At 44.0% G+C, this 60948-nt stretch overlaps 4 protein-coding genes across 14 annotated transcripts in view; 1 reads left to right on the top strand and 3 right to left on the bottom strand.

Annotated features, from left to right (window-relative positions):
* The first annotated feature begins 1369 nt into the window (after nucleotides 1-1369).
* SQSTM1 (sequestosome 1) lies at nucleotides 1370-5802 on the top strand. 2 transcript variants are annotated; one of them, XM_041397543.1, is made up of 8 exons: nucleotides 1370-1647; nucleotides 1760-1855; nucleotides 2651-2880; nucleotides 2989-3145; nucleotides 3605-3694; nucleotides 4121-4359; nucleotides 4564-4771; nucleotides 5502-5802. In XM_041397543.1, the coding sequence occupies exons 1-8, from the start codon at nucleotides 1470-1472 to the stop codon at nucleotides 5657-5659; spliced, it is 1356 nt and encodes a 451-aa protein (XP_041253477.1). In that variant the 5' UTR covers nucleotides 1370-1469; the 3' UTR covers nucleotides 5660-5802. The 2 variants fall into 2 exon arrangements, with proteins under 2 accessions (XP_041253477.1, XP_041253478.1); XM_041397544.1 differs by lacking the exon at nucleotides 3605-3694 and having other exon boundaries at nucleotides 1374-1647.
* Nucleotides 5803-6027: 225 nt separating this feature from the next.
* Nucleotides 6028-10320, bottom strand: LOC121332262 (MRN complex interacting protein). 2 transcript variants are annotated; one of them, XM_041397546.1, is made up of 7 exons: nucleotides 9504-10320; nucleotides 9373-9432; nucleotides 9153-9250; nucleotides 7899-7968; nucleotides 7467-7600; nucleotides 7121-7223; nucleotides 6028-6897 (listed from the first exon to the last, which is right to left on the bottom strand). In XM_041397546.1, exons 1-7 carry the CDS (start codon nucleotides 9561-9563, stop codon nucleotides 6337-6339), a joined length of 1086 nt encoding a protein of 361 aa, XP_041253480.1. In that variant the 5' UTR covers nucleotides 9564-10320; the 3' UTR covers nucleotides 6028-6336. The 2 variants fall into 2 exon arrangements, with proteins under 2 accessions (XP_041253480.1, XP_041253479.1); XM_041397545.1 differs by having other exon boundaries at nucleotides 9373-10320.
* Nucleotides 10321-11200: 880 nt separating this feature from the next.
* Nucleotides 11201-32246, bottom strand: TBC1D9B (TBC1 domain family member 9B). Of its 4 annotated transcripts, none has more exons than XM_041397547.1 (22): nucleotides 32099-32246; nucleotides 29725-29835; nucleotides 27802-27920; nucleotides 26566-26794; nucleotides 25652-25910; nucleotides 24788-24995; nucleotides 24448-24660; nucleotides 24139-24300; nucleotides 23410-23560; nucleotides 22847-23061; nucleotides 21988-22105; nucleotides 20995-21280; nucleotides 20207-20336; nucleotides 18926-19024; nucleotides 18174-18242; nucleotides 17163-17403; nucleotides 16809-16874; nucleotides 16589-16660; nucleotides 16123-16173; nucleotides 14971-15018; nucleotides 14415-14521; nucleotides 11201-13626 (listed from the first exon to the last, which is right to left on the bottom strand). In XM_041397547.1, exons 1-22 carry the CDS (start codon nucleotides 32214-32216, stop codon nucleotides 12934-12936), a joined length of 3765 nt encoding a protein of 1254 aa, XP_041253481.1. In that variant the 5' UTR covers nucleotides 32217-32246; the 3' UTR covers nucleotides 11201-12933. The 4 variants fall into 4 exon arrangements, with proteins under 4 accessions (XP_041253481.1, XP_041253483.1, XP_041253484.1 ...); XM_041397549.1 differs by having other exon boundaries at nucleotides 16123-16155; XM_041397550.1 differs by lacking the exon at nucleotides 16123-16173.
* Nucleotides 32247-35828: 3582 nt separating this feature from the next.
* The window catches only part of RNF130 (ring finger protein 130), a 54238-nt gene continuing 29118 nt past the window's right edge, over nucleotides 35829-60948 (bottom strand). Inside the window, exons 5-9 of one of the 6 annotated variants that reach the window (XM_041397537.1) lie at nucleotides 59939-60021; nucleotides 53322-53418; nucleotides 52122-52326; nucleotides 49520-49613; nucleotides 35832-40500 (exon numbers count right to left, since the gene is read on the bottom strand). In XM_041397537.1, the coding sequence (XP_041253471.1) occupies nucleotides 40479-40500; nucleotides 49520-49613; nucleotides 52122-52326; nucleotides 53322-53418; nucleotides 59939-60021 (501 nt within the window). In that variant the 3' untranslated portion in view covers nucleotides 35832-40478. Of the gene's footprint in view, nucleotides 40501-46542; nucleotides 46735-49519; nucleotides 49614-49637; nucleotides 49774-52121; nucleotides 52327-53321; nucleotides 53419-59938; nucleotides 60022-60948 lie in introns of those variants that run through there. The other 5 variants (XM_041397538.1, XM_041397540.1, XM_041397541.1 and 2 more) reach the window with 5 other exon arrangements.

Raw genomic sequence — 60948 nt, 5'->3', positions numbered from 1 at the left:
TTTTCTAGAAAGCATTTTAGCTTAAATGGGGCAAACTTTTCCACTGTAAATACTGTTTTCCAGGAAAGGGTTGCAATTTCAACATTGCCACGCATATGCCAAAGATGTGTCTACATGAAAGGCCAAGTATTTTAACATATATACTTTAGGTCAAGAAATAAACTACCTTCCAATGGTGGAAATTAAAATTTATGCTTCTCTTGATTACAGAAGATGATAAATCATGAGTTTCTCCTAAGTTCTTAATATCTTAAACTAAGTAATATAGCACCAAGAGTCAGAGTGGTCAGGCCCTTGGGTGAGAGGAAATTAACACCAACAAGGAACCTAATAATCATTGATCCATCATTATTTAATTATGCTTGGACAGCACAGACGGTGTGTTCTGCCAGCTGAACCCTCCCGTGGCCGGATTAAGATGCCTGTCAACTGTATCTGATCTGCAAAAAAATACTGCTGCCAACCAGCTTGGAAAGGCCACAGCACATCCTCCTTAATGTCAGTTGTGTTTACACCAGTGACCTTATTTTTACTGCCCCCCCTTCTGAAACACGGGGTTATTTATTCCTGTCATGCTTGGCATGCAAACCCCTCTGGTGGGTGCTGCACGAGCGGGGCTGGCGCGTGGCTCCCACCTCTGCTCCCTGGCCAAGGGGAGCCGGCCCTGCTTGCCCCGATGGCAGGGACAGGCAGGACCGGGATGGCCAAGGGGAGCTGGCCCAGCTTGCCCCAGTGGCAGGACAGGCAGGACCAGGATGGATGGCCAAGGGGAGCTGGCCCAGCTTGCCCCGATGGCAGGGACAGGCAGGACAGGGATGGATGGCCAAGGGGAGCTAGCCCTGCTTGCCCCGATGGCAGGGACAGGCAGGACAGGGATGGCCAAGCGGAGCTGGCCCAGCTTGCCCCGAGGGCAGGGACAGGCAGCACCGGGATGGTGGCACATGGCCCGGTGGATCCTGGTGGCTGCTGCCGAGCAGTGACGGGCCCGGTGCGGCCCAGTGCTGCCCCGTGGTGTGGTGTTTCCCCACCGGAAGGTCTCAGAGGCCACCCAGGAGGTCCCTATGTCGCACTCGCTCGCCGCCGCCCAGGCCCCGCTGGTGCTTTGGAGACCACAACAACCCCGCTCCGCCACACGGTCCTGGCACTGCCCCGGGGCGCGAACCGGGGGCCGAGCAGGACAGGGAGCAGACACGGCACTTGCACGTACGCACAGGTTTTCCCGGCGGCAGGAAAACGTGCCTTGAGCGCGTTCCCGTTGGCGCTGGATGGGGACGGAGCGGGACGAGGACCGGGACCGGGACAGGGGGCGGAGCCTGGGCCCGAGCGACGGTGACGTGTCTGTTGGGGGCGTGGCCTGCGCAGCGGCGCTATAAACGCCGGCCGCCGAGCCGCTGTCGCTGCCGTTCTCTCCGCCCCGTGTGTCTGTGTGTGTCCCGGCTCCCGGCCGCAATTCCTGCTGCGCCACAGCCATGGCGGCGCTGACGGTGAAAGCCTACCTGCTGGGCAAGGAGGAGACGGCCCGCGAGATCCGCCGCTTCACCCTGCCGCCGCCCGCCCGCTACCGGGCCATCTACGACCGCGTCGCCGAGCTGTTCCAGGGGCTGCTGCGGGCCGGGCCGCCGCCCGCCTTCCGCATGCACTACAAGGGTGAGCGGGGCTGGGGCCGGGCCCGGGGGTGGCAGATCACGGGGCTCTGGGTACCCCGTTCCCCCCCGTGACACCCGTCCGGGCCCCTCATCCTGCGCTTCGCCCTTTCCAGATGAGGACGGGGACCTGATCGCGTTTTCCACCGACGAGGAGCTGGAGTTGGCGATGCCCTACGTGCGGGATGGCGTATTCCGTGTTTATATCAAAGGTACGGCCGCGCAGCTCCGGAGGGCACGGCGGGTCTCGGCTGAGCGCTTCCTGGCAGCGCTCCCAAAGCGGGAGAAGCCGGCCCTGGCCCTTGCCGTGTCCTCGAGGGCCTGCTGGAAACTGCGGCCTCTGCGGGGGAGGTTAAATAAAGGGCAGTGTAATATGACAGAACATGAATTTGAGGTGGGATAAACAAACCACAGGTTTCCTCCTGGCCCTATCAGCTGGCCCACTTCGAGGCTCTGTTGTCATTCTCGTTCCCTGGATACACTCAGCTAGCACTGGTATCCCAAATATTCACAACGTGTTAGCCTTAATTCCTCATTCCCAGTGGATAGCTGCTCCCTAGTCTGTTGTGTTCAGGTAGAAGCCCTCAAAGCTTTATCTGCAGCCCATCTAATGAGCCACACCTGTTGTCCCCGTTCTCATGTTATGCTTCCTGGCATCTGCATTCCTAACCCTGGAGAAGTCCAGAAACATTTTGTTCTTGCAGTGCTTAGGAAGGTAGGATGAGAAGCCAGATGAGGTGGTGCAGTACTAATCTGAATTAAGCATGCCAAGAGATATTTAGGATAAGGTATGCTTGGTTTCAGTAGAAGGTATCTTTGCAAAACCTCTTTGCACATGGTTTAAGGTCTCTTACATGAGCCCAGCTTAGGTTTGACAGCCAGTATAAAAATAAAGTGACCTAGTAAGTCAACACTGCTCTGATGGGCTGTTTGTGCTTCCTCCTCTGCCTGACTTCCAGGCTGTAAATAGTAACCTGATCTTGATGTGAGTTTCCTTTCCCTAACAGAGAAAAAGGAGTGCAAGCGGGAGCACCGCTCGCAGTGCAGCCAGGAGCCTCCCCGCAACATGGTGCACCCCAACGTCATCTGTGACGGCTGTGAGGGACCTGTGGTGGGCACCAGGTTCAAGTGCAGTGTCTGTCCAGACTATGACCTGTGCAGCACCTGCGAGGGGAAGGGCATCCACAAGGAGCACAACATGGTGATGTTCCAAAGCCCACTGCTTAATCCATTTGAGGTGAGCAAAATCTATGGCAGGGAACTGACGAGTGGGAGAGTCCTCAAACTCAAGTTAGGAGTTTCAGTTGCTCAGAACCCAGTGTCACATGAATGTCACTCTTTACAGTGGCTTCCCCGAGGACGCTGGCTCCGTAAAATGCGCCATGGTGTTCCACCCTTCCCATGGATGCACTGCTGGGGGTATCCTGGGCCTGCAGCTCCCTGCCAGAACTCGGAGCAAGCTGAAGCCACTGCTGCAGCCCCCAGTGCACCTGCTGCAGAAGGTGAGAGGAGACCTGGTAGACAAGGTGGTGGTGGAGCCTCAGACCAGCTGAGGTTCTGCAGCACAGGGTAGAGTCTGGGTGGGAAAACAAACAAAGGAACAAATCTAATTTGCTTGAAATAATTGGCACCTTTCAGCACTAAGTATGATTACTTTAAGGTGTGCTTGGGTCCATGCAGTCAATAGGATAAAGTATCTGGAACCCAACCAAGTTGGGCTGGCAGGTCAAGCATGTCACTATTCTACTCCAGATCTGCCTTTCAGCATGGGTAATGAGCCATAACAATGCTAATGCTGGCTTTCTGTTCCAGAGGTAGCTCAGTTAGTTTCTCTCTGTAGTGCTTTGTTCTGTAATGTATGCGAGTGACAGGAATGAGCGCTAAGCTCCTGTGGGGACACACCCTCTGCAGGTGCCCTTTCCCTCGGAGCTTGTGTGTGCTAACAGAAATTGTTTTTCTAGAAGCTTCTACTAACAGCCAGCCTCAGGACCCCAATGTCACCTTCCTAAAGAATGTTGGGGAGAGTGTTGCAGCTTTTCTGAGTCCCCTGGGTAAGTGACCTACAGTTTGTTACCAGTCCCTGAGACTGGCTTACAGGTCTGTTGAACAGGAGCAGCAGTCAGTTGTTGTGACTGGTCTTGGCACTACTCCTGTATCCTAAGCCTCAAAGGCTTAATTTAGACTTGGATACTAATAATGCTTAGGCTTAGAACAGCCACTCAGTACCTTTTCTGTGGGAGAAAATGAGGAAAGATTTCATTTATGTGTCAGCACTGTAACTTCAATCAGTGGTGACTCTGGATTTCGCCTGGTTTATGTGGACATATTAAAGAAGGCTTTGCATTTTAATTCCTGCATGTTACATGGCAGATTGTAGGATGACAGAAACCTTAAGACTGTAGAGTATGATTGATCCATTTAGGACTGTGCTTTGGAAAACCCTCTTAGGATTTTGTCCATCTCAAATGCTTTTCTAGGTATTGAAGTTGATATCGATGTGGAACACGGAGGACAGAGAAGCAAAGTGACTCCCACTTCTGCCAACCAAGAGAACACCAATGCTGAGGCACCCAGCAGTGCTCCAACCCAGAATGTTCAGACCAAAGCAGACTGGAATAACACAGAGTCTGCTGCACAAGTAAACGTCATTGCAGAACAGATGCAAGACATGGTGGTAGATCCTGCGCCCACACAAATGGAAGATGGCATCTTCCAGGTACAGGAACCATGACAGTAATTGAATGCAATCACTTAGCATGCACTGTGGGAGTGAATATTATGATGAGAGCAGATTAAGAGATTTACAGCAAAGGTGGTGGGACTTCTTGTGGATGTAATTCTTTACATCGAAGGCAAGTAGGAGTGTGCATACTGCCTGGAAAGCACTACAGCACCTGGACCCTTTTTTTTTCCACTTTAGGAACACAGTGAGTCTAGCAGTTCATCGGGGGGTGAAGAGGACTGGACCCACTTATCATCCAAAGAAGTGGATCCTTCCACAGGTGAACTGCAGTCTCTGCAAATGCCAGACACAGATGGTCCCAGCTCCCTGGATGTGCCTCGGGATCCTCCCCAGCCAGGACCTACAGGACTGAGAGAAGCTGCTCTCTACCCACACCTGCCCCCAGGTAGGAGAGTGTTTCAGCAGGTTTCATAGCTAAGAGTAACTCTGGCTTGGGAACTGTCTCAGGATCCTCCCCAACCAGGACCTACAGGACTGAGAGAAGCTGCTCTCTACCCACACCTGCCCCCAGGTAGGAGAGTGTGAGCAGGTTTCATAGCCAAGAGTAACTCTGGCTTGGGAACTGCCAGCTTGGCCTGACACAAGCAGACTTGTTTTAGAGGTGGTAAAAACCAAAGTTGTGTAAGATAGAGCTAAACTGTCCCTGACCTGGCCAGGTTTGGCAGCTCTTGCACCCTGTTAGACATGATCAGGTGGTTCCTCTCTTGAATGTGGGCTGATAAGTCTTAACCATGTGTCTGACCTTGGGCTACTATGCCATTTGAGCAACACAAAATAGGTGCTGTCCTCAATCATGTCCTTGCTGTGTACTGCTCAAGAGAGCCTTTTAATGCAGGATGTGGACCAGTACATCCTGTGGCTTTAGAGCAGCACTTTGCTGCTGGGAGCCAGTAACAGTATCCAAGGCCCCTCAGCTGCCATCAGCAGCAGAGTCCCACAGCAAGGCCAGCTGAGCCTGACTAAGCACTTTCCTTAGCTCTGATTATACATTGTTTATCTCAAACATCTGCACTCCTGGGAGACAAAGAAGAGCATGTCTCCTCTCAAAGAGTGCTATTAAAGCCTTGCCTGGTTTTCCAATTACATGAAATAGCTGAACTCTATTCTTTCCACAGAAGCTGACCCTCGCCTCATCGAGTCTCTGTCCCAGATGCTCTCCATGGGCTTCTCTGATGAGGGTGGATGGCTCACTCGGCTCCTGCAGACCAAGAACTGCGACATTGGGGCAGCACTAGATGCCATCCAGTATTCTAAGCAGCCACCTCACTTGTAGTAGTAACATAAAGCACTTTTCTAGCTGAAAGCAGACAACGCATCATGAGCTGTTGTGGTTCATCGTTCTTCCTACTCTGGGTTTCTGTCTCATGTTCTTAAGTACTTGTAGAATGGAGAAAAAATAAATACTGCTGCATGTCATGTGTCTGTGGAACATTTCAGTATCACAGCTACGTTATTTATGGATGAGGCTGAAAACATGGACTCCCTTCCTGCACATACTTTGGTGTGCACCTGGGGCTACACTTAGGAAGAGGAATACAATGCTTTGCTGGCTCTGGAGCTTGCTTACAGCTCTGGAAGAAAGGGTTGCTATGGGAGATTTCAACAAAGATGTAGTTTGGGGAAAAAGAGCTTTAGTTTTGAAGGAGGAGTCAATCACAGAATTTAATTGTACAGGCCAGGAATCCTTAAAGCCTGGGAGCTTTCCCCAAGCTGACCCAATTCCATTCCTATTTCTAGCTGCTGAGGTTGCTAGACAACCCTGTAACCTGAGAGCAACAGTCTCTTCTCCCTCCTTCCCTTCCCCCCAAACAACCATCAAGCAAGTAAACAACTTTAATAGTGCAGTTCTCTATGGCTTTGAGTGAAATCACCATTAGTTCAAAAGTGTATCAGTAAACATAATCTCAAATGCATTAGAGCCAAGAAAGACATGCCAAAGATGCCTGAACTTCAGAGATCATCATCAAACTCCTCACCTGTGCAGAAGAGTTGCTCATGACAAATGTTGCTCAGCTTTGGTCTAGGGTAAGAGTTAACAAGGGTGTTTGCCCTCCCCGTGGTATCCAGGCAGCACCTTCCTGCTGCAGATCCCACCCTTAGCACCTGCTTGTGAGGTTCTCTGAGCACATCCTCAACTGGGCACCTGCTGCTGGGCAGTGTTGAGGCCAGATCCTCAGTGCTAGCAACACACTTTTTAAATTCAAACCCTGGATCCTGAGGCAGAGTTCTTCCAGCCTGTTCTGAGCACCTCCAGGCCCCACCAGCAGCTGTGCTGTCCAGCCCCACACTCCCACTGCCCTCCTGCAGTGCCATGGTCACTGCAGCAGCATTTTCACTAGAGCTGTCAGGTAATGAGAGAAATTTTCCCCACTTGGATGGTTTGGTACAAGCAGGTGGGGGCTGTGTATTCTCCTCGGGGACTAGAGTCTCACAGACAGCAGGAACCACACTGCCTCCAGAACCAGCATCTCCATCATGTCCATCAGGCACTGCTACAAAGCATTTCTTGAACTGTAAGAAAGGAGAGAACTTGGTTATAAATGCAGCATAAAAGCATTAAAGGTGGCACTGGCTTTGTCTAAATAAAATCTTTCTGAGAGGAAACCCCCACACATTTTTTTTTTCTCCCCAGCCATTCATTGGCTTGCTTGGAGAAGAACAGAGAAAGACTCATAAAAATTCAAAATGATGATGATACAAAAGAGGTCAGGAGCATCTTCTATAAGTAAAATACCTCAGTGGTTTTAACTTTTTTGGCTTGACAGACAAGCTGAGAAGCTCCACTTTCTTCTGCATGCTCTGGAACAGCACTGGAGAGGAAGCGCTTTGGGTGTTTCCTGGCCAAGAAAACCATTCACAAAGGGGACAGATTAGATCCACTGTGATTCTTTTCACAGATCACCAGAGAAGTTCATAAAATGGATGGCTCAATACCCCCAAATACCAAATCCCTGCTCAGCTCAGGTCATACACTGCAACTCGCACCTTTAGCTCAGATCTGAGTTGAGCTCCCTCCCACACCTCCAAATCAAGTGTCACCCCTCGGGGGCAGGAATTGCAAAACCAAGTTCTCTCTCTACCTTTGTTCTCCCACAGTGCTCTTTCTCTGGGAACAGAACTGTTGCCTTTCCAGAGCTGCCTCCTCCTCTTCTTCTTGATCCTCACTCTCCTGCTCCAGATATTTACTCCAGCGACTGCCTTCTGTCCTTCCCTCCTACAACACTGGAGAATTACTAAAACCAGCAAAACATGGAGGTTCTCATTTTTGGTATTGTTACACATGTGCTGAATGCCTCAAATCATGAATGAGTTTAGGACATGCTCCTGTATCACGTTCCCAGGTTCAGTCCCCAGTGGAGCAGGTTCTGTGTACACCTCTGTCTCTGCAGGAGCCTCTCTGACTTCATACATCATTTCAACTGTCTGCACCACATAAAGGGATCACTGGTTTCACCAGGATTCACCCAGGACAGAATGGGTTTGTATTTGCCTCAGCTTTTCAGGGATCTTACCTGCTGGACTGAACTGTCCTCATGCTGTGCTTCTCTATTTTTGCTGTCATTTACAGAGTCTTCTACACACCTAAAATAGAGGTTTAAACTACAATTTCTAGAACACGCTCCTGTCTGTTGATTTATAGGCTTCAAATCACCCAGTCATAGCACAAGGGATTGAACAGAAAGCATGGATAGGAACACTGGATAGAAGACATATCAGAAAAACCAGGACCTATGGAAAAACTTATGCTAAATGATTGCTTTACAAGATACTTTGCACAAATACTTGATTAAATCTAGTTACAGGCTCTAATTAGAGCCCTCCTTGTTGCTATACAAAGTTGCAAGTTTGAGTTAAAGCCACTAATTAAGAAATTATAAATTTAATTGATCACAGCTAGGGATATAACAGTGTTTGTTTGGTACAACAGTTTAAACTCACTCATTTTATCCCATGAAAGCAGGGAAAAGGGAAGTTGTTTCATAATGTTTTGAATTTCACAATTATTTGAGAATAAAAATAGCAACACTTTTTGATAAAGTGAACAATGAGTTTTCTTCCCCAAGCTTAACTGTGAAGCACTGTGTAGTTACAACCAAGTTATATAACCACCCTTGACCGATCTCTGAAAATAACTTTGAGTAAAAAGGAGACTGCACGAGTTCAAGACCACTTCAAGATTACATGAATTATAAACAGATTTAGAAATGAAATAAACAGGAAGGTGCTACTCAGATTTTCCAGCCCAGCAGGAATTACACTGAAGTGTTTACCCTGAACAAGTCTTTTAGAGATTCACAGTGTGAACCCCCTAAATGCCAACAGTCAGGCAGCAACTTCTTCAAATGGATGTTTTTTGAGGATGTAATGTGATGAGGTCTGTAATCTGTAAAAGGGACATCTCCACAGTCAGCTCATCAAACAGTACATAAGAAAGACCAAATAAAAAAAAATAATCAAAACCCAACAAACCCAAACCCTATTGTGCGCATATTAATGAGTAAAGTCCTGACCAACATATGCTATGGATCACCTATAATTATCTGAAAGAAATCCTTATCTAAAGAAACATGCTGGGACATGAAACCCCCAACAAAGAGCCTGTTCCTGTGAGGTGAGGCCAAAACCAGCACGGTCAAGGCTTCCCAGCAGGCCAGAAAGCCTTGCTGCGACATGCTCGGGCTGGCCAGCACGCACCCAGTGTGTGAAGATGCACATCAGCTGCAGCCCGCCAAACGCCGTGAGCAGGTAAAGGTTAAACTCTGTACCGGGATGTCCAACCCAGCGCCTCCTCCGCTTCGCCCTGCAGCAAGTTCAGCTTCTGCACGTGGCGCCTGCACTCCAGCCCCGAGCCCTGCCCATAAACCTGCACAGAACGAACGAGGACAAGGCTGAGGGAGCAGGCAGGGGGCACAGCACGGGGTGAGGGGACAGCCCCGGTGTCACCGAGGGCCGCACACGCGGCTGGGGGGGCAGGCCTGCCCTCACCTTCTGCACGGCCTGCCGCTGGCCGCACACGCTGCAGCTCCACCGCCGGCTGCGCTTGGCCTGGGAGGGCACAGAGGGGTCGGTCAGGGCCCGGAACCCACTGCCCCCGTCCCGTCCCGTCCCGTCCCCACCTGCTGCCCCTGGAAGCGGCGGCAGCAGCAGCACCTCAGAACCCAGAACTGCTGCGCCATTGCGGTCACGTGACCCCCGCGGCGAGCCGCCAGCGCCCCTCGGCGGCGGCACCGGGAACGGCACCGGGAACGGCACCGGCCCCGGGAGGGGCTCTCCCCTCTCACAAACCAAACGCATCAGGTCACCGGCCGAGCGCCCCTCCCGGGGCAGACGCCGCTTTGCCGGGGCCGGCTGGCGGTGCGTGCCCTCCGTGCCTGCAGCCGCAGCCGCAGCGGTCACGTTCGCACCGACCTGCAGGTGTGTCGGTCTGTGTCAAAAATAGGTTAGAAACTGGTGTAAAATAGTTGGTACCTGTTAAGCATTGTCAGTTTGGTTGTTATATTGTAAAAGGGGTTCAAAGGGCAGTTATAAGAAATACTGTACTCAATGTACCGTATTGCACCTAAGTAAAGTGTGCTGCCCCCCAAGCGAAACGAGCCAGCCTGGACAGAGCTGTAATGGCCAATCGAGCGCCTTAAACCTTCACGCAAATGAAGGATCCGAACAGAAACGAAAGGGACAAAAAACAGCCTGGAACATCGCATCTGAGCCAGTGAACCTGTGCCGCTCCTCCTGGAACATCGGGGACGTGGCTGCTCGAGAAAGAAAGAAGACCGCGCTGCAGCATCCTCGAGGGGAACGCTCCTGCTCGGCCCGCGGGTCCCCACGCTTCAGGCCTTGTTACAATAGATGTTGAAATAACTTTTAGTACTGGGAATGTGGTCCCGTTTTTAACAGTCTGTAAAAAATAAATCTACAGAGTAATAAGGAAAAGGGGGGAAAGAGGGGGAAAAATGATGAAAAAAAAAAAAACAAGGGGGAAAAAGAGGGGGAAGAGGGAAAAGAAAGGTGGGAAAAGGGGAAAGAAAAGAAAGGAAAAAATAGGAAAAAAATGAAGGAAAAAAGAAAAGGAGAAAAGAAAAAATATGAAGAAAACTAAAAAAAAAAAAAAAAAGAAAGAAAAATGAAGGAAAGAAAGTCCACTTGTTGGAAAATATACCAAGTTAAAAATTTTTTACATAACTTTAGTTATGTAAAAAGGGTTTCATTCGCCTTTGCCCCGGAGAAAAATTTTCTTTTCAAGAATTGTTTCATCACTCAAGGCATGATGAGCTTAACGTCTCAGCAGACTGGGAGTAGCACAGAAGATACACAAAAGATAACGACCATTAAGGACCATCAGCGACCATCGACTCCAAACAGCACCCCTGGCACGGTCAGGACACCTGGCCCAGCAAAGACCGATAAGAGAACCAAGGAATGATAAGAGAACCAAGGAACGAGGGCCACATTAGCGTCGGAGGTGAAGAACTCTGTTACCAAAAGAAACCAAATACTAAGGACTGTGTACCTTGGGACCAATAAACATTGAACAAATTAATTTCTATGGGTTTTAATTCTATAAGTATCTGAAAAATCTATTTAAGAGCCATGTGTCATGGAACGATTTTTTCTGCACACCTGGGCTAGGTGTGGCTGAAATTATTTCTTTGCACACCCTAGACAGAATAATGCAATGCTTTGATTCTCTAATATTAAAAATGTTGGAGGGTTTCCTTTTCCCCACAGTTTTGGTGACACATTCTTTCTGAAACTGGGTAAAGAACCAGCAATATTCCAGAGCTCAGAGAGAAATAAAAGGTAGCCAAATAGTCAATAGGATTCTGATTCATTTATTGAATACATGACAAGTAAGACAGACAGTGTAAAATCACATGTATTATTCGTACTTTAAAAAATTACAATAAATTACTGAATAATTAGTAAAAGCAGTTTTACTAATGGCTGCTCTCCAGTGATACAGGACAGAGGAGGCAGAAAAATAAGAAGTATGTACCAGCTGTGAATACAGACCAAAAATGTCATGAGGATGAATTAACACTGAGCAGCACACCAAGTAGTGTCAAATGGGAACATCCACATGTGTCCTTCCTACCTTTAGATCCCAAGTGCCAGCCAAAAGCTGGATCACACCTTGCCTTCAGTGCAGGGTCTGCTCTGGCCGAGCAGCAAGGCCCTGCCCCTGCAAGGCCACTGACTCTGTGCTGAGATGAATTTACCTGTAGTAACAGCATTACTTCTCCCTTGGGGAACATACCCTGCTACCAGAAGGGCTACTCGTAGTTTCCTATGGGTTTAATTTCAAAGAGCACTCACTAAGTCTCCCAGTTACTTTGTCTCTAACTGGAATGAGCTCTGCTATTCCCGCAAGGGGCTGATGGCAGAGCCAGGCTGCTCTGTATTCTTCCCCTTTAGGTCAAATGCCCTGGATGTGCAGCTGTTTCTAAGAGCCATTGCTAACCTCTCAAGGAAGGACACTGAGCAGCAGTGGGTGGCACAGGGCTCCTGCACAGCTTCTGCCCCAAGCATTTGTGAGGGCTGACTGATCAGATAATTCTTAGGGGTATTCCTAAAGGGCCCCTAAGGTCCTCCTCCTAGGAGGTCCTCCTTAGGGTACCATCACTAGCTAGGAAAAACGGAATCAGCACTAAATAGTGAATGTATCATCTGGGAAAGTCCAGCAGACCAGTGTGCCACTCCCCTGGAATGCTGAGGCTGATTCACTGACTTCTATTTTAGGAACTTATTCCCTCATTATAACCATCATGAGCTCACTGATTGACTCAGTATCACTTCTGCACTGAAGTCAAGGAGCTTGTGGCTTCCCAGACAAACTAAAAAACACAGCTTTCAAAGAAACAGAAAAGCAAATGCTAGACAACCAGGTTTACCTGAAAATTCCTGAATTCCAAAGGAGAAAGTAACTGATCGTGCACTATGAAAATGCCAAATCACATGTGAAAGAAACCTGCAGGTCTGAGCAAGGTCTGTGTTTAGGTCTTAGGGTGCTGGGAGCAGTGGGGCACATTTGCTTTACAGCTGCTGAGTCACAGAACAGCTTACAAGAACGTACAAGATTATTTATAGGTCAGAGTCCTACAGCACTTGACTACACTGCATTAGCTCTCAGACTGGCAGCCAGAGGTGAGCATGGTTTCAAGCCAGGCTGCATCTGCTGTGCAGTTACCCAGGAACCTACAGCAAACAAGGGCAGGCAAGGAGCAGTTACTGTCTGAAATAAAACTTCATTGAAATAAAAGATAGCAAAAGGCAGACATGCATAATTTATGGTGGTAATTCTACATGTCAGGGGCTATTAGGTTCTAATGGCTCTCAAGAATGTAAATCTAATTCTCTCAGCCAGAGTAGCCAAAGAAACACCTACACAGTCGCTGTCAGGAGCCCCTTATCAATTGGATTCTATTGTAATTGTGTAGTTACTGAATACACAAAAAAAAAAAACCCAAACAGAAAATACCAAATCATCCTGCCATCTGCCACACTATCTTCTTGTTTTATCTCCCAAAGACAACTCCTGAATTCTTGAGCTCACCCTGATGCAGAGGAAAGTTCATAGTCACTGGATGAACTAAACTGCCTCTCTACTTTCTTCTGATCCTTGATCTTTTGAAGAATGTTGACCTTTTTCTCAAAGTAGTTTACAAGGGCTGTTTCTGTCAGCATGGAGGCCAAGATCTGCTCGAAGGAGATGGACCAGTCAGTGTCAATGGTGCTGCCATACCTGGCAGCTGCACTGCTGCCCTCACAGCCCACCAGCACCGTGTCGTCGGCGATGTCTTCGCACTGCAGGGAGCCTGTGCTGACCATGGAGTAGGAAGACATGGACATATCATCTTTGGTTTCATCATCTGATAGCAGCTGTAAAGGAGAGCCTTGTCCTTCCCCTGACCCATCTCCTAGAGTCTGGTTTTCCTGCTGGGTTTTTTCAGGCTGAGCATCAACACTGGCTTTGTCCTCATGGTCAGCTTGGGATTGCTGCTCCACTGCTGAATTCTGACTCTGTTCAGATGTTGGTGACTCCTCTTCACTCACAGGATCTTGGGTACTGTTTGCTTTGCAGTCCTCAGACTTCCTCGTGGGCTTGTTGGAGAATTTTTTTCCAACTTCGCCAATCCTCAGCAGCAGACTGGCCACAGTGGCGATGGCATGGTACAGCTCCTGCTCCACGGGGTCCTCACTGAACATGTTGTAAAGGGTCTTGCATAACTCTATGAACTGTTCCTTTAAAACACAAAGACCAAATAATCATGTATCAGGCTGAAAAAACTTGCTAGTGGTGGATGAAGCAACAGGCACCATCTCAAATGACTCACTGCTTATTTGCCTCCCCACCAAGTGGCAACTTACTGCACTGATTCAGAACAGTCTGACACAGACAAACTCCCCCCTCTGTGTTGTGGCTAAATTGAGACACAGCTAGCAATTTAATAGTGGTGGGTTTTCTGCTGACAGATGAACAGAATAGTCACATATTCACTAATGCTAAGAAAACCTGAAGTTTGACTTCTATTCTGCTACTCTTCTGTGGTCAGCTTCTAAGCATTTCTGAACTGGTTTAAGTAGCACCCATCAAGAAATTAGAGACAGAAAAGATCACGCCAGTCATCTGACTCTCTCTTCTGTAACCACATTCTTCACTCTCCACCAAGCAGCTGTAACTTGAAGCAATGCAAAACCAAAAAAGCTGAAAAAGTTTCTGTGTCTGATGGCATATTTGAAACATCCTGCTCTGGAGGGAAAACAGAGTGCAGTTCTTACAGGAAAACTGGTCTGAAGTGAGGCTGAGTGAATCCATTACATTTGATTGGTTGATACAAAGCAGTTTGTCCATATCCACTGCATAATTCAACAGAAATGTGTGGAATTCGAGGTCCTAAAGCTCACCAGATCAGAACAGCAGGGAAAGCTGTGGGCAAGGACTGAACATAGTGGCACAATGGCTGCACATACTGCAGAATTCCACTAAACTGCCAATGATCCAACTGGAAACCTTCATATTCCTTTCTTACCTGGCTCATTTTGGGGAGATCTTTAATGGTTTCTTTCTTGTTCTCTTTTTCCTTGGCCCACATTCTTAAGTAGTATCTGTAGTCCTGTGGACTGGTACCTTTCTCCTCTACAAGGCAAGAACAAGCCACTAGTCAGGTGGTTTATGGTTTCAGACTTAAAAAGTAAATGCTGAGCCAACAAAAATCAGGCTTAAAGAAGGTGTTATTGACAGCCTAGGAAAGCATCTACCAGGAAGGCTGCATTGTTTTCTGCTGGTTTATCTGATGCAGCTCAATAGAGCAAAAAATTTAACAGTGCTGCATCAGCTTGACTTCTCATAGATGAACTCTGTGAGGTGACAACTTACCCAACATGAATTACAAATGCTGTGATCTTGGTGTGTAAAAGACTAAGAGCAGTAAAGCATAAGGGATGCTTATTTCCCAGCTCACCTCCTGCCTCACCTCTGTCCACAAGGGACACTTTGCACGGTCTCCTTTATCAGCATGAGACAATGAACAGGTCATAATATGAGAGAGATGAGATTAGAATGTGGTCTACTGATGATGAAATTACCTTTTTCTGGGCCATTCTCATTTCTTCTTCCTTTATCTTCTTGGGTTTCTAAAGAATTATGGAATTATAAAATAATTATTAGCCGATTTTCAGTAATACAAAACACAAAGAACTTAATATACAAATTCAAGTTATACAATAGGGGAATACATTTATATATGTACATTTTATATATTATATGTTTAATAGAAGCTAGATCTCACACTCCCATAATCATGGTTAGAGGATTGAACAGAACAGGATGCAAAGCAAAAGGCTGATGGGATGAGCTGGATAAAGAGCCACACAAAAAGTGGGTTGAAGAGCTGAGGTAGAGGGCAGAGGTCTTAAAAGAAAGCCTGAAAACACAGATATGGAAGATAGAAAAGCAGTGTGATGGATTAAAGATAAGGATGTTCAGTTGCCCAAAGCAAGATAATGAATGGAAAACACCCAAACCATTTCTGAGCACATATATGACTAATGTCTGCACTCCTCATTATTCACTGCCTGAACTGACATTTTGGGAGCAATTTGCAGTCTAACTTCATGAACTTCACTTCTGATTCCCTGTATTGTCACTACAGAAAATAGGAAGTCTTGGTTCAACTCAGATTGTTAAATCAGCCACCTAGCACCAAACTGCACAACTACCTCTTGTACTTACTCAGATTTTTTTGGGGCATTGTTGTATTTTGGTAAATGTTTTGCATGACTGACATACTTTGAACTCCTATATCACAATTCCTAATGTTGTATTTTAAGAAATGCAGTAAACTAGTCTACCAACAGTTCAACAATTCAGTGGCATGCATCCTTATTCTTTTAAACTGGAAGACTGTGGAGCAGGCACAGGGATCACCTCCCCAGGCCAGCAAGCCTAGCATCCCCCAACTCTGTTCTGAGCATCTTTTTGACCATCAGTTTCTAGGATGAGATGAATTCCACTGAAAGAAGCCAGACAAAACCTATTTTTACCAACGCTGAAACTCAATAGGCAGAATATACTGAAAGATATTTAATTACTTATAGCACTTTATTAATAGTGAGAGTGTCATGAGTGAGGAGCAGCAGCAGCAATAATTTCAGAGTATATACATCAACACACTGGGCTGGCAGGTGGTATCAGCACCACAGCCATGCTCAATGCATGCACATAATCCATGGACTGACCTTGAGACTCACAGTGCAGGCAGATATCCAGCTCTGAGACAAAAGGAGATACTTGAGCAGCAGAAAAAAGGGTTGAGGGGACAATATCCCAGATAAAACAGAAGAAAAGGTCAGACATAGACAGACACAGAGAAGGAAACAAAAACAAGAAGAGAGACAATGATACCTGCATGAAAAACCTAAATCATGGTGGGAGACAGGGGCTGGTAAAAGCACACTGCTCCTCCTCAGCAGACTGTGCCCATGCTTCAGAGCATGCTGTATCCTGCATGGAATGCACACCAAGGAGTTTTAGCTCCAAACTTCTTCCCCATCATGCAATGAAGACAGTGAACTCAAACACACTGGCAATCCTAACACATGCCAGCACGAGACCATGCCTTGTGCAACACCATTGTTCAGAGCACATGGATCTATGCTGCAATTCCTGCCTAACTGAGAGGTAAAGGCAGAAGTGTTGCATTACCTTCTGTTGTCACATCCTCTGTGAAATAACTTGTGGCCTCCAAAGCAGACTCTGTCTCCTCTGGATTCAGAGCTGTATTCACAGAGAAACAAATGTTAAAATTTCTAACTGAACAGCAGTATGACCCATTTCATTAGCAAAACTCTTGAGGCACCCCACGTCAATTGATGTCAGAGCAGCCCGTGTTCAATAGCAGCAGTACACAGAAGCAGTCACTCACCAGGAGGCAGGTGCAGTTTGTAGAGTACTTTCAGTTTTTCAGTGAGGTCACCATGGTACATCCCACCTGGAAAGAAAAAAAAATAATTTAAAAGGTAGTACTTTAATGATAAATAATCACCCTCTGCTCACAGGTTCAAACCAGAATGAATTCCCATACAATGACTGCTCAAAGTCCTGTGAGGAATCAACAATGAAATCCATACCAAAAGGTGTATTTTGTCCAGCTTGAGGCTTCCTGCTACCCTCTCCCCTCATGACAGTGAACACACCATTATCTCCTTTCAGTTCTCTTCGTGCAAAAAGACAGACACATTTTCTGCAGCATTCAGTTTTCTCCGAAAACAACACTTACTCATTCCTGTCACGAACTCCTTGAAGTTGATGAGAGAATCCCTGTTCTCATCCAGGAGGCGGAAGAGCCGCCCTGCCAGCACAGGGGTGTGTGCCCCACAGGCCCAGGGGGTGAGGCTGATGAACAGCTCCTTGAACTGCTCCACGTCTATGCGATACTGCTCCAGGTAGGGCAGGCTCTGGTCCCGGCGGGCAGCGGCCGCGCGGTTGCTCCCCCAGTAACAGCTCATCAGGTACTTGGCCTTCGGAGGGAAAGGATTAACAGGGCAGATGATGCTGCTCCACAGGAGTGGAGATGCCACAGCTCAACAATAGCATTGAGGAAGCAAACAAGAGACATTTCAGGAAACATTATCTGCCTTGTGATTCCTAGTGTTACTTTACTACAAAATAATATGAAATTAAGGAAGAGACACAGATTTCAGGAAAAACAAGGAATAATTTAAAGTGAAAACTACAATACATGATTTCAGGTTTTAACAACACTCAGGCTTTATTGCAAAGGGATCATGCAGGTTTTAGAACTAAGCCTCTCTTTCTGAGTCTAAAACAGATCACAACCAGCTTTGGTAAATGCAGTTGGGTAATACCATTCTTTTAAAAATATGTATGCTGACAAAGAGAGGCAAAGCCCTTAAGTAATCTTGTCACAATTACAGATGAGGTCAATGGGAAACCTGAGATTAAAAACTGAGGTACAGTAAATCCTAGCTCCCCATTCTCAGGGCTTTGTTACATTCTCTTCCATTGATTACAGTTTCTTTCTGATTATCATTCAAATACTGTTTATGAATGTGGTTTGGCCACCTTTGGGGGAAAAAAGATGAAAAATAATTAATCAGATAGTAACAGGGCCAGTCCTACTGGCACCATGTGTAACAGAATGCCACGTCAGTTTCTGGTACAGCACATTAAGAATTAAAGCAAAGTCACTGCTTCCCTTTCAACTTACTTTGCTATTTGTACTGTGTGTGACAACATTTCTTCCTCACCCTCAAGGAAAGCTTCTTACCTTGAACACTACATACAGCTCTTCTAGTTCTTCCATAGTGAAACCAATGTCACCAGACACAGCTCGGACCTGTAGTCACAGATAAAACACAGTGAACAATTTATTTCAAAAGTAGAAAAATCAAATACAACTCACTGAAAAGTCTGTGTAACACAGAAGAGAACAAGTACAAGGAGATATCACACAGAATGGGATGAAAAACATCACCATTCTAATACCCCTGGAAACCAGTTTGCAGTCAAGCAGAAACTGCTGACATTTTCAGTAGTTTACTGTGCTTATTTCCTGTTTGTGCAGACCTGTCTGAGCAGATTGTGTCACCCCTTCCTCTTGTTTTTATCTTCAGATGTTTGACTTGGATGCATTAAAGAGCAACAGTGAAATAAACACCCTGATGAGATTCTCCACCTAGGACATGGGAGATAATGGCAATAAATATGGACACTCCCCTTTGGCCATGAACCCTTCAGCAAAATTCCCTAATGGACTCTAAATGGCAGTAAAATAATTATCTGCTAGCCAGCTTTTCTCAGATTCCAGAGAAGCAGTAAAAGAGACAGCACTATTCATGGGAACTTATGTCAAAGCCTACAGGTGTTTTTTATCTCCCTCCATGCCAAACATCTCATTCAATCATTCTTTCAGTCACTTAAAACCTGGTCTGCTACAGCACCAAGTTTCTCAATGCTCACAGCAAAACACTTTCCATGAAGGTGCCATTTGGCAGCTCATTCAGGCTCGGAGTCACATACCACACTCTTCTTGGCTGTGTCCTCCAGAGACTGGATCACTTTCAGCCTTTGCTTGAAACGCATTTGTTCAATGTCATCTGCCTTCAGATTGCCAAATTTCTACAAGAAAGGAACAGATCAGGTCAACATCATCTCCTGAAGAGAGAACAACCCACCTGCAATTACACACTCTTTAACAAGTGTACTATCCCCTCAGAGATGACCTAAACCCACTAGAAGCCTTTTATGAGCAGCAAGGTGAGAATAAACTTGAGCTCTATTCTCTTTTCACTCCTGTCCTGGAGGAGGAGTAATTCAGACAGAGTTCATGAGAAATCCAACATCAGAGGTCTCTACAGAAAAGCTGAAAAGGATCTGTCAGGACTGACAGAAATACAGGCCCTGTACTGTGGCAGAGATAAGAGAACAGACAGACTGTCATTCCTTTCAGCCCTGTCATTTTTTTCCTCTAGGACCCCCAGGAGATTCAGCCAGAAACATCACAGTCAAGAAGCTGTCCTATGGACTAGGTCAGACAAGTAATATGAATTCAGTGACACTCTTTTATGAAAAGAAGCCAAGAACAAACAGAGATGGCAGATTTGAAGAACTACACAAAACACCCAGGAAAATGACAGCTGCCTGACTTTAAACAGCCAGAAGGGGATGGGGTGAAAAACAAGATAGAGGGAAAGGATCCCACACTTAGCAGAGAATAGCAGAGAAGAACTGCCAAACATCAGTTCTTTTGCCTGTGTTCTTTCCATCATTCAAAATCAAATTTCTTATGAGTTTGTTCTCAGTATGAATTGTGAGGAACACCTCTATCAGTGCAGAGATATTTTAACAGTATTGGCACCATTCTGGGGTCACCTTCCTATTACTATAATGCAGTTTACAGAACAGGATTCCTATGCATGTGAACTGGGATTCTTCCATGTTTCTGCAGAGTACTTCACAATTTCTACCCTGAATTTCCCTCCTTAACTCCTTAGCATTGAATATCCTCAAAAAGAATTAATAATGGAAACTTTTTTGACAAAGCAGGAAGAAATCTCTAGTCCATCACTTCTTATTTGCACTCTTCATTTTAGTCCCTCTGGTGTTGGGCAGACTCTTTGTAATCTGCAACAGCCAACACTGTCAGGTTCTACTCATACCAAGCAAGTGGAACAATGGCTTTAGCCTGCACTCCCTTAAGCCTCTCCATGAACATTGCTCAGATTTTGGCTGCACAATGTATAAAATGGGATGTTAGTTGAGAAGAAATCTCTTGGGCAAAACACCAAGCCAGAACTTTACCTCATATGAAGTTTTGATGAGTTCAAAGATGTCAATTTCCAGAGGGGGGTCATCTCCACTGGTCAACAGTGCATGCAAGTGGGGAATAGGGGGAGAGACACTCTGTCTGTTAACTACATTGTCCAAATATCTGTGGACAAAAATGAGAACAGATGCAAGATTCCAGGATTAGTGTCCAGAAAAAGAAATAATATCCTATATGCATTACTCCCAACTTCTTTTTATCACTAATCTAAACATGAAGGAGAATTTATTTTTTTCCCATCTAATCTGCAATGCTACCCTCAATGTATACCTGGAGTTAAGTTGATTTTTCACCCTATTTTGGGGGTATTTGCTCTTTTAAAAGTAGGCTTCTAGTAACATGCTGAAAATCTTGCTGCACATAGAAGATATTCTCATTTCAAACAAGAAAATCTTACATTTACTAGACTTGGGAGATATCTGCTTGATAATGTTTTAAGTTTCCAGAAGGTGATTCCTGCCAGAATCTGTTCTAAATAGTAAAGCAGAATTAATATGCAAACTTGAAATAAATAACGTTTAAGAATTCAAATTCAAACTGAGATGCACTAATTCATTATGATGCAAAACAGCTCCAGAAGTATGGATTTCTCCATAACTGAGCCAACAATTAATTTCAGCTCTTGCAGAAAGCAATAGCAAACTTCTCTGGAGCAGAAGTTTTATCCTAGAGTCTTATTTGTGACCTGCTATTAGGTAGAAAGAGATGAGGACTAAATGGCCACTGTTACTACTCTGTTATAAATAAGAACAATGACTGGTACCTGCCCAAAATAGTCATGGCTTCACCTTCATCACAGCACTGTAGTAACTTCTCCATGTTGGCATCAAGTATGGCCAATGACACCTGCAGGATAAACTTGATTCCCTCATAGAAAAAACAGTCAACAATGACCACAGCACTCTCAAAGGGCATCACACTCAGGAATAGAGTGAGAAACCAGGAAAGGGATATGGTGGAGATCACTCCCAGGTCCTGCATCTTTTCTGACAGCTGTGGAAGATACTCTCGTGTAAGTTCTTCAAAGATGCCTTGGTCCACCAGTGCACCTGACACAGACAAACAAAACAATGGCAGAACTCAAAATGGTGGCATCATGTACCAAGCTAAGCAATTATTAAACAAAACAGTATGAGTTCACCAAATTTCATACAAATTTCATATAAATTTCCTCTGAACACCATAATTAAAATTAAGACATTAATTTTTTACCCTGTTCTCAACAAAACCAATGAGACTATTTCTACATTGCAGAGCATGCAGACACAACATCTCAACACAGAACCTTTCATTCATTTGTGCATTTGCCCTGAATGGAGGGGTGGATGATTACTGACAGGATGGTATTTACACCAGACTATAGTCTTTTATACAAACCAACTTTAAAAGCCCATGAAGTGGTGCTTTGACTAACCTTTCCTGAGAGCCTGTTCCACAGATTTAACACATCATTCAGATGGGGAAAAACTAAAACCTAGTAATGTTCTAGATATTCCTCCTTACTGCTAATGATCCCTCCTGATACCAATTTTTGGTGACGTGTTCCTTGTTACTATAAGGTAGAAATACTACCTTGGAGGTCTGTAGTGTCTCTTCCTATGTCTCCATCACACCCCTGCCATTTTAAAAGGAAAAGGGTTGCACTTCATTATCTTTAAAACGCATCATTTAAATAATTCTGAACAACAAAATGTTTCTGGGAGATGCTGGTGCAGCTGAAAATCCACAGTGCAGCAGGAATCTGACAAGGACTCACCCACTACTCTTGTGTTGTAGTAATCTGGCAACATCCGCTCGCACAAAGCCACCAGGAGCCAGAAAGCCTCTTCCTCATTGCAGTACAGCAACAGCACCGAGGTGACAATGTTCATGGCCTAGGAGCCAGCAGGGCAAACACACAGGTACAGGAGAAAAACATGGAGGTCTTCAGCAAAACTCTGCTATTACAGATTAGCTAAACTTAGAAGCATGAATGACCTGTCACTAAGAGTCACATCTATTTCCAGCTTCTACTGGTATCTGAGTCAATAGATGACCTTAAGCCAATTTTTCTTCCTGTTTTCAGTTCCTCTGTTCATGAGGCAGCAAATAATTTGATGATCTTTCATCATGCACTTTCAGTAAACAACATGAACAAGAATAATTGTCAAAGTCTTCATAAGAATATTTTTAAAAATTTGGTCATAACAGAACACTATAATGAGAACCTGTAACATCACAGCAATACATAAAATCAACCTGAATTTCCACCAAGTTCTTTCACAAACCAGCAAATAGCCACATTTTCAACTGACTGTCCATGTGCAACATCACTTATTTGATATAACTGCTCCTTTTAATGAAACCACAAGATGCTTTTGCTGAACTATGGAAAGCTCTAGCAGGAAAACTATTAAAGACTAACATGACACCTAACAGCACTGTGAAAAGTTTATTCAAATACTATGTTCAAAGGATATTTAAGAGATGATACAGCATAACTTCTTTCCTACTTTCTCACCACTACATAGACAAAATAAAGGAAAAGCTTGAAAATGAACAAAAAAACTGCAGAAAAAGTCCAATTCAATTATGGTCATCGTGTAGGACTAACAAGCCTAAGACTTCTTTCCTACCTGACAGTACCCAATTGTTGGATTTCTGAATGCATAAGCTGTTAGGACTCTCCGGAGGGCAGCAATTCCCAATTCATTCTGGAAGGCAGGATGTTCTGGCATAGAGCGGTGCAGATCTCTCTCAATTTCCTCTGTAGCAAGATTGTACCTTCCCATTGACTTTTCCACAAGATCTGCGTAGTAACCAGGGTGAGTCACCATCTCATTCCAAGCCCCTGAAATGACAAACAACCACTGCTTTACCTCTGGTGCTTTGAAACAGATTTTATTCCCAGTTTCAGAAATAAGGGAGCCAAGAAGCACTACATGAACTCATGAACTACAAACAGATGTGAAAATATAGCAGCAAACTCACTGTTAAATCATGTTATAGTTTAGGTCTCAACACTGAAACACAGACAAAAGAGGCCAAACAGCTACTAGGATAATAAAGCAAGCCACCATAAAGTATCATTCAGATGAAAATAACCTGTCACTAATTTCTTCTGAAATGAGCTAAGATTCATACCCTTTCATTTGTGATGTGCAAGAAGTTTATTCCTGCTGTCAGCACAACATCCTACCTGAGAAAAGGAGCCACAGCTCTCCACGGAGATTCTCAGGGATTCCTTTCTGAACAAGCTCCCTTGTCTTGGCAGTGCGGTACATACACATCCCTCGCCCATATTCAAAGAAATGAATATTCCAAGACTCTTCCTTCATCTTCTCCTTTGCCTTCATAGGAACAAATATGGCTATTTTAGGAGATTATTGCATTTCTGTGTTTGTAGGACACGTGATTTCTGGGTATACTCAGGACTGCACTCCACAGGAAAAATACATTGTGACATTTAAGACCTCTCTTCTTTCTGCTGAAGAAAAGAGTGTATATATACACTAATCTATCCTTTTCTGCATCAGTTATGACCTTGCTTAAAGTCAAGTCTTTACAACTATGCAAATCTCCACATAAATGCAAGCAGAACCATGGATCACAATGATTAACCAGCAAGCAGAGACACAAGTTCCCTGCTTTCTTGCTCTGAAGAAAGTTGTTCTTCACAGCCATGAATTCACATCCAGAACACTGGTAACACTCATTTCTCAGCCTCTGGTCAAGTATCTCAGGTATGTCAGTACAAACAGTGTAAGCTGACAGTCAAGTTACCTCTATGCAGCACTACCACTGCGACACACACAGCAGTGATACTGAGCAGGGATAAAATGCATTTCCATTCTAGAGCAGGCTAGAAAATCAGCAATCTACTGCAAACTATTTATACTTTATTGCTTTACATAAAAATATCACTTACCCCTTTGGGTCCAGAGAGCTCCTCAGAATTCCTCCTGAAGAGTTTGAGCAGTCCCTGTGAGGCTGTTGGCACTTGCCCAGCACAGAAGCTGACGGGTCGATGGCTGAGAGCAGACGTGGGGCTGACAGCCAGGGGGCTGCCGGAAGGCAGCTCTGGAACTTCCTGAACAAGAGAACAGAACATGTCTGAGCTCACACTCCCTCCTCTGCTCATGGCCTAACAGAGACAGCACTGGCTGGTGACAAGCACTGCAAACACACTGTAAGGAGCACTGCTCTGAGAAGTTCCTCCCAGCTATTTCCTTAGTACCTCGCTGCTGGGATCAGCCACATTCCACTTCCATTCCCTGTCGATGCCGCAGGGTTTCTTGGATGGTGTTCTCTGCAGGAAGTCAGAGATCCTCTGTACCAAGAAATCCCGGTCTTTCAGATTGGCAAAGAAGAAGGTCATTTTACTTTTAGTGCTGATGGACAGAGGGCTGGGCAACACGCTGGAACTATCTGCTTTCTCAACTATTGTCACCTAGAACACAAAGACAAGGGCCATTTTGATCTGGCATGTTTTCCATCATCCACAAAGCACTGCACAACAGGCAGAAGGACACAGAAGAGAGCCCTGTAGTCTTAACACACAGCTAAGAAATCCCCACCTCCCTGAGAGGAATGATGAGATGACAGGCCTCCTCTGCCCTGCTGGCAAAACAGATGTAATTGTTGGAAACAAACATCTGGCCAGGAATATGCATCTTGTTGAATGGTGTCCACAAGGTACAGTCTGTATGTCCATCCAGGCATTCATCCTTGGGCAACCGGAAAGTGGCACGGTAGCACTCATTTTTGGCTCGAGCATCCAGGTCTCTGGGGAAAAGTAAAAGGTACTATCCTGAAGCTTTTTTATTTACTTGAAAAACCCACTCAAACACTAATGTCAAATGTTCATTCCAATCACAACCTTCAGACTGTGCTGTGTATTCTTAGTATTCCTTTCTCTAACTGAGATGCCACCCCTCCTCTGACTCCTCTTTCAGCCTTCAGACATGCCTCTCTGACAAGGTATGTTCTGCAATACAAAATAAAATATGCAAGTGCATCTGCAAAATTGATATATTATATCAGATCCTGAAATTGCAGAGAATAGTCCCCAGGGGGAGGATTTATTACAATACAAATCTGTTTCTTTTTATAAATCTTTAACTTCAGACAAAGGGGCTGGTGTAATTTTCTTTCTTCACCTTTTTTTTTTTTTACATATGAAGTTCAGCAATTTCTAGTTGAAAATTCCTTCTGACAGTGCCTAGGCATGCATGAGAAAGACATGAGGGTGTGTGTGAATTCAGCTCCAATTTGGGATGAGGAAAAAGAGAGAACAAGCAGAAGGCTAATGACTGAAGCAAGTGATGCAGCCCCTAGAGTAAGAAAACCACAGCAGCACCTGGGAGCTACAAAATAATGCAGATTTATTTTTACAATTCCCTACTACCTGTCTTCTTTTCTCACTGCTGGGAACATAATACCTTTTTAATGCAGAGATGTTCTTAAGAGGCCTCCTGGGCTTTGGGAGAGACTTGTCCTGTAGGAAGCTCTCATTATCCAGTAGCTGCCGCATCGCAATGTTGGCCAACTGCTCCATCAGCTTGAATGTCTCATTGATGTTGAGAAACATGGAAAAATAGAGTTCACTGTCCCTTGTGCTTACTTTAATGCACTCAGGGAACAGCAGTGTAGCATTTTTTTCTAGCTGGGTTACATCCACCCACTGGATCACCAGTGTAACTGAGAAAAAGAATTAAAAAGTACTATTGTCACAATTGAGGCAAAACAACAACCAAACAGAAATGAAGGTCAAGCAGCCTGCAAGCTCTCAGTGGAGCAGCATTTTTCCCCCTCTCTTACACATGGACCGTTCTTTTCTTCACACTTTTACTGGGTTCTCCAAAAATACTTGGAAATAACCTTTGGGATTAACTAGACTAGAAATAATGCAGTTCCAAAAGGACTATCTCCCATCCAATAAATGCTTTCAAGTACAATCACTCAAGTTTTCGTTCTTTCTTTCCAGCAAATTAGATCTGGACTCAGGAGCTGGGGCTTTGCAAAGACTGGGTCCTGGCAGGTGTTCCAGATAAAACCCACCAAGGTAAAAATACTGCTCAATTCTCTACCCAAGTCTAACTTGTAAAACGTTTGAGTAAAACAGATGTACAACTTGGGAAATGTTTTAAAAAATTACTCAGGCATTCAGTCTAAACAGCACTGAAGTGCCTATTAGTACAAGAACTGATTTATGTGCTGAGCCAGACAGAGCTCAAGGATTCCTAAAAGGAAAAAAAAAACCTGTCATCTTAAAAAGGAGTTCACACAGAAGATCAACTGCATTGCAAAGATCAGGAGAAGTGATAGAAACACAACTTGTAGGCTCCTAACTCACCCTCTTTGCCCAGCAGGAAGGAGTAGAAACAGAGGTGGTTGACAGTGAGGTACAGCCAGCCCTGCCTGGGGACACGTCCCTTCCAATAGCTGCAGGAATAGTAATTGACCAACTTCTCCACCTCGGGCATCCCAAACTGCTTCCGCATCTTCAGTTCAGCCTCTTTGAATTTACCTGGATCCTCTTCGCTCTGGGGCTGCTCATTCTTGTTCTCCTCAGCAATAATGCCCTGAAAGGATGTGGGAGGAGAGAGGAGAAACAGAAGTGAAGGTGCCTGCTGACAGAAATAACTTACAAAGCAAAGGGTCACAGCAGCAATCTGGAAGGCACAAAGGAACATGACACAGCCCTTATCCCGTCATGTCAGAAACAGCAAAGACATGCAGAAAGGGCAGTCAGATACTGTGGCTGTCTGGGATCCACTCCTGAACACATGCCACAAGCACTCATGTTTAATGTTTGACTGATCTCCTCATGGCTGGCCTGGGAACACTTGGAACACCCTGCACGAGAACTGAAGTCTCTTTTCACTTGCACACTTGCTTCTTCAACTGGAAGAAGATCATCTGCCAGGAAGTGCAGAACTCTGCAGTGTGTCAGATCTTGACTGGCCAGAAGGGAAAACAAATGACCACAATCTCTCTCATGCACAGACACACATGGAAAATACAAAGAATCTGACAGGAGAGCTGAAAAAGATGCAACTTCCTGCAGCTCAATAAAGAACTATATTTATAAGTTTCTGCTCTGGAAGGTTTGTGGGCTGGGAATCTGAAGTGTGTTAACTGAAAAAACAGCAGACACCTGACTCTAAAGTTAGTGGAAGTTGGGGTGCATTCCTTTACAACCCAGGTACCTTTCAGACCACTGGCAAGGCAAGTACATTGCTTGCAAACTAGAATTCTCTCTCCTCCATTTGTTGCTGTATGAACCCTTTTTAAACCCTTCTCCCTGCATCAAAGGCATAACTGGCAATGATTTTAAAGAGGTACTATATTGGGATTAGTAGGAACATCCTAAGCAGGCTGTTCCTTGACACCTACTGCTCTCAACCCTTCCCCTTCCAATATATTTGTTCAGTATTTGCCCTGACTGTGACCTGATGTTGACAATGCTGGATGCATTCCATGACACTTTCATACGTATGTATGACTGAAAAGGACAAAAAATTCTTACAACCATCTCCCTTGTCCTCTCTCAGAATCTGGAAGTCCTCCAGGGAAACATGTCACTTACATGTATCTTGCCCTTGACAAAGGTGGTGATATCTTCTTCATTGTCAAAGATGGACAGTGTCTGCAATAAGTTATTCTCCAGCCATTCCCAATGCTTTGTGATCTCTTTACGAGATGATCCTAATTGAAGGGGAGAAAGATGATGCCAAGAGCAAAGAAAAAAAATTAGAACAAGGTCTTTTTTCCTCCAAGTTCACAGCAGGAAACTAATAATTACTGAACAGTGACTAGGATAAATTGCACACACCAACTGTGTACATGTCGAGGATATTTTATGTACACCAACATTATGTTTCTAATAAAATGTCTCCATTATAACCAAGGATACTCCAAGGCACAGAATTATCACTTACAGGATGTTTTGACTGTGGAAAAAACCCACAGGTTCAGAAACAACAGCAGTGGAATAAAGTCTGTGTCCTGTTTTGTTTCATGAGCTACATCTCTTACCAGGTGATAGCAGCCAAATTGCTAAAATAAGCCTGGCCTCACTAAGTGACATCTTTGTAAGAAGAATATTAAAATGACATACATGAAGGAGTAAAAGTTTGTGATTCCTACAAGAAGGGCTGTAATAACAAAGTGCTGAAGAGCTGAAGCTGCATGTGTGACCAGATTGCTGCCCACTAGTATTTATACACAGTGAACTGTAAATAAAATATTTGCATTTTTAAACTAGAGAGCAGTATGTATTTTATAATGTTAAAGGAATGCCAGTACTCTTTGACAGCAGAATGAGAACCAGGTATGATTTAAAAAAAAAAACCAACTTTGGATGAAGACAACATATTTACTCCAGGACAATCATTTATCAAACTCCATTTGGGTGTTACCCAGCCCTCCCCCCTTCTACATGCTGCATTGTTTAAAAGTAATTGAGATATAGAGAGTATAAACTAAAATACTCCTGAAATTGAACAAAAATAACTTACTGAATATCAAGATACCATAAAATTACAGATCTGCACTAAATATTCTCCTTTTTTTCTACGCAGTTCCCAACCTGCCATTTTGTTTTCTGTCTTTCTTAATTCTCTGCCTCCACCCTCCTCAAAGGGGAACCTGAGTTTCTGTGAAACTCAGCAACATCTAAACCTCTCCTCTGCAGAACTTAAGTAGCTCTGCAAGGGAGAATGTTGTGTTGGTTGCCTGGGGAGAAGGTGGGAAGCGAAAAAACAAGACATCAGCCTGTGTGGGCCTAGCAAATGATTCCTTCATGATCAGATTTTATGTCTCCACCACAAAGTGAGAAGTGAAGGTTCTTATTATAAACAAAGTTGGTCTAACAAATGTCTGGAGATATTTCCTCTTTAGCAACCATTAGGACCTAAAGCTTTAATCAAAGTTCACCAACAGGCATCAGATGGCTGCGTTATGATATTCTAAAACAGCAGTTATATTTCTCAAGTAAAAGAGGCCAAGGATCCTTGATGTTAAAAAAATACTTCTAGTCCTTTTTACAGATCTATATACACATCTATTCCAGGCCAGAAATAATATAAAAAAACAAGAACTGGACCAAGAGATTGCCCAAAGTACCTCTGGGACCTCCAACAATGTTACATGTTCCCATCTTGTGCCATGCTCCTGGTAAGCAGCAGCACAAAACACAACATCCCACCAACACCAGCAGGTCTTATTCTCTGCACAATCTCACTACAACCTTGCAAACACAAGGTACATCTTGGAAGAAAGAAAATTCCTAACATCTGCAGAAACAGAAGCTTTTGCAGAGCTTCAAGTTCCTTAATTACAGTTTAAACAACACTGAGTTTTGTCATTTTTGGAATCTTCTACTACACCACTGGAAGCTCTTGGAAGTGTCCTGAGCAGTCATAGGATACTCCTATGTGGGACAACTGCTCATCTGAACCAAAAAGACAAGAGAATAACTCAAATGCAGTCCCCAACAAGAGTCACATACCACAGGCCACTGCCCAGTACACTTGAGAGTCCTGAGTCTGGTGCAGAATCCGGTACGGGGCAACTCTAGCACTGGAATCCAAAACCACGTCTAGAGTTCCCACAAGGAGACCTAGGAAACAAAGGGACAGAAATTACAGCAGTGTAACACCAAAACAAAGAACTGGGTTAAGCAAAAACACAGGAAGATCACTGCAGAAAATGCTGATGTTCACAGCCTGTGAACAGTTGTGATGAAGAGCTGTGGCACTTAGTTCAGAAAATTCAGAAATTTACCTCCAGTCACTGGAGGTAAATTCCCTAAAAACCAACTGCAGCCTGTCCCACTGGTAATAGACAAAGTTTAGATGGCAATTAAAATGCCTACTAAGCTTCATTACAGTCCCCCATCTTCATAGAAGAGTTTTCTAATGAAAGTGAAATGTGTTTTCCTCTGTGAGGTTTTTGCTTCTAATAGAGATTTTTAAGCCTACCAAGCTAAAAGACACAAGAGTCTTCAATGCTGTATTTTTCAGAATCACCAATGCCAAAAGTAGGTAACTTGTCCAAATGGAATCAGGTAAATCTAGAAAAACTGGTGCTCACAGGTTTCAAGGATGTTCCCAGAAGTACTCTGATTAAACAAAGATGTCAGCAACTCAAAATTTGGTAATACAGAAGTCAAAATATTTTTACATGATGTTAGATAAGAAACGAGACACTTCCAGAGTAAATGTTGATGAACCAGACTTTGTAAAGCAAATCAATTTACTTCAATGAAATCTTTATTTCAATTAGATAAAACAGATATAGAAGATGATTTGCTTTGTTATTCTAGACAATGCATTATGAGTATCTCCCATGCAAATTAACTTTGCAACACACTCATGATTAAAAGTTTTGTAGCATTAGAACTTGGAGAGGGAGCAGGGATGCTCGTTGGACTCTGACTTTGTGAGGAGTACAGTTTCAATTCCCAGCTCTCATGGTTTGGGTAAGCCTGTGCAAACAGCACTCATCCATATCTCATTCCTTATCAAGAAACATGCCACTTCCTCTCCCTTATCTCTCCTGGCTATCTATGTAGCAATTAACAAATTAAGACTATACCACTGATTGTCCCTGCAGTGAAACATCACCCACAGCAAGCCCATGTGACAAACTTACACATATGAAACCAGCACAGCAGGATCTGTTTGAGCTCTGGGTTTCTTGTGTAGTTTTAGGCAGGATATGGATTAAAAGTCAATCTTGAATCTATCCTATGACAATACTGAATGTGTCAAATATTGACACACAGACCGGTAATGAGATGTCTAATAACTTGAGACTGACAGCAACTCAAAAACCTTTTCCAGCTGAACATCCCACTCTAACATCCCACACACTGTGCAGCTGCACAGCTCCTTAAGGACATGTGGCTTTTGACCTGCAGGAGCTCTGAAGAAGACCCTCACTGAGCCACACTAGCTCAAAAAGTAAACATAGCTCAAAGCTTCCACCCAGCAGGAACACATCAGTTTAACTGTTACCAGAATAGCACCAGGCGTCGTTTCTTTTTCGAAAAAACTAGAAAATTGCAGAATACAAGTACAGGCCTATATGCAAAACTGCACAAATTAGGTGACATCAAACAGAACAGTTCAAAATAATTTTGAACACTGAAAAGATGAAATAGGCTAATGATGTTCATCAGCTGCACCGCTTCTGTAATGAGTTTGTCTGAAAGGGCTAATACACGGCAGTTGCTATGTGCAATTGACAAAAGTAAGATACACATCTTTGCAATTCACATAATTGAAAGCATTCTGCACATAAATGGGGTTTTTAAAAGTGAGGGGATTTGCTGTTAACATTGTGCTGTGGTGACAGTCATGTTATTTTAGCAGTTTATGTCACAAACACGGCTGGCCCCCACACACAGCGGTATTTTCCACTGGGCTGCACCCACACAGCTTCACCCCCGGCCCATGTACAGCACAACTTCCACACTGCTACTAATTATAAACCACGTCTTATTGTCATCCCCTGCATCTTGAAAAGGCACACAGACACACAAAACATGCAAATAAACCACCTTAATAATTCAAAGCTACGCGAGCAGGGCTGAGAAGCCATTTTTGACAAGAGAAGAAGACGGTCCCAGGCATCCCGGCAGCTGTGTGTCCTCCCCGGCAGCAGCTCCCGGGGCCTGAGCGCTGACAGCCCCGGCCGGGGGCGGACACGGGCCCCGGGCGGACACCGCGGCCGAGGGGCTCCGGGGTCGCACACAGCGAGGAGCAGCGAGCAGACGGGCGGACTGAGCCTCTCGCCCCGCCGGGCCCTCCCAGCCCCCGCCCCGCGCTCTCGGACCCCGCGCCGGGCCGGAGCCTCCCCGCGGCCCCGCCGCGCCTCACCCGTGAGGCCGCCCCCTTTGCCGTGTCCCCGCCGGCGCTGGAGCAGGAAGAAGGGGTTGGCGCGCTCGGTGACCCACAGCGCGCCGGCCAGCAGCACCTCCTCGGGGCCCAGCCACATCGCGGCGGGGCTGCGGAGCGGAGCTGCACGCCGCGCCCGCCGCCACCGCGCCCTCTGGCGGCCCGGCCCCCTCACTGCCTCCGCTGCGCCGAGATCGCGGGTTCGAGCCCCGGGTCCGGACGGGTCCGGAGCCGCCTCCGGGCCTGCCCGCGGTGCGCAGTCGGGGGTCACCGCCGCGCTCTGCAAAGCCCCTCTGCCTCCCGCTGGCACACTGTGGCACTGAAAACACCTGAATTGAATGTCTTGAACTCGGGAAGGGGGAGGGGGATTTTAGAATATCCTGGGGGGGATATTAGAAAAATATCCACCCCAGGGGGTGGTCGGGCACTGGAACAGCAGAGACTGTCCAGCGCTCCTGCCCAGTCTGGCCATGCTTCCATCCCATCAGATTAAGATGGGAATTAATTTTCCCTTTTTGCTGTCAAGAACTTGCACTTCCAGCGTCCCAGCCTCGTAAATTCAGTGCGGGGGTCCTGGCATCCCCCTCCTGGCAGCTGGTCCATTTCGGTCCTCGCTTTGCAGCTCTGGAGCTCACTCAAAGCTTGTGGCCCAGCCCAAGGATGATCTCTGCAGCACACAGGACAGGGGGAGACACAGCTCCTTCTCATCCCTTGGCTGTGGAACAGCTTCCCAATAATTTAGTGAACCGCTATTCTTGTTCAATAACCATTAGAGAGCCTCCCGGCAAACCCTGAAAGTGTTACAACAGCAGAGAACACCGACATCTGCCATGCCTGTGCTTATTGCCCAGCTCCCAGGAAGGCAGGAATGCCATGGTTTTTTTAGGCTTTAAATCCTTTAACCCTGGATGATCTGTCTTTGTTAGTGCAGTGCCCTAATCCCAGCTGGAGCCCTTGTACACTACTCTAATATAAATATTTATTAGCTGGCTCAGCCTGCAGGGCTGTGCTTTCGCCTCCATGGCATGGCTGTTTCTGGGGAGCAGCAGAGTGGTTTCTGAAGGCTGGGTGTCCTGTAGGAAGGGCTTGAGCACTGGGAGAAGATGCTGAAGGATCCTTCCCTGTTTAACTATTGCTGTTCTTGCTCACTCTGTGCCATCTTTAAGGTTGCAAAAGCAGTGAGAAGGTGGATTTGTGTTTCCAGTATATTCATAAGCCACTTTGAACCATATGGCCCTTAATGGCCTGGGATTTCTAGACACTAGTACAGCAAAATAAAAAAAAAAAAGTTTACATCAGAGTGGAAAAAATCCTCTCTGCAAATGGTGTTCCACACTACCCTCTAGAACAGATCTATAACAAATGCTGGAGGGACTGGAGTCACCAGGCGATGCTTTCATGCTCCCATATTTTCAGACATCAAACTCACAAACTCCGTGTTTTTAAACTGCTTTTTATTGAAATGTAGTACATTAGCAAACCCTAACTAGTCGGTATACACTATGAACATACTGGCATATACCACGTAACTACAATACAGTGTTATACTTACATCAAAACATGTCAACAAGTTCTGCTGCTGGCAAGCTACACTTCCACAGGGGCTGGAGAGCTCTGGCTGTCGGGAGGGCACTGTGTGTCCCTGTGTCCCCACAGTGTCCCCAGACCCCTGGCAGCTGCTGGCGTGTTCAGGTTACCTGGTCACACCGGTGTGACCCACCTGGCAGCAAGCCAGTTCCAACAGACTCTTCATTTTACACACGCAAATTGGGGGGTTTTGTTGTTGTTTGCTGCAGTCTCCTGTGCCCAAAGGCCGAGGGGTTCCCTCTCTGCTGAGATAAAATGATCCTGTTTTGGTGGAGTCAGTGCATAGTTAGCCATGGCCTCGAGCAGGTGATCCTGGACAGGCATGGTCATCCAGAGAAGCTTTTAGGATTTAACATCTACTTGCAAACTGCAGCAGGGCTGATGGGACAAGACCGATACCGATGCTACCACTCCTTTTGCTCCAAAAGGTTATTCCCCTTGATAGCAGCAGTGTGACAGACCTTACCAGTGCTGGGAGCTAAGCCTAGGCATACAGGGTGGAGAAGTCTGCCTGCTGATGTGGAGGCACAGGGAAAGTCTCTCTTTCATGTAGCACCTTCCAGCACAAGCAGAAAGCAACAGGCTGGGGCGCTGCCTTGCGGGGACCTCATGAACCCGCACCAGGAGCTTTGCTTTGACAGCCCCAAACACTCTATTAAACATTCCTGGCTTAACAGCAGCAAAGAACAAGTTTACTTTCACACCCAGACTTTCCTGTGGTGGAGCATAGGAAGGTTGCTGAGCTGTTTTCTGTATGATCCTCCCTCCCAGTGCAGCCCAGTCTTACTGCCCGAGACAGTGTGAGGGTGTTACAGACACAGGCACGGGGGATCCACAGCAAATCTGACGATCTATGCCTTAACATAGCCCAGCAGAGCTGCTCTGCTGGGAATTAATGGCTCTTGTCCCCCCCGAGGGGTTTGGGCAGCTGAAGATCAAGTCAGAGCCAAGGAAAGGTGAGCCCTGGAGTATGTGAGAAGCAGAAAAAAAAAAAAAAAAAAAAAAAGCCAAATGGCATATAAATGCACACAGCTGAGCTCAGAGAAAAGAAAGAATAAAAGCTCCTGGCTCCTGAGGGGCTTCTAGATACAAGTGGAGAAAGGAACAGCCCAGCAGGAGCGAGGGAGTCTTCACACACATGTCCATCTGATTTCTGGGGAGCAAACACCCAGTCCCAGCTGTATGACACTAGCTAATGTTACACCTCAGTCTTGCATTGAAATCACTCTAAGCAGCTTCAATTTTCAATAAAACACTATGTAGTTCTTTGTAGGAATATTAATACTTAACTATTAACTCCTTAGGAAAGGGACTATTTTTGGGCAACAATTTATGCCACAGGGCCCCCAGGCCCAGAGACCCTGGACATTATTGCAGTAAGAAAGAAAAAATATTCAGATGTTATTGCACAACCTACACATCCATTTCTGTTCATGTGAACATCTCCATGAGGCTGATGGGCAGAAGAGCAAAAGGATGCTCCATGTAGTGATCCAGGGAATGAGCATCCCACAACAACAGCCCAGATCCCACACACCCTGCTTTGGCTGAGCACAGCCCACCAGGAACCTCTGTGCTCCCACAGACTGTGACTGGTCTGGAGTGACGCATCCCCTTGGAGGGGCTGGCTGGCATGGTGATGGCACAGTGAGGTGATGGCACAGTGATGAAGAAGATGCTGGAGAACAGGTGGACAGCAGTGCCTGCACAACAGGGACCTTCACCCAGCTCTCCAGAGGAGGAGGAAGCCAGTAGGAACTGATGGAGTGGAAAGGTAGAGATTAGAATTAAAAGTGTCTGGGAATGTTGCAGGCTTTTAAAAAGACTAGGTTAATGAAAGATAGATAACAAGGTGTCAATTAGTGGTGCTTTGCAAAGGCTCTGCGACCAGATTTAATCCCCCAAAAAAGCACTTTGCAAGCACCAAGTAAACCTGACACGCCCTTGTGAATTTGGGGTTTTTGGTCAACATCTCAGGACATCACTGGCTGGAGGTTACAGAGCATTATGGCTCTGCATCAGGAGCAAAATCCCATCTGGAGTCTTCCTCTTATCACTGCATCCCACAAGCAGGGGCAGGGAGCACAGCTTTTTGAATTTGGGGTTTTTGGTCAACATCTCAGGACATCACTGGCTGGAGGTTACAGAGCATTATGGCTCTGCATCAGGAGCAAAATCCCATCTGGAGTCCTGCTCTTATCACTGCATCCCACAAGGAAGGGGCAGGGAGCACAGCTTTTTCCTCTTAAATATTTCAAAGACAAGGGGAAAAAAGCAGAAATGAGCACCAGCATATTGAAGTGCGGTCTACCTTTCCCCTGATTTCCCCCCAGTCTGTTTAGTTGGAACATCTTTCCCTCTCTCACTCCCTCCCCTGCTCACCAGTTTCCACCAAGTGTGCCAGAGCTGAGGCTGCCCTGCAGTGCAAGTCTAGCAGGGAAAGGAAAAAGTGAAGATATCTTTAAATATAACAACACATATGCAAGCTGTCATGGCACATCACACACTCTTCTGCACCGCTCAGGCTGGAAAATTAGGTCAAGTATGGCTGGGTAACACAGGGTGAAAAATGAGCAAAAGCTTTACTTGGGAATTTGAAGGTGTTTCCTGAGGTCTCTGCCCTGAGCTCTCCTGTCCTTCTCTCCCCACCCTGCAGGGCTGGCAGCAGCCCCGTGGCTCTTGCCTTTGCCCCACTGCGCCTCAGCTTCTGAGCTGCTCTGCTATTTCCTGTGCTGTAAAAAACAAGTTACTATTAGCTAAGCAAAATAACAAATATTTTTAATAATTAAGTCAACTCACTTGCCAGTAATCAGGCTGCAGAGCTGCCTGAACTTCAGCTCAACCCTGGTGCCTTCATCCTTCAGCTCATGAACTGACTGTGGCACTACCTCAAACCTAAATTGGACTGAACAAGTCCTGGAGCCCCAGCGTGACCCATGTGACCCATGTTTCCTGCAGAATTCCCTCTGCTTTCCAGGAGCTGGTAAAAAGTTTGGCTCTCCCAAGCCTTTGCAGTATTTTACATGAATGTGTTTAAAGAAAATAGATGTGTAAAAGTCTCATAACATAGTCCTAGACATGTTTATTGAACTGGTTTTGGTTTTTCTTTGGCTAATGCAGGACACCTGGCTATTCCAACAGCATCCTCAGGTGCCAGGGCAAGCATCCTAGAGCAAAGGGACAATGCAGATTCCAACACATGAGCTCACTGGAGAGAGCAATTGTGAGGGTCGTTAGGTAAATTTTAACATGCTTCAAATTTAATAATTAATGTTGTGTATTATAGGTAAAAAGCACACTTACAGTCTGGTTTCTTACTGGCAATTATCCTCTAAGAACACAAGCAAACCTTGATTTTACAAATGTCTTATGGGAACATGCAAAACTTTCCTAGAAAAGGAAGCTGAGAAAGAGAAGGCAAAGTGTTGGGGTTTAAATACTGTAGGAAAACACTTGGAGATAAAAGCTTTTTTCTTATACGTAGAAATCATAAACTGAATGTTTTCCTGTTAAAAAAAGCAATTTTTTTTAACCTTGAGAATGATTTTCCAAGTTACTGGCACTTACAGTGCTTGGTAGGTTGCCGTATATTTTACTTCTGTGAAATGACTCAACCACACACAGCACCACTGCAGCAGAACAAGAACAACAATGCTCATCAAGCTTTTTTTATATACTGATTAATATTAAAAGGAAAACCTCAAACTTACCAGCACAGCCCAGAAAAAAATCACCCATGTTGCTGTGGTGCCTCTTCCCCATACTAAATATGACTAACTGGGGAAGGCCTGCTCTAGCACGTCCTGGCACTCACGTAGGGACTGATTGCTTGAACAAGCTTTTAATTTTTCCAGTGTTGCAAGATGTCCCAAATCCAGGATGTCTACTACAAATACCTGCTCCCCTATCCAAGATCCTTCAGCACAAATCCATTTTTACATTGCTGTGCCAGATCCTGATCTCCACTGAGACAAACCTGCCCTCCTGTTGCTTAAAGCCAAGATATTCAGTTAGAAATAAGATTTAGCAGAACACAAATGACACTGTTATTATTTTGTGTTTGGGGGGATTTGTGCTTTCTAATTTTTAATTTCCATGCCTCTTCTAGCTTTTCTGTATATTCTGGCACACAGCTCCTGCAAATGGTCTCAGTTGGAGCTGAGAAATCATCAGGTTTGGTTTTGTGCTGAAACTGTCCCAGTGACATTCCCGGTGGCCTTAGGGGAAATCCCTCTGTTGGAATGGGGCAGCCCCTATGAGAAGGATTTGGTTGGGGCGTCAGCACCCCACACGGTGCTACAAGAGCCTGTCCTACCCAAAACCCCACCAGAGCAGCTCTGTGCTGGCTGGAAGACAACAAGACACGTTGGCATTGGGCCAGGTAACCCAGGTATCTGGGTTTATCATAACCTGACTGCCCCCATGGATAAAAACAAACCCCATAACATCCTTGAGAGACGGCGATTTTCCTCTCGGGCATTTGCGTTCCCAAGGCGCCGCTCCCACGTGTCCCTGCTGATCTCACAGATGTAATTACAAAAACAGGGGCTGCTCAACCAGCCCTTCTGCCGCCCCTGAGCCCCGAACGGGTGCAGCTCAGCCAGGCTGGGATGGGGGGCTGTGCCTGGGCCTGGGTGCAGCTCAGCCAGGCTGGGATGGGGAGCTGTGCCTGGGCCTGGGTGCAGCTCAGCCAGGCTGGGATGGGGAGCTGTGCCTGGGCTTGGGTGCAGCTCAGCCAGGCTGGGATGGGGAGCTGTGCCTGGGCTTGCCGGCGGAGCCGTCGCTGCCTGCCCCGCACCAGAGGAGGGATGCTGACCACGAGCCGCTGCTGCCCCAGCCCCTGTGGCACTTCCTGTGACCTTCACTTCTGCTTTGTAGGAGAAAGTGGGTGTCAAAATTGTGCTCTTAAAAAAGTCTGGGGCTTCAGCGCATTTCCAGAGAGAGCTGAATGGCAATAAAAGTGCATTTGGTAAATATCAATGTGGGTATTATGAGAAAAACCTCCCTACACTTCATGCCACCCACTCTTGAATTATCAGATTAAATAAAGCTGATGCACAGCAACAAAAGTCAAAGCATGCTCGGCAAAGAGGCTCATTTCCTCATTTTACAGAGCTGGGTTTTTCTTTTTCTCTTGAACGTCCATGTTAAATACACAGCTGAACCACACTTCAGAAAAGGATATATGTTAAGCAGACTGCTATATAATTAAAAACATTATAAAGGAGGGGAAATTCCCCTGCTTGCAAAAGCAGGTGAAATTAAAGCATGGCAGGATAAGTCTTACCTTTCTTTTTGGCTTAACTGATTTCTCAAGATTCCTATACAGAGGGTGAAACTGTGTTTCACATTACAAGGACACAAATGAGTTTCTACACCTACAGTAACTCAGACTGCAATGGAGAAAAATCCAAACATTCATTAACATCTATGCATTGTCCGGTAGGAAACGGTGGAGCAGAAGCGCTCGCTCCTCCATGTCGGCTCATCTGAGGAACGCTGTGCATGACTTAGCTCCAGAGGTTCCTCTCTCGCTCTCCATTTCTGCATTGTTCTCTCAGAAGCTTGCAAACAATATCCATTTCCCCACCGCTTTTGTCACATGCTGGTAAAAATTGATTTTTCCTGCAGCGTGTCAAAGCAGTAGCTGCTTTCCTTTCTTCTCCTGCTTTCTGCATTCCCGTTATTGATGTCAGTGGGAAAGGGCACAGCTCAGAGAACGTATTTGTTAAATAACTGTTGCAGATCTCAACAGGAGAGTGGGATAAGAAGCTTACCTCTTTTCTTCTCTGTGTAATGCCAACATGCTGGCTTTTAAAAAACCTCAGTGAAAAATTTGGTGGATTTTTTACCCCCCACCCCCCAAAAAAAAAAAGTTACGTGAGAAAGAAAGCTTATTTGATTCCTGCATATTTCAAAAAGTCTAATGGTTTTTAGGTAGATCAAGTGCTGGTTCTGTGAATGTCCTCTCTACACAAAGAGACTCACTTGACTTCAGCACACAGAAGGACCAAAAGTATATTCTGTGTATACCATTTTTCTCCTGCTTCAACCAAATTGGAGAAAAAAAAATCCAAGCATCAAGTTCCTTGAAATCTTTCTGCAAATGCAGGTCCTCTCTGCAGCTTGAACATCAGACTGGCTTGCCACTGTCCGGGGTTAAGTGGGTTGTAGGAAACTCAATGCACTTATAAAGGTCCCTCTCAGAAGGGGATATTTCACAGTAAGGTTATGGATTGACCAAGATATACGAGTGCTTTTACCAGTCACTGGCCATCTCCTCTACAACCAGTTCCCTTTCTGACATTGCCCAACCATCTGGACAACTAAAAAATTGGAAACAGCAGATGCCTGTGTAAGAGACACATTTGCAGTTCAGCACAAACTCTTAGGGCCACCGTAAAACCTCTCCTGCATCGCCGCGGCTGGGCCGACACAGCTCCCCATGCTGTTACTCAGCAATTTCCATCAGACAACCTTGCTTGTCACAGCTCTTTGTCACCTCAAAGATGCCACCCTCAGAATCCACCACAGCTGGTCTTCGTCTGTGCAAACGAGAAGGCGGGTTCGTGTTCTGGAAAAAGCAGCTCTTCTTCAGACAAAGGAGATCCATGGAAAGAGTACACAACAATAGGAATGAGAAATGAAAAAAACGGAAAAAGGGCCAGGAAGGAGCATGGATTCCTTTCAGGTTTTGTTCTCGTCGTACATGTCCAAGGCAGGCTCGATGGTTGAGAACTCGCTCTCGTAGACCAGGCTTCGAGGGGACAGAGAGTTACGATGGAAGAAGTGACTGCCTGCAAGAGGTAGAACAAAACCACATTAGCAACACACATGAACAATGGAGGAACTGAGTAAAGTATCCTCATACCTGTGTGATGGATGCAAACACAGTACACATGGAAAAAACAGCCAACCTTCAACACAAAGCAGTAACAACCGTATGAAACATTTCACCTCTGTTCCTCTGCTCCCCAGCCAATTTAAAGCAACTGCTTTCCATATGCATGAACAGTCACACCTCAAATGGCTCTTTCAGATAAAAGAGGTAAAGTCTGAGCAAGGCTGGGGCAGGCTGGAGTTCTGCACTTGGTGCTGGCTGTTGATTTACAGCCTTGTAAAGCAGGGATGTGCTTCCTCAGAAGACCCTGAAATCTCTGGTCAGCACCAAAGTGCTGTGCCCTGCACCAGCACAAAGTGCTTCAGCTCAGGGTCAAAAGGAAGGAGGAGGCAGAGTGAGGGGCTCCCCAGGGGTGATCCCGTCGTTGCTGCTGGAAGCCTGACCTCCTCCAGAGCTCAGCAAACTCCATGGACATGAGTCACCTTCTAGAAACAGCCACCTATGGATTTCCTTGCACATAACCAACCCTCTTTTCACTGGCAGTAACCGAAACAAGCACCACGTGGCTGTTGATAAGTGGGGAGTGGAAGTCTTCTTTTTTTCCTTGGTGGCCTGGCATTCCCGTGGCTCTCTGAATCCGCAGATGTGTTTTTGCAAAGAGCCCAGCCCTCCTGCTGTACAAATGATTCTCTCTGAAAGCATCTATCATCAGATCAGGCCCTTGGCCAAAACACTTCATTACCTGGTTTCTCGATCCCAGGGGGGATTAGCTGGGAGCAAGGCTGCTTAGATTACAACAGCTACATGAGCCAAACTGGAGGCAACTGAAAAGCTTCCAAGTACATCAAAAAGGCATTCAGCAAACTAAGGTGCCTCCAGTTTCAGGCATCAGTGAAGCAAGATGCTTAGGGAATTGTAGTTTTAGCCCTGGTAGATTTTAGCTGCTTAAATCCCCCTTTCTTTGCCAAATTTTGAGCCCAGCCTACCCCATTCTGAAATAAAGACCTTACAGAAGACATAAGAAAATAAGAATTCAGTTGCTACTGTCCAAAACGCCTTTTCTCCTTTCCCATTCACCCAAAAGACACAGACTTTGTGTGCCCTTTGCTAACAAGTGCCCAGCAGGAAAAAGGAGTTGAGCAATGGATCTGCTCCTCTTTCACAAGCAAAAGTCAGTGCACACACTCATTCCACCATTTGCAGTGAGAATGGGAAGTTGTCATAAGCAAATTAATTTTGGATCTTGTAGTTAACTGAAACAAGAGTGAAATTAGTGATTACATTGCAGTGGATTGTTGACTCTGCAAGGAGCATGTATCCAGGTCCTTGGACCAAGGGGGCTGTCTTGGAATATACTTCCAGAAGCAGTTGGTGGGGAATGATAAACACCCATTTTCTGGATCTGAACCATCCCCCAAATTTACAGGTTTTTAAAACTGGGCAATGATTAAAATAAAAGCAAATAAATAAATAAATAAATAAAGGTTGAGTGTTTAAGGAAACATAAAGTTGGAACTGTGACTTCCAGAGATTATCATGGTCTATCTCCAACAGCTGGACTTGATGACCTTAGAGATCTTTTCCAACCTTAATGATTCTATGATTCAAGCAAATAAACCCCAGACCCTGAACCTGCTTTGAAATTATACCAGATAAAACTGATTTCAAGACTGTGTTATGGGTTAGGACCATTTACTTTTTGATGATTAAGTCTCATTTTGCAGCTGAAATAATCTGTGAATATTGAATATTTCATCCCCCGTTTCTCCACCTGCTGCAATGTTACACACAACCAATGCTCAAACAAACCAAAGGGATTCTAAAAGCTTGGTGCTGCTTTGGTTTTTGTTACACAGAAATCAAATGTGGAATTAGGAAGCAGACAGCCCAGGCTGTCATTTCCTGTGTGCACCCAGACTTCCACTCTAGCAGGTTGGAGGGAGAGATTTAATCAACAGGCAGAGCAGGTCATCTGACAACAAGTATTTTATATTAATCTGGAAATAGACAGTGTATATAAAACACCTCTAAAATTCTTTACTCTGACGTTTTTGTCCTTCTTGGCAAAGGAAATTTAAACCACCCACTTCCAGGAAGGCTTCATGTTCCCATAGAGATAGACATCTCTTGGCTTCCATACCATTTTTGAGACACATCATTCATTCTTTTCTTAATTGTCTCCTCTCCCATCCAGTGCAGCCAGCCCAGAGCTGAGACTCCAGCTGCTGCTCAGAGTTTTCCACCACTCAATCTTCAGGTGCTCCATTAACCAGGTCAGGAGCATTGCCCACAGCTTCCGGCTGGAGCAGCAGGGCACAGTGACCCAGCCATGCTCCTCTTAATGCAGAAAATTGCTACTGTTTTTTAAAAATGTGGCGTTGGTCCAGCTGATAAATTTACTGAATAAATGTATTTTAAGGACAAGTAAAAACATCCGCAGTTCCAAATTCAGCTTATGAATCTGTTCTTCCTATTTTGCACTTACCAAGAAAGATCAAGATTTATCCCTTAGGAGCAGAAAACAAATGGGAAGGTTGCATGCAGTTTTAGACATGAAGATGAATCCTTCAGTGCTCTATGGCACTATTCTTCATTACATGCTTTAAAAGAACTTCTCAGATAACTTGCATTGAGTGTGAAAATAAACATACTACCCTGGAATTGATCTTTATACTTACCATAGGATGCCACCAAAGTGAGGACAAGACCAAGGCCAAAAACTCAAGAGACACAGCACTGCAGGTGCACCAGGGTTAAGCATCACCTGGTGTTCCCTTTCCATCTGAAAGTATCTTAATGCCCTTAGTCATTAATCAGGGCCATCTTCTGCCACAAGCTGCAGCCCCTTCCACGGCTCCTCCAGCAAAGACTCTTTACTGTAGAAATCTGATCAGAGCACTCCCTACCTTAATCTGTTTTAGACACCCTCTCAGTTAAGGAACAGAACGGAACTATTTCATAAAGCACCCTTTCCTCAAAGCCAGCTTAGCAGGAAGACTTTAAAGCAACTGCTTTCCATATGCATGAACAGTCACACCTCAAATGGCTCTTTCAGATAAAAGAGGTAAAGTCTGAGCAAGGCTGGGGCAGGCTGGAGTTCTGCACTTGGTGCTGGCTGTTGATTTACAGCCTTGTAAAGCAGGGATGCGCTTCCTCAGAAGACCCAGAAAGACGTGGTGGGATGACTGGCATAACTGGAGTGCTGCAACAGATGGCTAAAAATTCTTCCAAAGGGAAAAGCAAGGAAGGAGACTCCTTGGGGTAGCCCTGTGTTGCTCACAGAGCCACTTCCCACGACTGACCAGCAGTCCCAGCTACCTGGGGAGGTCCCAGCTGCCTGGAGGTCAGCAGATGTGACACCCAGCTACAAGAAGGGCTGGAAGGGGGGTCTGGGAAACTGCAGGCCTGTCAGCCTGACCTTGGTGCCAGGGAAGGCCATGGAACAGATCATTTTAGTGCCATCACATGGCACATCCAGGACAAGCAGGGGGTCAGACCCAGCCAGTGTGGGTTTAGGAAAAACAGGTCCTCTTGACCAACCTTGTCTTCTGTGACAAGGTGACTCACTCGGTGGATGAAGGAAAGGCTGTGGATGTGTCTACCTGTGCTTTGGTAGAGTCTGACACCGTGTCCCAAAGCATTCTCTTGGAAACTGGCTGCCATGGCTTGGACAGGTGCACAATAGATGGGTTAAGAACAGGCTGGATGGCTCGGCCCAGAGAGCAATGGGGAATGGAGTTACACCCACAGGGCTCAGAACTGGGGCCAGCCCAGTTTAATGTCTTTATCAATGATCTGCATGAGGGGATTGAACACACCTTCAGTCAGTTTGCAGCCAACACCAAGTTAGGCTGATCTTCTGGAGGGCAGGAAGGCTCCACAGACAGATCTGGATAGGCTGGATCAAGGTATTTAAAAGATACAGTTGTGGCACTTGGGGACATGGTTTAGTGGTGGGCTTGGCAGCGCTGGGTTAATGACTGGACTTGATCTTAGAGGGCTTTTCCAACCTAAGTGGTTCTATGATTCTGTGAAAAACTTTGGGGATTTCCTTCTGTCTATCCAGAGTAAAAAAAAAACAAAACAAAAAAAAAGGTTCTGGGATGATGTAGAGTCCATCCTTGAACATATTTATTTCATTAACAGATAAACATGCACTGATTGCCTGACCTCTAAGCAACCTATCAAAAGCTGTATCATTATTAACACTTTGTTGAGACAACTGTTAGAGGCTCAAAAGAAAAACTGGAAAAGATGATGCTGAGTTATTTAAATCTTCCATGGAGGGAAATGCACTAAAAAGTCCTGTCAACCCTTTTGTTCCAAATATCACTCAACTTCTCCTTCTGCTTCTGTTCTGAAGAAGAAACATGAACTGGAACTATTATGGTGCCTTTTGCATCTGGGTCACTGCACTGCTCACGTGGTCCCTGCCCAACAGCATTAAATAGCACTTATGGAATTTTGCTTCAGGAGACAAGCACAAACTTATCAGTTTTACTACTGCTGTTGAGAGATGAGTGAAGAAAACATGTATCATAGCTTGTTCCCTAAATCATGCTCTAACCACATTCCTCCACTTTTGGCAACAACACTCAGTTGACACATTGCTGTACGTTACAAGCACACAGCCCTCAAACACAGAATGTTTGAGGTTTTTTTTCTTCTCATAAGTAAGTCTAATGGGGTTTTCCAGTCTTTCAAAATGCACTTACTGCTCTATTGATTTGTTTCCATATTTCTTTCAGAATTTCACAAGGACGCACTGAAGAAGAATTCTATTAAATGCACTGAAGCTATCACATTCTTCACTGCTTATTATAAAAGCTGCCTTCTCAGCTGAAGCCTGATGGACAAATAAGAATTAAGAAACTATTTTAATGTAGCATCTGGCTATGTTCCTAAATTCTAAAAGTGCCTATACATAAAAATAAAATTAAATTAAATCCTCTAGTTCCCAGTACATAAAAAAATTAAATCTTACAGCAAAATTGCTTCTCTCTGTTCATTTAATTAAATTAGAAAGCATTCACTTTCTACATCTTGATCCCAGAACAACAAAAACAACTGAATGCAGAACAGTTTTTAACTTCTGTCAATTACTTTTTCCTTCCCTACTTGTTACCCTCATTTACCCATCTCGTTAAGTCAAGCATTAGCATTTGGCTGCGACTCAGGCCCGTGTGTTTTAACTGACTGTTGTGAAATTACTCACACAGAGCTTGCATAACTTGCATGAAACAGCCAGAGTGAGGACAGTGAGGAGAGATGTTTTCCCTCTGTCTCCTCATCAGCACAGAAGCCATGGCAAGAAAGGACATGCTTGCACAGAGTTTCTGCATTAAAGAGCTTTATCAATCTTCCTTGATCTGAATTTGAACCAAAACTAACCCCTGCCACTGATACGAAAGGAGGCTTCACACATGACAGTGGGGGAAATGCTGCATTTTCACTTGTTATTTGGAAGGAAGAAGTGGTTTAGAGAAGCTTCACTTTTATCAAAAGGCGGGCAGGGTGAAAGTAAAAGACAGAAAAGGTTTATGATTTGTGTTTTGAGACCACAGCATTGCAAATCTCCAGCAATGCCTGGCCTCAAGGCAAAAATCATACTGCAGTGCTCCCAGGGTGACCAGGAGTGTTACAGGAGGAGAAACTGAGGAAATGTTCTTATTTCAAATTAATTCTCAGCTGGAGTCAAGGTAAGTCCATTATAGCAAAACTGACAGCTTGACCCAGCTTTTTCCCTAACAAGTTGATGTCAAATGATTGCTAACAACACTTTTTAGTCACTTCAGCCACTTGACTGGCATCATAACAAGGGCACTGCATGAGATTTCCACTACTTAGCTTGTGTCCCAAATGAATGGAGAATAACAGAGATATGCAAAGATGAAATCATTCAGAGGAAATAAAGCACCTTGTAAAATTTACAAAATGCTCTCAGATTTGAGTACTAACACAGAAAGCCCAAGAAAAATGAAATTCTCACAGAGTAAGATTTCATAATTAAAGTTTTTTTTTATTTCTTCACTTTTTCTTTAATACAAAGCTTTGGCATCAGCAAATTTTATGAAAAAATAGAATGTACTAAATAATTGCTTGTGCTGCATGATCGATAAATGATGCATAAAAATAGGTGTCTCTCTCCAAGGCAATCGGCCGGAAAGCGTTTCTTCAATAGCATTCTGCTCTGCAGGGCAGAAAAAAAAGGGACAAAATATTTATGTTAAAGTTAATACTGCTAATACTAAAAAAAAAAAAAAATCCTGTAAAAGTAAGTTAGTGGAAAATGACAAATTATACAAAGCCAGAGCATTAAGAGATGTCTGTATTTGTCACATCATTCCTACAGGACAGTCAAAGGTCTGAGCACTTCTAAGGTTTTAAGGACACTCCATCTGCTAGTGAAAACTTTCTTTAAGTGGTGCTATCCAACATTTGGGCTTTTTGGGCTTAAACCCACACTAAGACAATAATTTCTGACTGTTCCCTAGGAAGCAAGGCAAATCGTGCTGCTTCTGCTCCTTTCAAACACTGCCTAAAACTTTTTATACTGGTGCTGTAAAGGGTATTTTGAGACCAAGAGAAAGCAGCTGGTTCCTTATTTTATCACTTAGGCAGCGTTTACTTTTATCACAACTATTTAAAAATGCATGTGTATGTATTTATACAAACACACAGCTAAGTATGTATTTACTCACAGCCCCAGAACTAATGCTTTAAATAACAATGTTTAAGCTGTGGGAAGGACACAGTAAAGAAAAGGTACAGGATACGTTTTTAGGTGAGCTTTAAAGCAGAATTTCCGGTCTTTTACTTGCATCAGCATATTACATGGCCTCATTCTTGCTACTGTTGTTTTTCAATAAGAAAACTCCCTCAGATTCCTCTTGAAACACTACCATAAGAAAGGCAGGGCATGCCAGCATTGCTTTTTACATGGAGAGCAGCATAAAAAGCAGTTATGCTGTTTAATAGAAAAAGCAATGAGAAGGAGCTGCCATATATCTGGCATGATATTCAGCACAGGAAATTCTTTGTCTGGCACTGGGAAGGTGTCAGTAAAACAACAAATCTTAGCATTAGTGTCTTTTTAAAGAGTCTAAAATGAGTAATCGAACCCAGCAGCACTTGTGGAGGCTGCTCAGATCCCAAAGGATTCAGATGAAGAGCTGCTGAGGTTAAAGGCCACAGCCAAGAACCTCAGTTACACAAATAAGTGATTTTTGAAGCTCTGGTTGCTGGGTTGTGAGTTTTCTCAAGTCTGTCTCAAGTACACACTTGATGTGCTTGCATTTCAATTCCTATCACTGAGAACAGGAGCTCTCCTTGTATCAGCACACTCTTTGTTTGTACTGAGGGAACATCACTGTGAAAACACTTTGCTGGAGGCCCCAGGTCCCTGCCAATGTGCAGCAGCTTGTCCTTGCAGTAAAAACAGTCCCAGATCCCACTGAGCAACAAAAAGAAGAGTTGCAAGGAAAGGCAGAAATGCAGCTGCTATCAGTGCCCACATCTGGATGAGACTTCACAGGCTCCAGCTCCTCCTCCTTCCCAAGGATGTGCAAGTGCCCAGCAATGCAGACATTCCTGTTCTGCAGCTCATTTTGCCCCATGCTTTCCCAAGCTACTTTTCCAGGCAGATTAAAAATTAACTATGTTCAGCTGCAGCTCTGTCACCAGGCTGCAGATTGATGGCTGCAACTTCAAGATTTTGACAAATGGAAAAAAAAATCAGTAGACTTGATAGGGCTTTTAGAAGTTATAAAGTTTTCTTCATGAAGCCCTTTTGGAATCAGCATATGAAAAGTGGAGGAAGATTTGCAAATTAGTGGTAATCAAAAATCCCTGATGATCAATACTATGGACCCTCCTGAAGAGTATTAGCTTAAGATTGCCTAAAATTTTGCCCTGGAGACTCTTCAATGCCTAAAATTTTACACTGGAGACTATTAGACATGTTTCCATCTTATTGAGGACATCTTCTACTTTCCAAGTAGAAAAAGAAAAAAAAAATCCAATCCCCTTATCTCAAAGAAAAAAAACCCATAAGAAAATGTTTATAAAGCTGCATTTCCCAGCTGCATTTCTTTGGATCTCACCCCACTTCTGGTAGAGAGATCAGCACTTTAATGGAAACTCAGCTGTGTCAAGATGTTCAGAGACAAATATTGACACTTGGCCTTCCCAAATAAAAAATTAAATTAAAATTAAACATATATCCTGAGCCCAGATATTCTGTACAGCTACATGAAAATAATTAGATGTACCTAGTTAATAGATCTGCAAAACAGATTTATACTTGGCTACACACAGAATTATAAAAAAAAAGACTGAGAGTCATCTGCTAGGGTAATTTCTTGTCCAGCCTGCCTGAAGGGAAGCTGGGGGTTTCCACATAGGTTAGGAAAGCATGGAAGCAACCATCCCTTCATTTAAGAAAGCAGTCATTGCTTTCATCTCTTCCTCACCTAAGAGGAAAAAGGTAGATTTTCATTTAAACACCTTTTTTTGCCCCTTAGCTGAAAATGTGCAAACTAGAAATACAGGATTTTTAATTTTTTTAATATGGAATTTGACTAAAAAAGTGAGGTGAAAACTGTAAATGGCAACTGCTGGTAGTAAGTTTTGGCTCTGGCAGGTGAATTTTGAACATAGGGATTTAATGTCAAAAATCTACTGTTTACCTAGAACATGGATCAAAAAGTGACCATAAATATTCTGTTTTCCCCTTTTCATGTCTCCACTTAGCAAAGAGATTTCCTCACACAACCCAGCTTAATATAAATCAAGAGGGACTTTACATGTTACCTTGAAACCTGCTGTTAACAGAGACACTTGTGTTTGAGAAAAGCAGGAAATGAATTTGATTCCTTGAAAACTACATATTCCCCCTTCTGCTGGTATTTATTCCCAATGTTGTCCATGACACACACCCACCAGAAACGCACAGAAACATCTGAGTATTTACTTACTCATTAGCATTCAAGCTAGCTGTGGCTTTGATGATCATGTAGCAGAGTGTAAGGGCACTGAGGAGGCCAAAACTGGCAATAATAAACCATTCTTCTGTTGACAAAGGAAAGGGAGGAAATCACTCGTGGGAGAAAGCGATGCCAATATTTCCCTCAAACACCACTGGCGGAAGGCAAGAGGCTTCTAAGCCATGACTGGCCCCAGGAGGTGAAGCAGAAGGAGGTTAAGCCACAGAGTTACTGACGGGAGAAGGCTAGCAAAGAAGAAGTGGAGAGAGGTGCAGAAAGAAAGCATGGCACAAACAGTATTTCCTGGCTGAGCCCAAGGGTTAGTGATAAAGAAGTTACTTAACAATGTAAAGTGAAATGCAGGATCAAGGGAAAATGTAATGAAAACTCTGTCCACCCCCAAGTCAGAAAGACGACTGCCAGGTTGGGTTAGGTTTGGTGAGATGCAGCTCTTTCATACAAGCACAGCCAAAGTAGTGTCACACTTCAACTGTGTCTTTGCCCCCTCCCTCCTGAATTTATGTTATAGTGTTATTTAAAACTCAACAAAAATCAGGATCGATTGCTCAACGGTAAAACATAACTACAGTTTTCTACTTAATAGACAGGTATACCCATGGAAAAATAATTTCAATACTAGGGTAGACACATAAACATATTAAACAAAAAGTCTATTCAAGAATGTTCACTATTCAAAATTCTCCCCAGGATCAACCTGGCATACAGTAACAGTTGAGAATACAAACACTGCTGTTGAACAGCTTTTGGTTGAACTCTCATGCATCAAGGAATGCATGTGTCATCCATGAAATACAAACATTTCAAGAGCCCTTTCTAAAGCTTTACTTTATAAACATTGTCAGAATGAACTGTTGGTGGTTATTTCTTGTTTTACCCTGGCATCCCATCTGTGCACAAGCAGCACTACAGCTGGGAACAGACAGTAAAAAACACCTTCTGAACAGGCAATTAGTAAAAAGTGAAAACTACATTTTTTCCACCCCTGACAAGGAAGCAGCACAGCAACGGATCTGTTCTTCTTCAACACAACTGAGTGCAATGTGAACCAGAGGCTGAACACTGGATGGCAAAGTGACTTGCTGGCTTTGTGGAGAATCCAGATTCTGTATGTGGATTCTCCCATCTCAGATCAGGACATTTCTAGATATGGACTACGTTTTTTATGATGTGAGGTTTTTTTGGTTTTTTTTAATGAGACATTTACTTTGCTACAGTATCTGAAGAAACACTCTTATGAACTGCATTGGTTTCACTGCCCTGTATACATGTATCAGTGGCAACCAGTGTCACTAAGTTCAAAATCTACATCACAGATGCACATAAACAAAATACAAGCAGAAAATTAGACTATTGTACTGCACGGATTCTGTTTTTCAATTCAGCCAGAAAAACGGAACAGACAGTAAAAAACACCTTCTGAACAGGCAATTAGTAAAAAGTGAAAACTACATTTTTCCCACCCCTGACAAGGAAGCAGCACAGCAATGGATCTGTTCTTCTTCAACACAACTGAGTGCAATGTGAACCAGAGGCTGAACACTGGATGGCAAAGTGACTTGCTGGCTTTGTGGAGAATCCAGATTCTGTATGTGGATTCTCCCATCTCAGATCAGGACATTTCTAGATATGGACTACGTTTTTTATGATGTGAGGTTTTTTTGGTTTTTTTTAATGAGACATTTACTTTGCTACAGTATCTGAAGAAACACTCTTATGAACTGCATTGGTTTCACTGCCCTGTATACATTTATCAGTGGCAACCAGTGTCACTAAGTTCAAAATCTACATCACAGATGCACATAAACAAAATACAAGCAGAAAATTAGACTATTGTACTGCATGGATTCTATTTTTCAATTCAGCCAGAAAAACCATTCATGCATCAAGTTGAGACTGTACAGCATATGGAAAACTGATGCAATTCCACACAATCTGTGTGGAATTTATTATAGTGCTATTGTATATTAAAAACCCTAGGTAAATTCCAGTAAGTGGAAATTTTCCATGCTACTTTTATGGTTAAGAGCTTTCAAGCAGTGCAGGAACAGTTTTCTGATGTTATAAAACACTTGGACAATACTCAAATGTTGGCACATCAAATGCTTCTTTAAGTCACAAATTTTGTAAGAAAAAACACCTGCTAAGCAACGTCAGAATTCCAGTAGCAATGTTCTCAGGAGAAAAAATGTCTGCAGAAATAGCTATCAGCTAAAATATTTATATCTGTATAAATGATTGCATGTAAAGTATTCTGAAGAGATAAATAACAGTTTTGGCAATCCAGCTTCTTGGGCTGGTCACCGAATTCAGGAAGGTTATTTTGGTGCCATTTCAGTTCATCCAGGGTTCTCTGTATGCGGATCTAAATGGATCTACCATTAATAATGGAAGTGTTGGCACTGTCATCCCTAGTGCTATTGGTTCCAATAAGGAGCATATGCCTCTTGCAGAGACACTGAGGTCACCTTTGTCCCTGCAGGGACATCCATCACCAGGGCCCTGCAGCACAGAGGGACACACACACACATCCCACGGAAGCCGTAGACGGTACCGGGAGCCGAAGGACACTTACTTGTCACTGCGATGTTGATCTCTCCTGACCTCGGTGTCAGCTCCCCGTCCTGTGGCAGCTGTGACATGCCCGAGGTGCGCAGGGGCTCCAGGCTGAGGGAGCTGTCGGTGCCGAAGTCGCCGAGCGCCGAGCGCCTGCTCGCCGGCTGCCCCCGCGTCAGCCTCTCCATGTCAAAGGCGACGTTATCCGTGCACGGCACGTTGGGCTGTGAAAAACACAGCTCCACGTTACCGGGGGGAATGTTCTGCATGCAGCACTCCCACACACTGAATGGAACCATACACACACACTTTGTTCAGCTGCTGCGGCTGTCCCGAGGTCACACAGGTGAGAAACACATGAGTGAACCTCCTCTGCCTCTTGAAGAGGAGAAGGAAGAAGCAGAAAAAAGGATTGAGATACAAGGAAGGGACTCAAATACACCTGTATCATAGCCTATGCCTGGATGGTTTACCACAATCATGATAAACTCTGAATTCTGTATCCTCTTCTAAAAACCCAGGGATGTTATTAACTGCAAAAACAGGTCATCCACAAAATATCTGCTACTATTCCTTAGGAAATGTGCAAATTTGCTACTGACATGGCTAAAAATGGAGGCCTAATTATTCTTACTGTCTTGAATCAAAAGCCACTTTAGACAGTCTCTCCATATGTTCTTCTCTTACTTTGAAAAGAGCATCACTCCCACTTTGTAATTTTTTCCTCATACAGGAAAGATTAAAAAATCTGCTTTGAGGTTTCACTGCTGTCCCTTTGTGAACTGGTCAATGAAAGCAGTCCTTGGGGATCCCATAAGACATGAGCTGCTTGAGGAAAACTCACTGGCCTTGGCTAGAGCAGGGCTTTTAATGTGCAAATTTAAGACTGCCTACAGGAAACCAAAAGAACAAGAGATTCAGAGAGTAAATTTAACAAGAAGAATTGAAAGGACTGGAGAAAAAGGAAGATTACAGAGAATCTAACATACTTCCAGTAGATACTTGCCATAAATGCAAATAAAACAATATATTCTCAACTATCAACCATGGAAAGAAGGAAAACCAACAAATCAGCACCAAAGAAATTTGTAAAAACCCCCTAATATTTTCTGAGTAAGGGTACTGGAACACTCTTCCCCTCTCTCCCCTACAATTATTCTTTCTATTTTGGGTCTCAGACATGGGAGGAAGAGGAAGAGTTCACAACCAAGCAACTTACCACAATTCCCAGTGCCTTCAGAATGTTCAGTTTACACATTGGACATGTACAGTGCTCACTGAGCCATGGATCCACACAGACTTTGTGGAACACGTGCCTAGAAGAACAGAGAAAGGACATACATCATTTGCAAACAATTCTATTTAATACAATGAAAACTACTTAAACTTTTGGATAGTTGCCTTTTTTTTTCTTATTTTAATTCTTAGAATTGCCAGTATTCTGTGCTAATTGCAGTAATTAAAAAAATAAATTAAAAATATTGCTTGTTGTTGTCTCACTTTACTAATAGTTCAGTTAGGAGGAAATACTTAATTTTTGTTCTCCCTTCACCCCTCTCCCCCTTTTATTGTGCATATGAGTAGTGGATGTAAGGCAGAAGAACCAAGGTAATACCACTTCCACCATAACCTTGTCTACAGTCCTGTCTCAGTTTTGATGCAGAATCTTGAGCATAAACTTGGTAGGAAGAGCACAGACCCATCAGCTGTCAATTTTGTTCACAAGTCAGTGGAACCAACCCAAACACACTCCTGTTTGACTTTGAAAAGGCTTTTATAATTATCACATTGAAACAGAAAGAAGGTTTTCCCTGCCATCCGTTATTTCTTGGTATCGAGAAGGAAAACATGTCCATCATCACACATTTGTCATAAAAGGAAAGGCAAACTGGGCTTTCAGAGATGGAAAGGCAAATTGGGCTGCTACTTGCAAAGCAGAGAACTCTGCAATAGGCAACAGTCTGAATTGCCTCCTACATTGCATTCAAAATCTTTCAAAATTCAAAAGTCACATACATGGACATAAATGTAAATGCTGGGATTGATATAAACCGGTATAACAAGGAAGGACTATGCAGAGAGCAAAACAAGGTGTATAAATTAAAGGAAGTAAAGGAAATGCCCTCTTAGCTTTTCAAAAGGCAAAGAACTTTTAGAGCATATTCATGGTAGGAATGGGTATCACAGGACTGTCTATCCAACATAGCTTTAGCAAATGCTCATAATAACCCAGTCTGAGTAACTCCTATGTTAATTCCTGTGATAAGAGCTTTGATCCTTCATTTCCAGTGGTGCTGCCTGCAGAGCAAGGAGCCAGTAAGAGCAGGCACACCCAAACACGACAGACTGGTGATCATGACAATGATCAGCAATTACAAGGGCTGCTTAGTCAGCGAAGAGCTGTGCTCTGGAGCCAGCAGGAAAAGGGGCAGGGGCAGAACTAGCAGGTCTTGGCATCTATTTGATGCATTAGCAGGGTCTGGAAGAGGTGGCCATGCGTGCCCCAAGGCAGCACAAAGCTGAGATATTCTCTCTGTCCCCTCCTTGCTCGGGTTACACTTGTGCTCTGTGCCTGAGAAAGCTCATCATGGAATCTGGGAGTTCTTTGCTCCCTATCCCTTGGGATTTTAAAACCAGAGACCAAATAAGGCATGTTACCAGACAATTCTCTCTTAAACCTCTGGAAAGCAACTTGAAAGGCCTTCTGAAACTGTTAAACATGGCAAAAGAGAGTATATAATTATATAACAGTCTATGTCTACTCAGGCTGATGGAGGGACTAAAGAATATCAACATAATGAAGTTCTAAGCAGCTACAGCTGTATGTCCTACCTGTACTAACTAAAGATGCAGAATTAGGGTGTAAAATAGTTAACAGAAGATGGACAGGCAGCAAAATAATTTTGCTTATCTCTATCCCAGATAATGCAGGAATAGAAACTTAAAAGGACCTCAGTTAGCCACTTTGCTGGCCTGTGTCCTCTAGCAAGCTGGCAATCACAAAAAACAGGGTATGTACAGGGCCTTCTATTTAAATCATCACCCAAAATAGACTCACTTCTATTATTATTAAGTCTTGATGCATTCCCTTTATTACTCACAAAACTACAGGAAACAATGTTTAGAAACTCTGGGTGATACATAATGGTTTGAAATACTCTGAAACATACAGAAATACTATTTTTCTAATTAGGTAAGTTATTAATTTTATTTGCTTAGGTTTGAAGTCACTGGAGTCTGTTTTTTAAAGTAGAACAAACCTGAAAATCTAGTATTTTGGGCAAGAGCAGACATCAAGACTCCACAGAAGTATGAAAACAGCTTTATTACATCATTATTGGCTAATCAGTGCTGTAGAAGCACTCAGATCAAGTGAAGCAGGCGACTGATATAGATGCCAACATGTATCCGCTAAATATTATGAGTTATTTTAAAAAGTCATTAGCACTTTGATATATTTATATACACAGCACAATTGTTTTTATGACCTCCTAATTCTTTGTTTTTAGTTCCTAAATCTTCAAGGATGTTTATTAATGTGTTTCAAAGAAGTGCAGTTCTCCAAAGGTTATTGATTTAGAAAGCATGGCTCTGCCTACTACTTACACAGTTTCTCTACCTCTTAAAAAGTTTGCTGATAGCATCACTGTGGCTCAGCCTCTGTCTGGATTTCTCTGTTTGCAAGAGGTAAAAAGCAGCAATACAGCAATGATGACAGCAAACAAGAATTCTTTCAAAACCTCACCCTGACAAAGTAAGCCCTTGCAATTTCTGCTCTCATAAACCTCCTCCATCTTCCCACTTCTGTAATTGGTATTCCAAGACCATAAAGGTGACGAGTTCCCAGCGAGCTGCCCTTGGTCACGACAGCTGCTGACGTTGCCCAGGAGCACAGGGGGAGTCAGGTGTGACACAGCCTGGGGCTGGGGGAGCAGGGCTGGCAGCACTGAGGAGTCTCCCATGCGGGCACAGCTCCAGGCAGGTGACCTGCAGGTATTTTTCCACTCTGTCAGCACACCCAATCCAGCTGCCCTCCAGCTGGTGATAAACACCATAACACCGACTCCTGTACAGCACGGCTTCTTTGCAGCATTTCACAGGGGAGACAGTGACTTAGGAATCTCTTTTGGTGGTGTAAGACCTCCAAATCCACACATCACAAAAGGAGAAGGGTTGAATGATTTACGAGTGCTGTTTCCCTAGAGCTCACTACCCTTCCCTGCTCTCAGTGCAGCATCCCACAAAGGGACCTTTGCTGCTGCAAAGCAGGTTCTCTGGCTACTGCTCTTCTGGCCCTGGGGTCCAAGGACTGCAGAAAGCAGAAAGGATGCCATCAAGACTCTAGGTTAATTTGGTTTTAAAAAGGCAGCTATTTTAAAAAGGCAGCAGCACATAATCAAACATGAAAATCTGAAAAGCCAGTTTAGTCACTCTTGTCACTTTCTTCCTTGACCAGGACAGGAATTAAAACTTTGGCTCAAAAGCCATTTATTTTATAGCATAGTACAGTATAGTATAGTATAGTATTTGCTACTCTTTTAATTATTTTCCTACCTTCTTAATTAATTCCTTCCTTCGCCATCTTTCTGCCCTTTCCAATGTCATCTTGTTTTCTTCTCTAACCTGTCACTTTGCTCTCCTCTTCCCTTATCTCTCACTAATCCTTCACACTACCCACTCTGATCACTTTTCACCTAGTGCCTGTTCAGCCCCTAGATGTAACAGTGATGGTAGAATAAAGTTATTTGAATGAGGTTTGTCTTTTGCTAGGATCCCTCTGACATTTGCTTCCCATATTCACTTTTCACTTACATAATGACATTCACAAAATACACATTCCTCAAGCTTGGAAGCCTAAAACAGATGGCTGCTTGTCCCTCTGTGCACTAAAGCTATGTCTCTAGGCTGCTGGTACTGAACACCTCTCTCTGAAGCACAAAATGAACTACTGCAAACAATGCAGTTGAACTTCTACCATTTCATTTTAGTTTATTTTTAAATTTGCCACAATCTCCTGCATGCCAGTGACTACAGAATTTTAGGTGCAACTTGCTCAGCAGCTGGTAGATTTTGCCTGCTGTGCATCTGCCCAGACAAGATTCCTCTGCTGAAGCACAGTGTGACAGACTATACTTAACTGCAGAGAACAACTGTGCTACTAAAGGGAAAGGCTACTTTTAAATTGATGAAAGCAGCAAAGATGTCACATGTCAGTGATTCCTACTGTCTAATGATTACAACAGGCACAGTGAGAACTTCTAGTCTTTTATTTGCTTCTTCTCGGTCAAGTAATTTTCTCCATGGTTTCCTTGCAATTTATTTTCTCATCTGGCTTAGAAAGCCTCTTGTAGGCTTTGTTTTATTGTCTGTGTGCTGTTTTCTTTTTTTTTTTTCTTTTAACTAACACTGCATGCTGCACTAAAATGGAAGGTTGAAATATGAGGAAGCAGAAAGGACTTAAACCTCCATAAAACAAAATTTGGGGAGAAGCATCTCAGGTCCTGAAGACTGAAAAATCTCACATGGAATCTGAAATTTATTGGGCCCATCTTTGAAGGTACTAGTTAGCTTTTCATCTACAAATATAAAAATGTCTTGTGGAAAGCATCCATCTCACTGTGTCTAGCCTAGATGGTTTTGCACTTTACTTAAAAGCTGGGCTGCAGCAAATGAAAAGTGAGATGTAAAGAAGAAGTAGAAAGCGAACATAAAAGTCGTCATACAGCCTTTGGCAGCAATGTAATCTGAGCCTTTGCTGACCTTACATTCTTGTGAAAAACAGAACAGAAAATGATCTACACAAGAGCCTTGATCTCTCCTTTACATGGGAAACTGCACTGGGGCCGGTTGTGCTGAGGTGGCAGCCAGGTGCACCTGCATGCAGCTCCCTGAACAGCTCTAAGCACCCCTGAGAGCCCAGAGCCTCCTGTCTGCAGGACTGCAGCTCAACAAAGTGTCTGAAGAAAAAGGACTTTTAATTACAAAAAAAAAAAAAAAAAGAAAATAAAAGAAAAAAATAAATCAATGATCACCTTGTTCAAATGGTCTGTATTGTATCTGTGGGTATCAGCAACATATCCACTGATTGCCAAGGGGCAGCTGTTTAACTAAGGAAGTTGGCTTTTAATCCCAACTCTGCCTTGTGCTCATTGGAACAGCTGGTTTCCTATCAGGGAAGAGTCATTCTCTCTTCACTGGCAAGGACCTCCTCCTGCCTTTTGTTCAGTACCAAGAGAAAGGCACAGAAGAGTGGGATTTGTGACCTTTCATTCCATGTCCTTGAGCCTCACAGTAGAACTACACAAGAGAAGCTTTCTTAAGAGGCAGTTTACAAAACAACCATCTCAGAGGTCTAAAACTGGTGGGCAGTTTCCAGAAGTTCCTCCTCTAATTTCTGAATAACCTTCTGCATGACATATCAAAATAATAGGGCTTAATTCACCTATACAAGCTTCACTTGAGATTGCAATAAATGATATAACTCTGAAATATTTACTTTACACTTGGGAGTACATTTTTCAGGGCAAGTGGACATCAACTTTGAGTAAAAATGACTGAATTGTAAAAAAGAAATGCACATACATCCACATGACAAAAGGCTCCCATATCTTTCCAATCTAAGCTCTTCCATTCCTAAATATTTTAATTAGAGTTTCTAAATAAACAGTTATAGGGCATTTTAGCTAAACAACACTGAGAATCTAAAACAGGTCATTGTTTCCTGCTGTCCAAGAGGTAAGGAACACAGAGAACAGTAAACTGAATTAGATTTTTGGCTACAGAAGTATAATGCACACATATTTTGATCAGCAAGATAGAAAATAATACTGTTTTCCTTTTATGATTATGGAAATACCCTGCACATTAGAAGATATTCAAGCTATTCAGAACAGCCTGCAGGAGGATTTAGAAGACAAATAATGAGCTCTTATGTGCTGCTGCTGCCTGACTGGAGACTGATTCCAACACATGACTTTGCTGCTTCTAGAGTATCATGCAGAACCATTTATGTACCAAGCACAAGCCAAGTTACTGGATCTTGCTGCATATATACAACCTAATTTACATGTGGGTTTTGTGCCTGAAGATGAGGAGAATGCTTTGCATTTCAGAACACAAGGGAAAGATGTCCTTGGTAATGCTTAATGCTACCAGAATGTATGATTCATCAAAATCAACCACCAGGTGGAAAAGTATTTAAAAGCATCTCTCAAAGAGAAAATGTCCCAAAACAACTCAAGAATGGAATTGGAATGGAAGCAAACTAAAAACCTGTAAATGTCAACACAATGCTATAAAAGGGGAGGAAGTTGTTACATTTTAAGCAGTAATGCAGAATCACCAGCAAGTACAAATCTTCAGACACAAGCCAAGATCACACTGCATTAAAAGCACCAAAGACAGATGACAGCACAGTGTCTGACTAATGTCAGGAGGTATGAAGGTTGCAAAGACTGCATTTCCACTCCCTACAGTTTCAAAAACCAGCAGCCAGTTGTTGCACATCTACAGTGCAGAATGCTGCAGCTGTACCTAGCTCATTATACTGAAGTTTTTTGAGTCTGCCCATCACTTGGTTCTTAAACCTGCACCCCTCCACCTCAATGCAATCTCAATAGCTCCATTGCCAATATCTTTAATATAATTATGTTTAATCTCCATTGTCCTAAGTGCCAGCACCCACCTTCACACCTTCTGGCACCACAGTCTAAAATAAAGTGTCTGTAATTAGGACTGGAAACATCCAACAAACCCATTTGTGAATTACAATGCACCTAACACATGAAATGAAGCAAAAGAGAACAGCTTCCAAACAAAGCAACTTTATTTTCTTACTTGCATGGCAAAATGCGAACAACATCATTCTGCTTGTAACTCTCAATGCAGACAGCACAATGATCAAAGTCTGGGTCTGTTTCCTAAAATGAATAGAATGAGAATTCAAGTCAAGAGCTGAGGCTACGACAAATGTCAAAGTAGTTGTGACTAGTACACGAACTGCACTGTGCCAAGTGGCTGTTACCAAACCACAAACCCAATGACTGGATTATTATATTCCAACATGACTTAAGCAAGAAAAGCATCTCATACATGCAAAACTGCCCTTTCTTGGAGCTGGTAAATCATCATTTGATACATAAGCTAAGGCCTAAGATGATTCTAATGCTCAGTGGAATCATTATAAAATATAGTGGAGACTTTCCTAGATTTCCTTTTTTTTCCCATCCAATTTAGAACTAACATTTCTATTTTATCCAGGGTTTTTTTGTTTGTTTTGGCGGAATAAAAATTGTGGGGCACATTTTTACAGTCACAATGAGCACATTTTACGTAGTGCAGACTACTCCCATATTTATGTCTGCTGCTTACTTGCAGAATTATCATCATTCTTATGAAGACATGAATATCACTGATTGACCAGCTCCTCTCTTTTCTATTTTCCAGAAGTTATGATTTTTTTAAATTATATTTTAAAATATGATATTTTAAGATATCAAATGAAAAAGGGGGGACTTCCTTTGTATATAGATATGGCATCAACAATACATATTTAAAATGTTTGGGCCTGTGACACATACAGGCCGTGCCTTCTCAACTTCATTATTCTTTTTGAAGCCAACCAGCTACAAGTCAGACACCAAGACAGGGAGCAGAGCAAGGCCACAGCCACTCCTGGTCAGCACCAGCCAGGGCTGCACACAGAGAATCCTGATGGCTCCTCTGAGGAAGAAAAGGTTTTTCCCACTCTGTTCACCTGCATGTGCACCTCATGCTGTCTGTACTGCAAGCTGCACAGCACTTGCCACTTCTGAATTTATGCTGTCAAGACAACAGCATTGTTTTAC

This window comes from Onychostruthus taczanowskii, unplaced genomic scaffold, assembly GCF_017590055.1.
Source record: "Onychostruthus taczanowskii isolate IOZ18803 unplaced genomic scaffold, ASM1759005v1 scaffold14, whole genome shotgun sequence".
NCBI classification, from domain to species: domain Eukaryota; kingdom Metazoa; phylum Chordata; class Aves; order Passeriformes; family Passeridae; genus Onychostruthus; species Onychostruthus taczanowskii.
Note: the sequence above shows the minus strand (reverse complement) of the source record. Positions and strands in the feature narration are given on the sequence as shown.

Coding starts and splice junctions, on each gene's coding strand:
- SQSTM1 (XM_041397543.1), top strand. CDS start 1,470: ATGGCGGCGCTGACGGTGAAAGCCTACCTGCTGGGCAAGGAGGAGACG. Junction 2,881..2,988: donor CACTGCTTAATCCATTTGAG/GTGAGCAAAATC, acceptor CACTCTTTACAG/TGGCTTCCCCGAGGACGCTG. Junction 4,360..4,563: donor TGGAAGATGGCATCTTCCAG/GTACAGGAACCA, acceptor TTTCCACTTTAG/GAACACAGTGAGTCTAGCAG.
- LOC121332262 (XM_041397545.1), bottom strand. CDS start 9,681: ATGCGTTTGGTTTGTGAGAGGGGAGAGCCCCTCCCGGGGCCGGTGCCG. Junction 9,251..9,372: donor AGCGGCAGGCCGTGCAGAAG/GTGAGGGCAGGC, acceptor CGTTCTGTGCAG/GTTTATGGGCAGGGCTCGGG. Junction 7,224..7,466: donor AGCACTGTGGGAGAACAAAG/GTAGAGAGAGAA, acceptor TTTCTTGGCCAG/GAAACACCCAAAGCGCTTCC.
- TBC1D9B (XM_041397547.1), bottom strand. CDS start 32,216: ATGTGGCTGGGCCCCGAGGAGGTGCTGCTGGCCGGCGCGCTGTGGGTC. Junction 25,911..26,565: donor CTTCCTGCTGGGCAAAGAGG/GTGAGTTAGGAG, acceptor TCTTTTTCTCAG/TTACACTGGTGATCCAGTGG. Junction 16,875..17,162: donor GGAGTTCGTGACAGGAATGA/GTAAGTGTTGTT, acceptor TTTTCTTTCCAG/GTGGGATGTACCATGGTGAC.